Source organism: Carassius carassius, chromosome 1, assembly GCF_963082965.1.
Source record: "Carassius carassius chromosome 1, fCarCar2.1, whole genome shotgun sequence".
Taxonomy (NCBI): Eukaryota; Metazoa; Chordata; class Actinopteri; order Cypriniformes; family Cyprinidae; genus Carassius; species Carassius carassius.
In genome coordinates this window covers 3,393,572-3,465,660 of record NC_081755.1, presented here as the reverse complement: position 1 = coordinate 3,465,660, position 72,089 = coordinate 3,393,572, and the positions used below count along the sequence as shown (strand labels likewise).

Below are 72,089 nucleotides of genomic sequence, written 5' to 3'. Positions count from 1 at the left end.
CAGCACTATGATCTACAATAAATATCAGGACACCTTTAGTGCCATCATGGATGTTACAAACATCCATGATTTATAAACATCATAAAAATAATATTATCTGTACATATAAATACAATTCCAACCAAACCATAAGTAAACGTAATAGCAAATCAGTTAAGTCACATTTTTTTGTTTTTTTTGCCAGTGCTCTGAATATCTGTATTTTTTAAAAAATTTGTGTTTACATTTTTTTTTTTTTTTTTTGATTTGACAACAACAAGAACATTGTCTCTCAACTATGACATGATTTTTATCATTTTGTAAACAGGCATTATGCACTCATTATTTGTGAAGGGCAAGAGTGGGGGTTGCTCGTCATGACAGTCATGTGACACTTCACCGTATAACTGATATTGGCTTATGTTTTATTTTATGTTTTATCCTTAATTTATCTTTTTATTGTAAGTATTCCTAAACTGGTTAACTACAGGTGCAACCTGTGCTAAAGTAGTGTAAGTCTTTGGTTCTTTTAATTATGATGGTTTTGGCTCACATTTAACAAAAACACACCAGTCTCAACAATCTCAACAAATTAGAATATGATGACATGCCAATCAGCTAATCAACTCAAAACATCTGCAAATGTTTCCTGAGCCTTCAAAATGGTCTCTCAGTTTGGTTCACTAGGCTACACAATCAGGCGGAAGACTGCTGATCTAACAGTTGTCCAGAAGACCATCATTGACACCCTTCACAAGGAGGGGAAGCCACAAACATTCATTGCCAACTTATTAGGTCAATTGGCAACATGATTGGGTATAAAAAGAGCCTCTCACAGTGGCAGTGACTCTCAGAAGTCAAGATGGGCAGAAGATCACCAATTCCACCAATGCTGCGGTGAAAAATAGTGGAGCAATATCAGAAAGGAGTTTCTTCGAGAAAAATTTAGTACGACGTTATCATCATATACAGTGCATAATATCATCCAAAGATTCAGAAAATCTGGAACAATCTCTGTGCAAAAGTGTCAAGGCCAGAAAACCATACTGGATGCCCGTGATCTTCGGGCCCTTAGACAGCACTGCATCACATACAGGAACACTACTGTAATGGAAATCACAACATGGGCTCAGGAATACTTCCAGAAAAAATTGTCGGTGAACACAATCCACCGTGCCATTCGCCGTTGCCGGCTAAAACTCATTAAAACTACTGGTCAAAAAAGAAGCCATATCTAAACTTGATCCAGAGGCGCAGGTGTTTTCTCTGGGCCAAGGCTCATTTAAAATGGACTGTGGCAAAGTGAAAAACTGTTCTGTGGTCAGACGAATCAAAATTTGAAGCTCTTTTTGGAAAACTGGGACACCATGTCATCTGGCATAAAGAGGACAAGGACAACCCAAGTTGTTATCAGAGCTCAGTTCAGAAGCCTGCATCTCTGATGGTATGGGGTTGCATGAGTGCATGTGGCATGGGCAGCTTACACATCTGGAAAGGCACCATCAATGCTGAAAGGTATATCCAAGTTCTAGAACAACATATGCTCCCATCCAGACGTCGTCTCTTTCAGGGAAGACCTTGCATTTTCCAACATGACAATGCCAGACCACATACTGCATCAATTACAACATCATGGCTGTGTAGAAGAAGGATCCGGATACTGAAATGGCCAGCCTGCAGTCCAGATCTTTCACCCATAGAAAACATTTGGCACATCATAAAGACGAAGATGCGACAAAGAAGACCTAAGACAGTTAAGCAACTAGAAGTCTTTATTAGACAAGAATGGGACAACATTCCTATTCCTAAACTTGAGCAACTTGTCTCCTCAGTCCCCAGATGTTTGCAGACTTCAAAAAGTACAGGGAATGCCACACAGTGGTAAATATGGCCTTGTCCCAATTTTTTTGAGATGTGTTGATGCCATGAAATTTAAAATCCACTTATTTTTCCCTTGAAAATGATACATTTTCTCAGTTTAAACATTTGATATGTCACCTATGTTGTATTCAGAATAAAATATTGAAATATGAAACTTCCACATCATTGTATTCTGTTTTTATTCACAATTTGTACCAAATTCACCAAGTGTTCCAACTTTTTTGGAATCGGGTTTGTACTTTCCAGAAGGCCAACAATTCACTAAAAATGTTTTTTATGAAGTATACTTATGAAGTATTTGTTGAGATTTGTGAATTGGTGGGTTTGTGTAAAATGTGACCCAAAATCATCACAATTTAAAAGAATCATAGACTTAAACTACTTCAGTCTGTATGCAATGAACTTATTTAATACATGAGTTTCACAATTTGAGTTGAATTCCTAAAATAAATGAACCTTTCCACAACATTCTAATTTATTGAGATGCACCTGTATATCATGAAATATCTTGATTAATATGTATTACTCTCAAATATATTTTGAGTCTTAAATGTCCCATATTGTCAAAGTTTAAATTTCCTGGCTTTTTTCACATAACTGAGATCTAGGGATATTTTAACTATCATATAAATTTCTAAACAGTCAGTCCAGAGTAAAATGCATGATTTTTTGTCGATTCTGGCACCCAACATCACAACAAGATGATATTTTAAGCTGCTTAGGTAGCCTAATCTGCGCTGGTTTGAGTGGGCTGCCTGACATTGGCTGACCCTAGTTACCTGTGGTTGGCCTGGCTGTGCGTCACTCAGAAAACAATAGAACAATCAGAAGAAAGGCTCATGAATATTAATTAGACAGGCTAAAATCAACCTGTTCTTAGCAGACCTCCTGAGAAAGGAGCTGTAAAAATATAATGAGATTGTTTTTAGTAATTATACCACAAATATAAATTCTTAAGGACATCAAATCCTAAAATAAAACTGATGCCAACTCGCTAGCTGACTAGCTACCTGATGCTAACATGAGGCAATTTTTTAATATAAAGTCCAAACATTTTTACTAAATCAACTGAAACATATGATGGAAAACCAAAGGATCTGATGTCCAGAACAGAATAACTACAGTAATTGCTTATTGGCCACTGGGGACATTTCACCCCACTTTGTTTGAGAAAACAATTATGTAATTCTAAATATAATTATATTTACCTTAAATAACATGTACTCCCCATCTACTGGCCTTACTGTTTTCATAAAATATATAACTGTGATTATCTACAAAACAAGCATTAAAACATTTTTCTTACTGCTTAAAATTAGATCAATTACTGTGAAATGTATTTTCTCTCAGGTACATCACCAGTGTAAGCTTCATCGTGAATACTTCTACATCACTGTTGTCAACGCAGTCCATGGTGACAATAAAAATGGTGTTTTAACCCACTTTACACTGTAAAATAAATATCAAGCTGCTTCAATTAATTATTATTTAGTAACTAGTTGCACAGGAACTTTACGCACAGTCTTTTTCTATCTTCAAGGAGTATATGTCAGTGTTTTGCTTGTTATGTTCTGTTTTGACCTCTAGGGGTCCTCATGATGCTCTCATGACCAGCTTACTCTGGTCTTGTGATTAGTGTTATTAGGGGTCACCTGTGTCTCGTCCAGCTGTGTGTATTTAAGTGACTTTGTCTCACAGATTCTTTGCTTGGAGTTTAGTTGTTCTGAAGTCAGTTGCCTGATTAAGTGTTCTCTGTATCTGGGATTTTTTTTTCTCTTGTCTGTGGATTATTCCTTCTCTGTTATTTTTGTGGACTTTCTCTTGTGGAGTTTTTGCTTCAATATATTTTTGAATCTTTGAATTATTTCTTGTGGAATGCCCATTTGGACAGTTTTTGAGAAATTATTTATTATATACAGTGGGGATCGAAAGTTTGGGCACCCCAGGTAAAAAAAAGTTATTAATGTGCATAAAGACGCCAAGAAAAGATGGAAAAATCTCCAAAAGGCATCAAATGACAGATTAGACATCCTTATAATAAGTCAAAAAAAGTTAGATTTTATTTCCATCATTTACACTTTCAAAATAACAGAAAACAAAAAAATGGTGTCTGCAAAAGTTTGGGCACCCTGCAGGATTGGAATCCCGGTTATCCTTGGTCAACCCTGGATTCTTCACCATAACCCTCAACTTTACTGGTCCACTAGCATTATCCTCAGTTGGGGTTCCACTTGTCATGTCACCTGTTTAGTCCAAAGTTCCCCTGACCCTATTTTCGAGTCTCAAGGTCCCCTAGACCTTTCTCAAGTCCCCTCTCAGTACCATGACCTCAAGGCTGTCTTCAATAAATAGAAAGCCACCTCTTTACCACCACACCATTCCTATGACTGTGCCATTAACCTGCTTCCAGGTACCTGTCCCCCCAAAGGTCACATCTTTTCCTTGTCTTCTCCCGAGTGTGCTGCCATGGACAACTACATTGAGGAGGCCTTCACAGCAGGGATTATTCGCCGATCCACATCTCCGGCTGGAGCTGTTTTTTTCTTTGTGGGGAAAAAAGGATGGGGGTCTTCGGCCCTGCATAGATTACAGAGGCTTCGACAAAATTACCATCCATAATCGTTATCCATTGCCTCTTATGGCTACAGCCTTTGAGTTACTGCAGGGAGCTTCCATATTTACCAAACTTGACTTGCGCAATGCTTACCAGCTTGTGCGAATTAGACAAGGGGATGAGTGGAAGACCACATTTAACATGCCCACTGGGCACTATGAGTACCTAGTTATGCCCATTGGCCTCACCAATGCTCCTGCAGTTTTCCAGGCTCTGATAAATGATGTCCTAAGAGACATGCTCAATCAGTTTGTATTTGTCTACTTGAACAATATTCTAATTTTTTCAAGTTCCCTCAATTAACACATGGGGCATGTCAGGAAGGCTCTTCAACACCTCCTTGATAATCACCTTTTTGTGAAACCTGAACAGTGTGAATTCCATGTGACCCAAGTACAGTTCCTGGGATTCATCATTAAGCCTGGCCATATTCAAATGGATTCCCAGAAAGTTCAAGCAGTCACGGATTGGCCCACTCCTGTGTCAGTAAAAGTGGTTCAACAATTACTTGGCTTCGCCAACTTTTACTGCAAATTCATTTTGAACTTCAGCTCTGTGGTGGCTCCCCTATCAGCTCTCACTAAACGGAATAATGCAGGGTTTTATTGGAGCACTGAAGCAGAGTCAGCCTTCAATGAACTTGAACTCCGTTTTACTTCAGCACCCTTTCTTAATCTTCCGGACCCAAACAAACACTGGATGCTTTGGACGTGGGTGTTGGAGCGATACTTTCCCAGAGGGGGGATGATAACCTTCTTCCTTGTGCATTCCTTTCACACCGTCTTACACCAACAGAAAGGAATTACCATGTGGGAGACTGTGAGTTACTGGCTGTTAAACTGGCACTTGAAGAGTGGCGACATTGGCTTGAGGGGGCCAAACACCCATTTCAAGTACTCACTGACCACAAAAATCTAGAGTACATTCGACAGGCTAAGCGACTCAACCCTCGTCAAGAACACTGGTCTCTATTTTTCAACCATTCAAACGGTTCGAAAAATCTTAAACCTGTTGCCCTGTATCGAGTATATGCAAGCAGTAACCAAGAAGATCCTATCACACCCATTATCCCAAGCTCCAAAATAGTGGCCCCTGTAAGATGGGAACTTGAAAATACAGTAAGACAAGCCCAGGCCCGAGAACCAGACCCAGGAGGAGGGCCAGACAACCGCTTGTTTGTCCCTAAAGCTGTTCGCTCACAAAGAACCTTCCCTTACGAGGAGAGTCCCACAAACTCTCGCAGCGATTCATTGGATCTTTCAAGATTGCAAGGAAAGTTAACCCTGTTACCTGCCGATTATACTTACCTAAGTCCTTAAAGATTAATCCCACATTTCATGTTTCCCTTCTAAAACCTGTTTTGTCTTCACCTTTTGCTCCGGCAGGTAAACCTCCCCCTCCTCCCTGCATCATTGGAGGCCAACCAGCTTACACAGTACACCGTATACTGGATTCCTGTAGGGTGCGAGGATCACTTCAGTATCTTATGGACTGGGAAGGCTATGGCTCGGAGGAACGATCATGGGTGCCTGCCAGAGGAATCTTGGACCCCAAGTTGATTCGGGACTTTAATGCTCATAAACCTGATCATCCTGGGAGGAATGTCAGGAGCCGTTCCTAAAGAGGGGGGTCCTTTCAGTGTTTTGCTTGTTGCGTTCTGTTTTGACTTCTAGGGTTCCTCATGATGCTCTCATGACCAGCTTACTCTGCTTGTAATTACTGTTATTAGGGTCACCTGTGTCTCATTCAGCTGTGTGTATTTAAGTGACTTTGTCTCATAGCTTATTTGCTTGGAGTTTAGTTGTTCTGAAGCCAGTTGCCTGAGTAAGTGTTCTCTGTATCTGGGATTTTTTATTTATTTTTTCTCTTGCCTGTGGATTATTCCTTCTCTGTTATTTTTGTGGACTTTCTCTTGTGGCGTATTTGCTTCAAGATCTTTTTGAATCTTTGAATTATTTCTGGTGGAATGCCCATTTGGACAGTTTTTGTTTTTTGATAAATTATTTGCTGGTTATTGCTACAACTGTGGACTTTTGTTGCTTGAACTTTTTATTAAAAATAACTTTTTATTTTATTATTGAACTTTATATTTTCTGCATCTCAACTTCTCCAAAGTGCGTCTTACTGATGGGTTCACCAATCTCAAGTGGCGCAAGGACTGTGAGTCTGACTTTCATACCAGAGATCTGAGTTCTAGTCCCAGCTCTTGACATTATTGTTATTTTTTTAGTTGGCTCAACCTTTACTTAACTAGTTTTATAGTTCATTCAGCTAAATATTTTAAATTGGTCAAGCATTTAGAAATCTACAGCATGTTATGCCACTTAAGATTTAATCATTTACTTAATGTTTTATTTGTAACTTCAACTAAGATTTATTATATGGGCATCATAAAATACTGTCAAACTAGTTATTAGATGTTATGTATTTTAAGAAAATTGTTGAAAATGATTAACTGGTGTATTTTATTTACTAATAATGCACACATTACAACACATAATAGCCTTTTTAAATAATAATCTGCATTTATAACATTTTTCCCAAACATACAGACTTGAAGAAAAAAAGTCACATACAACTTGGATGGCCTGAGGTTCAGTAAATTAACGGCAAATTAAAATTTTTGGATGAACTATTCCTTTAACCCTCTGAGGTCTAAGGGGATTTGGGGGCCTGGAGAAGTTTTGTCATGCCCTGACATTTGTGCTTTTTTCAGTTGCTTATAAACAACTACTGTATATATATATATATATATATATATATATATATATATATATATATATATATACATATATATATATATATATATATATATATATATGAGAAAGGCACTCACTAGGTTTATGCTGTATATTTATTATTTAGGCTATATACACACAATTGACTGAAAAGAGAGAAGTCTCATCAGTGACCTTTATTTAAAATCATATTTTGCTGTTATATTTGTAGTACTTCAAGAAACAACAAAGTCAGTGCTTTGCAATGTAAACAGTATAAAATATATCCAGTAAGCAAGACTCTCAGATCAGAACTGATGTGTTATACAGGGTTACTCCTATAGCATCTTGCACCTATCAATGCAAAACCCTGAATGGGTGTGCATCTCTCCTCGTTTTCCACTTCCAACATACTCAAGTCAAGTCTCCTTTATTTATATAGTGCTTTTAATAATACAGATTGTTTCAAAGCAACTTTACAGTATTAAATAGGAAAATAGCGTCAATAATGCAGAAGGACAATAGTAAACACTGATTTTTTTAGTTGAAGGCAGTTCATCATTGAATTCAGTGATGTCATCATCCAGCTCAGTTCAGTTTAAATAGTGTATGTGCAATCAAGTCAACGATACTGCTGTAAATGAAGTGTCCCCAACTAAGCAAGCCTGAGGCAACACCGGCAAGGAACCAAAACTCCATCGGTGACAGAATGGAGAAAACAACCTTTGGAGAAACCAGGCTCAGTTGGGGAGCCAGTTCTCCTCTGACCAGACGAAACCAGTAGTTCAATTCCAGGCTGCAGCAAAGTCAGATTGTTCAGAAGAATCATCTGTTTCCTGTGGTCTTGTCCTGGTGGTCGTCTGAGACCAGGTCTTTACAGGGGATCTGTATCTGGGGCTCTAGTTGTCCTGGTCTCCTATGTCTTCCAGGGCTGTAGAGGTCCTTTCTAGGTGCTGATCCACCATCTGGTCTGGATACGTACTGGATCTGGGTGACTGCAGTGACCCTCTGATCTGGATACAGACTGGATCTGGTGGCTACAGTGACCTCAGAATAAGAAAGGAACAGATTAATATAATTTAAGATTTGAATATCTATTCAATGCTTAGGCAGGCAAGGCAAGGCAAGTTTATTTATATAGCACATTTCGTATACAATGGTAATTCAAAGTGCTTTACATAAAAGAAAGTAAAATAGTAATGAAGAAAAATAATAACAAGAATAAAATAAGCAATTTTAAATCTTTTAAAATTATTAAAACTGTACTTATTTAAAATGAATTTAAAACAGTTAGAAAATGATTTTACGTAAAATTAAATAAAAAAAACAGTGAAAAAATATATTGCAATCAGTTCGGACATTGCACAGTGCTCATTCAATAAATGCACAGCTAAACAGATGAGTTTTAAGTCTAGATTTAAATGTGACCAGTGTTTTAGCACATCTGATCTCTTCTGGAAGTTGATTCCAACTGCGGGCGGCATAGTAACTAAAGGAGGACTCCCCTTGTTTTGTGTGAACCCTTGGTATTTCTAACTGACTCGATCCTAATGATCTGAGTGCTCTGTTAGGTTTATATACAGTGAGCATATCTGCAATATATTTCGGTCCTAGGTCATTTAGTGACTTATATACGAGTAAAAGTACTTTAAAATCAATCCTAAATGTAACTGGAAGCCAGTGTAAGGACCTGAGGACTGGTGTGATATGCTCAGATTTTCTGGTTCTAGTCAGAATCCTGGCAGCAGCGTTCTGGATGAGCTGCAGCTGTCTAATGGTCTTTTTGGGAAGGCCGGTGAGGAGCCCATTACAATAGTCCACCCTGCTGGTGATGAAGGCATGAACAAGTTTCTCCAAGTCTTGGCTGGAAACAAAAGATCTAATTCTTGCAATGTTTTTTAAATGATAGTATGCTGATTTAGTTACTGCTTTGACATGACTATTGAAACTAAGGTCTGTCTCCAGAATCACACCAAGATTCCTGACTTGATTTTTAGTTGTTTGACCCCTAGAGTTAAGGTATGCATTCACCTTGAACACTTCATCTTTGTTTCCAAATGCAATAACTTCATTTTTTTCCTTGTTTAACTGAAGAAAGTTCTGGCACATCCAACTATTAATTTCATCAATGCATTGGTAGAGGGAGTCAATTGGGCTGTAGTCATTTGGAGATAAGGCTAGGTAAATCTGGGTATCATCAGCATAGCTGTGATAGGCAATTTGGTTCTTTCACATTATTTGACTTAGGGGAAGCATATACAGGCTAAACAAGAGAGGTGCAAGAATTGAGCCTTGTGGGACTCCGCATGTCATGGATGTCCACTTAGACTTATGCTTTCCTAGACTCACATAATAACCTCTCCCTTCTAAGTATGACCTGAACCATTTGAGTACCATCCCAGAAAGCCCGACCCAGTTTTCCAGTCTCTCTAGTAGTATGTTATGATCGACAGTGTCAAACGCAGCACTGAGATCTAGCAATACCAGCACCGATATTTTGCCAGAGTCACAATTTAAGCGAATATCATTTATTATCTTAATGAGTGCTGTCTCTGTGCTGTGATGCGGTCGAAAACCAGATTGAAAATTGTCCAGGTATCCATTTGAGTTTAAGTATTTGTTCAGCTGATTAAAAACGACCTTTTCTATAATTTTACCTATAAAAGGAAGATTAGATATTGGTCTTAAACTGCTCAAAATGGTGTTATCAAGATTGCTCTTTTTCAGGAGGGGCTTAACAACTGCATTTTTTAAGGAGTTTGGAAATGTCCCAGAAAGAAGTGAGGCGTTCACCACTTCTAAAAGATCTGCTTCTAAGCAGTTAAACACATTTTTGAAAAAAGATGTGGGAAGTGTGTCAAGATAGCAGGTTGACGATTTTAGGTGCTGCACTATGTCTTCCAGAATTTTGCTATCAATTGCTTCAAAAATTGACATAGTATCTTTTTTTATATTGTGGCCTAATCTGTCTGACCTCTGCATTACTTGAGGATGTGCTAATCGCCTTCCTGATATTGATGATCTTCTCAGAAAAGAAGGATGCAAACTCATTGCATTTGCTGTCTGAGAGCATTTCACTGGGAATCTGACTTGGGGGGTTTGTCAGTCTCTCAACAGTGGCAAAAAGAGTACGAGTGTTATTTAAGCTACTGTTTATAAGGTTTGAGAAGAAATTCTGTCTAGCTGTGGCTAGTTTCACATTAAAAGCATGAAGGCTGTCTTTGTAGATGCTATAGTGAATTTCAAGTTTTGTCTTCCGCCACATCCGCTCTGCTTTTCTGCATTGTCTTTTCATAGTCTGAACTGCTGTTGATCTTCTCCAAACTGATTTCTGTCTGTTTGTTTTCTTACTGATTATTATTGGAGCAATATCATCAATAACATTCTTAACTTTTGAGTTGAATGAATCAAGGAGAGTATCAACAGAGTCTGCAGAAATGCTTGGTGTTAAAGTTATGGCCTCCATAAATAGTACACTTGTGTTCTCGTTAATGCATCTCCTTCTGACAGAGACCGATCTAGATTCAGTTGTAGCAGACATCAAAATATCAAAGAAAATACAGAAGTGATCAGATAGTGCTATGTCCTTAATAACAATGGATGAAATGTTTAGACCCCTACTGATGATTAAGTCTAGAGTGTGTCCACCTTTGTGTGTGGGTCCATGCACATGCTGAGTCAAGTCAAAAGTGTTTAGAACCGTTATCATTTCTTTTGTAGTTTTGTTTTCTGAATTATCTATGTGAATATTAAAATCCCCTGCAATAGCAAAACAGTCAAACTCTGAGGAAATCATTGATAACATTTCTGTGACCTCTTCAACAAAGGCTGGAGAGTATTTTGGAGGCCTGTAAATAATAATAAACAGAATGCGTGGAGCACCTTTCAGTACAATCCCTAGATATTCAAAAGACAAGTACTGACCAAATGACACTTGCTTGCATTGATAGACATCTTTAAATATAGGAGCTACACCCCCACCTCTCCTAACAGTCCTGCAGACACTCATGTAAGTGAAGTTAGGAGGGGCTGCTTCATTAAGGACTGTTGCATTGCAGCTGTCTTCGCTTCGCTTAATAGGTAGCCAGTGCAGTGTTGACAGAACAGGACTAATCTGATCATACTTCCTGGCTCTAGTAAGAACTGTAGCTGCTGCATTTTATTATTCATGCAGCATCACCCTCCTCCAGGACCACGTGAAGAATAATTTCCCAAAAGGACAGCATCTGTCAACTATTGGGTATTATAAACAAACCAAAAAAAAAAAATGTTGGTGCCATGGTTTTGTCTCAAGATGCACAGCGGTATTTTTATTTTTTTTCTAAGGCACATTTATAAAAGCTACTTCAATGTTCTAATTTAACTACGGCCTAGTCCTGGCTTAATCCAAGCACTGTCTGTAAAACCAGGCCTACAAGTTATAAGGAATGATGGACAGTTCCATTATATTTTGTATAGAAAAAAAAAAAAAATTAAGTGTTTTGGATTCACATGCTTAGAACTTAAACTGGAACACAGAACTGCCCCCCACCATAGAACAAAATTATACAGTATGTAAACCTGAACATAGATACATAGTCAGTATCTGTCTTCTGCAAAGTCTGCAAACAATACAAAATGATGAGGGGAGATAATCTTAACATGGAAAGTGTTCAGGATTGGACATCACCCCAGCTGACAACTCTCTATCCCAGAATATACGTCATCTATTCCAAAAGCAAGTGGTACATTTGCACATGCATAGTATTAGATAAAACAATATACCTCAATATAGTGCAATAAAAGGGGGTTCTTAAAAGAAGAATCCTTAAATTAATGAATATCAGACAATCTCCTGAGAGACTAAACACGCAAAAATATATGGTTAGTGTTGCACGTGTATCTTCTATAATTCCAGTGAAACAACATTTGTTTATACAGAGTCCTGAAAGAAAAAGACAAGACCGGTGTAATGAATTAACACTTCCTAGTCATCGGGAAGAAGGAGGCGGGAACCGGCGGACAATCAAAATGAACATTTTAATAATTTCAAAATAAACACAAAACAGCGCACCAGCCCCTCACGGACGACTGGTGCGCGCAAATAAAACCAAAACACAACTAAAATCCCAGGCCTGGTCCTCTCTCGTTCTTCACTGTCGTCGCTCCAGTTTTATATCCTTCCATCTCCTCCATGGGCCTCGAGACCGGCGGGTCGAACAGGTGTAGTTCATCTCCAATCACTCCACCGGCCTCGCTCCCATGTCCCTCGGCCCCGCCCCACTCGTCACATACCCCCATCGCCCCTCGCAGGCCGGGGGGTACTCCCGAGACTGCGCTCTACTCCTCCCCCCCCTCCCTCCGGGGGGGCCGCTCACGGGAACCTGCGGGAACCTGGGGGTAGGACAGACGAGGCGAGAGAAAAGGAGATGGAAGGAGGAGCGACAGAGACGAGAGAGGGGAGAGAGGAAAAAAAAAAAAAATTCCGGTTCCCAGACGCACCGCTGCTCGGCCCTCCACCAGCTGGGCGATCTCCTCCGCGGTGCCTGGCGGTGGCACTGGACGGCCCTCGGCGGACGGCACGACACTCCTCCGCCGCCCGGTGGACGGCGACGGCTCCTCCGGTTTTGGGCAGCCGGCAGGAGTCCCCCGTTCCCTGCTCCTCCCCGTTCCGGCGCATGGCAGCAGGCTCCGGCCACCTGGCGAACGGCGCCGACTCCTCCGCTCCCTCATGGACGGCAGCCGTCTCTCCACATCGTGGGCGGCCGGTAGCGAGCTCGCCCGTCCCCGGCAACTCGCTCCAGTCCACCGCCTCGAGCGTCCATGGCGGCACACTCCTCGCCTGCTCGTTGGCACCGCGGATTCACCACAGCGGCGAGGGATCTTCAGCAGCGCGTCCCTCCTTCTCCCGGGCTTCGGCACCACTGTAATGATAAAAGACTTCCTAATCGTCGGGAAGAAGGAGGCGGGAACCGGCGGACAATCAAAATGAACATTTTAATAATTTCAAAATAAACACAAAACAGTGCACCAGCCCCTCACGGACGACTGGTGCGCGCAAATAAAACCAAAACACAACTAAAATCCCAGGCCTGGTCCTCTCTCGTCCTTCACTGTCATCGCTCCAGTTTTATATCCTTCCATGTCCTCCATGGGCCTCGAGACCGGCGGGTCGAACAGGTGTAGTTCATCTCCAATCACTCCACCGGCCTCGCTCCCATGTCCCTCGGCCCCGCCCCACTCGTCACAACCGGCAAATCCGTGGCCAGAACACCAGAATATGAACGCTTGCGCAAAGTCTCTCGCTAAGCGTTTTCCTCCCGTAGAAAAACATAAACACTTAACATGGCTTAATGTATTAAGATGCTATTAAAATATCAAATTAAATATACAGTTCATTATTTTAATGAAAATATATATCGTATTTTCCTCACATACCGCAAAATGTGGCACAATGGACTAAGATGATAAAGGCCAAACTCTATATGCTTCTCTAAATACATAACTAATATGTACAGGCAAGCACGTAAGCCCAGAATAAACGCAACACGCAAAGTTTCGCATTAAGCATTTTTCCATATAGAATTATGTCACGAGGTGACAAAATTCCAACTGTCAAGGCTAGTTCCGGGTTAGCGAAAAATCCCCGCGAATGGGGTGATCAGCCGAAATCGCCAGCAGCTGTGCACGTTGGGACACGTTGCCATTAGGGTAGGATAAAAGGAGAGAGTATGGACCAAAGAGCGGGCTGTTTTCGGGGACTGTGTATCTCGGAGGAAGCGTGAGTGGTGGAGAAGAGGAAGTGGGGCTAGCAAATGGGCACGGCATTGTGAGTTTGGGAGAAAGAGCACGCCGACTCAACCGGAAGGAGGAAATCACTGGACAGTAAGATCGTTTGTGAGAGACTGTGAGTAGTCCAATCGATCTCCATCTTCTCTCTCTTGTCTATGGGACTTCCTGATGTGAATGCAAGGTCAGAAAATGGGCGACGGCCATCTATATATGTATTTCCCACTGAGTGTTGAATTGCAGTGATGAAGTGATGTGATGCACTGTTTTGATGTGTGAAGTGTGAACTAAAACCCGCCGGATGTCCATTACTTACCTGAGTTTTCTATCATGTTCTAAGACGTAAGAAGAGGCTAACACTGTTGTACTTCACAGATATTTGAGTGTATTACCTGACAGTCCATTGTGAAGAGGGACACAGAGGTGAATGCTTTAACTGACTGCTTTGCAGTAAATTCCTCCAGCCGTAAGTTCTCTGTCTGTCATCTGTAGAAGAAGAGGATTACGTGCCTGTATACTCACCTGACTGCTTTGCGGCGAAGCCCTCCAGCCGTAAGTTCTCTGTCTGTCATTTCTGAAGAAGAGGATTACATACCTGTGTATTCACCTGTCTGCTTTGCAGCGAAGCTCTCCCGTCTTAAGCTCTGTGTCTGCCAGCCCTTCAAGAGGATTTCGTACCTGAATACTCACCTGACTGCTTTGCAGTGAAGCCCTCCAGCCGTAAGTTCTCTGTCTGTCATCTGTAGAAGAAGAGGATTACATGCCTGTATACTCACCTGACTGCTTTGCAGTGAAACCCTCCAGCCGTAAATTCTCTGTCTGTCATCTGTAGAAGAAGAGGATTACATACCTGTGTATTCACCTGACTGCTTTGCAGCGAAGCTCTCCCGTCGTAAGCTCTGTGTCTGCCAGCCCTTCAAGAGGATTTCGTACCTGAATACTCACCTAACTGCTTTGCAGTGAAGCCCTCCAGCCGTAAGTTCTCTGTCTGTCATCTGTAGAAGAAGAGGATTACGTGCCTGTACACTCACCTGACTGCTTTGCAGTGAAACCCTCCAGCCGTAAGTTCTCTGTCTGTCATTCTGAAGAAGAGGATAACATACCTGTGTATTCACCTGTCTGCTTTGCAGCGAAGTTTTCCCGTCGTAAGCTCTGTGTCCGCCAGCCCGTCAAGAGGATTTCGTACCTGAATACTCACCTGACTGCTTTGCAGTGAAGCCCTCCAGCCGTAAGTTCTCTGTCTGTCATCTGTAGAAGAAGAGGATTACATACCTATGTGTTCCCTGTCTGCTTTGCAGCGAAGTTCTCCCGTCGTAAGCTCTGTGTCCGCCAGCCCTTCAAGAGGATTTCGTACCTGAATACTCACCTGACTGCTTTGCAGTGAAGCCCTCCAGCCGTAAGTTCTCTGTCTGTCATCTGTAGAAGAAGAGGATTACATATCTGTGTATTCACCTGTCTGCTTTGCAGCGAAGTTCTCCCGTCGTAAGCTCTGTCCGCCAGCCCTTCAAGAGGATTTCTTACCTGAATACTCACCTGACTGCTTTGTAGTGAAGCTCCTTCAGCCGTAAGTTCTCTGTCTGTCATTCTGAAGAAGAGGATTACATACCTGTGTATTCACCTGTCTGCTTTGCAGGGAAGTCCTCCCTCTGTGAAGAAGGGAGTACGTCACCCGAAAAGCACACCTGAACAGCCCTATAGCAGCCCCCTCCCAGTCGTGAGCTCCGACTCGTCCCTTCCATTGGAAGACAGCGAAGCCACTCACCAGAGCACTCCCCTACATTGCACTCTGTGGGCCTCTCGCCAGGTCCGCTGGACGGAACAACCCTGCCCAGAAGGCTCACCACTTTAGATCCCCTTATCCATTTTTTATACTGAATAAAATACTGTTACTTGAAGCCTTGTTGTCTGTCATCCTTGCCTGGCTTCTGTCCGACTCCCCAAGGGTGGTACGGGTCTTAGGGGTGGGTGCAGCCTGATTGGCCCGCCCCGACCTGTGACAATAAACTGTCTACAACTCGTTTATATCACTGTCTTTGTCCATTAAGCTACATTATGTGTTTTATTTATAATGATTTTCTGTAGGAGGAAAACATTTAATGTACAATTTAACGCACTGCGTTATGTACTCGTCTGCTTGCATGTACGGAGTTGATCCTTTTAAAATGACGTCACAGGTAACGGAGAGTACAAGTGGTAATTGCAAGTGACAATGTAATTTAGTTTCTTTTTTCTTGTCTTTACCACCTGGCTATTGTTGTAAAATGTTGAGAGATTCAAACAAAAAGTTGTCAATAAATAGAACAAAATAAAATAATAAAGACTGCAAGTGAATCAGCCAAAAAAAAACACTCTAGAATAATAATAATTCATTACATTTATATATGGCTTTTTATTCTAGGCACTCTCCTCATCCACCACCAGTGTGCAGCATCCACCTGGATGATGCGACGGCAGCCAGATTACGCCAGAACGCCCACCACACACCAGCTTACTGGTGGAGAGGAGACAGCTTGATGGAGCCAATCAGCAGATATGGGGATTGTTAGGAGGCCATGATGGTCAGAGGCCAATGGGCAAATTTAGCCAGGATGCCGAGGTCACACCTCTACTCTTTTCGAAAGACATCCTGGGATTTTTTTTAATGACCACAGAGAGTCAGGACCTCGGTTTAATGTCTCATCCGAAGGACGGTGCTTGTTGACAGTATAGTGCCCCCATCACTACACTGGGCCGCTAGGACCCACACAGACCACAGGGTGAACACCCCCTGCTGACCTCACTAGCACCTTTTCCAGCAGCAACCTAGTTTTCTCATGAGGTCTCTCATCCAGGTACTGACTAGGCTCAGTCCTGCTTAGCTTCAGTGGGAAACCGGTCTTAGGCTCCAGGGTGATATGGCTATGGCCGGCTATAGAATCTTTATTTAATAATCTAAATCTTTATTAGGACCCAGCAACATCTAACATATCAATCTCTGGTCAAACAAATGGTTGACATAAAGCGGTGTCAAATAAATATCTGATATATCATTAGTTAAAAACTTAAACAAGCCTCCACGTGCTGGCTACGTCATATCACGTTATCATGCCAAAACGTCAGACCTAATCTAATCCGGAATTGACAATAGAGCATGAATTTATAGCAAAAAGCAGTTGCTTTTCATGGATTTTTCACACTGTGACATTGTGAAGTGGACGTTACTGGTCAAGGGAAAGCCGCCATTGACTGACATGCCAGCACCGATAAACATAAAAGTAACCGACAAGCTGCAGGTAACGTTACGTCTTCCCTGAGGTCATTTTTTCAGAAGCAACATCACCTCAGGATGACAAAATCTCAGCTGCAGAGCTTTGTAAAGTTTATTTATTTCTTTTTAGCATTCATTATTTGTTTATGTATATCTGTTATTTCCAGAAGTCACAGATATCACAATGTCTTGAATAAATACAAATACTGTGAACAAACACTTTTTTACCTTTTCTTTTACACATAGGTCTACATCAGATTGTCTGGCAATGAATAGAGTAAGCTTTTTCAGAATCATTGTATCATGAAACCATCGATATAATGAACAAAACAGTATTACAATTACATTGTAGTTGCGGGTACACCAGAGTCCTATGCAATTATTCTTGCCCCACTAAATAGTGTGCTCCTTTTTGGTGTTATGGAAATGGCCACCCTAACAGGAGGTGAGAGAAAGCGTGGTTGAAATCTTCACTCTCACGGACTCCGATATTTCATGCACTGAGCATGTAATAAATGCTCTTAAGCCTATGAAAGATGTCAGAAGAGAGCAGCATGTTTAATTGCCCCATTGCAAGTTAAACTGATCCAGGACATGAAAGAAAACACTGAGGAGAAATCAGTGATGATCAGGAAGATAAAGAGGGTCATATGTGAGGACCTCAGCAAAAGAGTTGAGACTAGCCTTCTGAACCGATGTGCTTCTCTCGACCCGTGCTTTAAGGCCGGGCATACACTGTTCGATTTTCATCCGATTTTGAGCCGAATTCTGACTTGTGCGATTCTTTTTCAGGTCGGGCCTATTTTCAGCATTTTCGTGCGTCGTTTGTCGTGCAGTGTTCGTACAGTGTACAAGGGGAAACGAGATTAACCTCTCCTGACCGGCAATCGGTTGGTCGGATGGATTTCTGAAATGTTAGAAATTTTGGTCGCCTCTCATGAGGTATTGCACTATTGAAGCAGGGCTACGAACCGATTTTCCGCGTTTCCCTCACTGCGCATGCGCGAAACTACAGACGAAACCATGGCGACACGCTGTGTAGTGTGGACTGAAGCAATGGAGGAAAAACTTGTCGAGTTATGGCAGCAAAATGACAGCATATATTGGGAGGATATAGCTGCTGAGCTGCAGCTGCCTGGTAAGTTAATGTATTTTTGTTCAGATTACCGCTTGTCCTGTTGAGAGAGGGAGAGAGAGAGAGAGAGAGAGAGAGAGAGAATTATTGAGCTAATATGCTATAAACTGTAATTTGTAACTTTCTTCTATTGTATTTGTCATATTGTTAGCAATAGTCTCTAATTGTGTTTAATTGGCTCTTATTTGAAATAAATGAAAATATTATATTAATTATAAGGTGATTAGTTAAAACAAGTGTGTGTGTGTGTGTGTGTGTGTGTGTGTGTGTGTGTGTGTGTGTGTATGTGTGTGTGTGTGTGTGTGTGTGTGTGTGAGTGAGTGAGAGAGAGATAATAAAAATACTGTTACAACAGGAGGATGCAGTAATAACAAAGAGGTACATGTAAATGTTTTTTTTTGTTTGTTTTTTTTCTTAACTTTGCAGTTAATGAGGCAAACTTATAAAGCCTAAACCCAGTGGCAGTGGACAGAAACCCCTTACCTCCAAGCAAAACTGGATCCTCAGACATTTTGACTTTTTAAAGGTCCATGTGACACACAGACCCACCGAATCAACTCTAAGAGTAAAAGTTGTCTTGTCTTGTATCTACTAGGCTACATCCCTTGCCTTAAATTGCATTCTGCTCTGTTATCCTCTGGTAGTTGCAGTCATAGGGCTTCTATACTCATACACGAAATCGGCTCATTACAGACACTATAAATGCGTTTGTGTGCACTTCAGGGTGTGTTAAGAATGCAGGAGAGTGCCCTGCTTTAAAGCCAACGAGCACTTTGTTGCGGTCCATGACAGCAAGAACCCCTTCAACATTTGGCAACACGCAGTCTTCCAATGACAGCAGCTCAGATGTGGAGTTAACTGCACGCAGCAACAGCTAAATTCCTTCTTCACTGGATGCAACAAACAAATGTTAAATATAATTTTAATATGTTTTAATATGGGATAGTATTTTGTCGCACTGCTTCCGTCCAACCAATAAGCAGGTCGTGTCAAAATGTTGTTGGTTTAGAATAGATAAACTGTTTTCACTCGTGTACGATAATTTTTTCCCAAATACGATAATTTTGAACTTCTGGTATGATACTTGGGAAGTTACAATCTGGCAACACTGCCTCAGAGTCTGTGCGTGGTCACACTGCTAAAATGCTGAGGTTGGGCAGAACCAAGGCAAAGCCATCGGACAGTAATACTGAGATGGCAAAACTCACATTGTTAAAACAGGTGCATTCAACACTATCTGCCACATATTACTGTCTGGAGATGTTTGGCTGGCAAATAGCAAACGAGCTGAGAAATGTTAAAGATAAAGCACTGCAGCTAAAACTAAGGAGAAATATCATGAATATGTTGTATGATGCTCAAGAGGCAGAGCAAGTCAGTACCAAGTCAGTACCAACCACCATTTGTGGGCGCACCTTCATCTCAGACAAGGCATTTCACATCTGTGCCAGTGCAATATCAGGTATACCAGGCCCAGCAGAGCCCTCAAAAGTGAACTGGACCACCAGGCCCAGTAACAAAGTCAGCCCCCACCACTCTCTTTTGTAAGGATGCTTAATTAGTTTAATACAAAAAAAAAATATCCACCTATGTAAAGGGTTGCAATGTTATTTGCAATTGCAACTTCACCAAAACTTTTGTTCACATACTGGTTTACTTTATTTGGAGGTACAACAGGTAAACTATTTTTGAAAAACGTGATATTTTATATGGGAGTATGTATCAACATTATTTATATTTGCACAGCTGTATTTGAATGCATGTGCAAAACCTATCTGTATAATCTTTGTTTACCTTCACTACTGAAATTAGCACTTTATGTTCAGTTACTCAGTTACTTATCACAGTTACTTTGTACTTGGTGTGTTTGGGGGGGGGGGGGCACCATCCAACTTTGGGAGAATTTGTAATGTACCTCTAATGTGGTAATAAAGGTTGAAGGGTTGTAATACACTTGTGTACGGTGGCCGAGAAAGCTCAACACGCTGCAACTTAAGAAAACACATGCAAATTGAAAAAACATCAGCAAATGAAGAAAACATCTTCATCAGTTTGACAACAGAAGTGTTGCAAATCATTACAACACATAGATATAACGAAACGCGATGCAAATCATCACAACACATGCATATAGCGAAACGCGCTGCAAATCATCACAACACATGCATATAGCGAAACGCGCTGCAAATCATCACAACACATGCATATAGCGAAACGCGATGCAAATACTTCGCAACACATGCATATAGCAAAACGCGCTGCAAATACTGCACAACACATGCATATAGCAAAACGCGCTGCAAATACTTCGCAACACATGCAAATTAAGGATCAATTAATGAAGCATTGCAAATTTATTTTCATTAACCTTGAAATTATATTTAGCTGAGGATATTAAAGTTAGCCATCTTAAGAAAAGTTTTACATGTAATCATGTAATTATTCAGCTTATTCAGGCTAATAATATCCCAAAGATAAAGGAAGAAAAAAAAAACTCACCTTTCAGTTCACCAACAACTCCACTGACCAGTAGCCACTGCACGATAAGCAAATCAATCCCAGCCGAGTCTGACACTTTTTGAGGTTTCCTCGAAACATTTCCATTGTGGTCAGTGCTATTTGCAGAGTGTTTCGTTATATGCATGTGTTGTGATGATTTGCAGTGTGTTTCGCTATATGCATGTGTTGTGATGATTTGCAGCGCGTTTCGTTATATGCATGTGTTGTGAAGGATTTGCAGTGCGTTTCGCTGTATGCATGTGTTGTGATGATTTGCAGCGCGTTTCGCTATATGCATGTGTTGTGATGATTTGCAGCGCGTTTCGTTATATGCATGTGTTGTGATGATTTGCAGCGCGTTTCGCTATATGCATGTGTTGTGAAGGATTTGCAGCGCGTTTCGTTATATGCATGTGTTGTGAAGGATTTGCAGTGCGTTTCGCTGTATGCATGTGTTGTGATGATTTGCAGTGCGTTTCGCTGTATGCATGTGTTGTGATGATTTGCAGCGCGTTTCGTTATATGCATGTGTTGTGATGATTTGCAGCGCGTTTCGCTATATGCATGTGTTGTGATGATTTGCAGCGCATTTTCGTTATATGCATGTGTTGTGAAGGATTTGCAGTGCGTTTCGCTGTATGCATGTGTTGTGATGATTTGCAGCGTGTTTCGTTATATGCATGTGTTGTGATGATTTGCAGCGCGTTTCGCTATATGCATGTGTTGTGATGATTTGCAGCGCATTTCGTTATATGCATGTGTTTGTGAGGATTTGCATCACTTGTGTTGTCAAAATGATGAAGATGGTTTTTTTTATTTGCTGTTGTTTTTTCAATTTGCATGTGTTTTCTTAAATTGCAGCACGTTGAGCTATCTCGGCCACCATACTTGTGCCTTAAGAAAACATTTGTGTTTGAAAAAATATAAAATAAAATAATATTTTTGAATATATCAATGCAATTGTTTGGTTTTGATTTCAGGGAATTAGTCATTTGACTAACATCTGTTGTTATCTGTGCAGTAAAAAATAATATTCTTAAGACTATTTGTGTCATTTCAAAGGAAGTATATCTTTTTTTTTCAAAAGCATGTCCACCATCCAACTTGGTTACACAATTTTCTTTTACTGCAAACTAATTATATATTGTAATAACCAATACAATTACTACACCATATCCTCTTGCCATGAAAAACTCCCTGCAGGTGAAACAAAGTGTATTGGCAAAGTGTGTCTCGTTGCTTCTTGGCTTCCACAGAGGGATTTCTTGCTCTTCCCGTTGATGTAGACTGTAGCGCTCCCTCTCTCCTCCATGCCCCTTCAATAAGCTGATGGTTGGCATCCTCATAATCCATATCGGCAGGTGGTACATAGGCATCAGATCTCTGGTTGCGTAAAAAGTTGTGCAGGCAAAGACACGCAAAGAGAATGGTCACCACTTTCTCTGGATTCAGGCAAATGGTTGTTCTAAAAATTCTGAAGCGATTTGCCAAAATTCCAATGGCGTTTTCAACAACACGACGTGCCCTGGAAAGACGGTAATTGTAAATCCTTTGATTTGTGCTCAGGTTTTGAAAAGGGTAGGGCTTCATGAGATTCGTTTTCAGTGGATATGCCTTGTGTCACGCAGTCTGGTCTCTGTTTCCCTGAGTCTCCACTAGTGGTCTCACTTCACTTGGCACCTCACCGAAGGCACTACAATTCCCACAAAGCCTTGTCCCTTCATCACAGTAATTGCACTCCTGTTAATTGCACTCAGGTGTCTTCACTTGATAGTCATTACCCTGCCTATATTAACCAGTCTTTTTCTGTTTGTCTTCATGGAGTCCTTTCATTCCGTCACCCAGTTTCCTCCCCTTCCGAGTTTCTTCGTCTTCCGAGTTTCCTGTTCTAGTTCCTATTCCCCGTTCCTGTTCCTTCCCTGTTTGTTTGTCATTTGGATGGACTTATGGTTTTGACCCCTGCTTGTTGGATTCTATTTGGATTACCCAATAAACTCACACTGCGTTTGGATCTCTCGTCTCCTGTGTTTCTCTGGGTCTCCGATTGTAACACCTTGTCACCGATGAACATGTAGGGCATCATGACATCAGTGTTGGGAAGGGTATCATCAGGGGGTCAGGTCAGACTGGGCAAACACACCAGCATCAGACACTCTGCCCTGGGTTCCTGCACTTGCATACACAAACCTGGTATTGGGCATCAACTACTACCATAAGTATGATGAAAAACCTGGACTTGTAGTTGTAAAACAAGCTTCCAGTCTTGGCAGGGGATTGAATGAAGATGTGTTTGCCATCCACAGCCCCTAAGCAGTGTGGAAAGTTCCACCTGTCAGCAAAATCTTTGGAAATGGCCTTCCAGTCTGACTCAGTTGGTGTCTGTAAAACAAGTGAGATGGAGACAAGGTGATCAACCAAGTGAAGTTGAATAATCGCTAATTTTTTTTTAACCACCATAAAATATCGGTATAACTACAAATAACCTAAGCTTATTAACAGTTTTGTCAAGGGCTGAAGGCAGAATAAATAAAACATCAAGGATTCAGACAACCACATAATTATGGAGTCATTTTTAATCACATTTACATTTACTCACATAACTAATGTTAACAAAAATCTATTGTCAAAGTGTTAAATTTAAAAGATGTGCAATAAACTGCATAATTCTTTCATAAAACTGCTTTCTGCTTACAGAGTGGACATAGGTAATGTGATTATTCCAAACAAAGGAGTACAATTATACATATGACCATTTTTCACAATGATCGAGTCACGGGATCCAAGTGAGAGGTAAAAATGGTTTATTTGTAACTCTGACAGTCAGCAATGAGAACGTAGGAAGACGATGGCATAAACCCAGATGAATCACGTCCAGACCACTCAAGCAGCAGTAACTCAAACCCAGCACAGGAATCCTAGGTGGGCGAGGAATAGGATGCAGAGAATCCCAACTGGAGGAACTGGAGCACAACTACACAAGAAAGACAGACGAGAATCAACGAACCAACAACACGAACAGGAAACCAACCAAACTTAAAGGCAGCGCAAATGAGCTGCAGCTGGTGCTGGCTCCGCCTCTATTCCAGAATACGTTTAACAGAATAAGCTGGTTCCCCGTCTACGAGAAGCAATGAGTGGGGGGTGGGGGGTACCGGGACCGGCGGATTAATGGGTAAATGAAAAACGGGCTTTAATTTAGAAACATGAAACACCGGATGAATTCTCCTGTACGCTGGAGGGAGTTTGAGGCGGAAAGCCACCAGACTAATAATTTTGGTGACAGTAAATGGGCCAATACATTTGGGCGCAAGCTTATTACTGATGGATCGGAGAGGAATATTTTTTGATGAAAGCCACACTTTTTGACCTGCGATGTAGACGGGAGGTTTCGACCGGTGGCGATCGGCCTGAACCTTGGTGCGCGCCCCCACCCGGAGCAGGGTCAATCTGGCCCTTGTCCAGGTGCGTCGGCACCTTTGGATAAATGCGTGGGGCATAGGGGACCGCGACTTCGGATTCCAATTCTGGAAAAAGTGGTGGCTGGTACCCTAAACTACACTGAAAAGGCAATAGGCCCGTAGCTGAAACTGGTAACGAGTAATGTACGTACTCAACCCATGAGAGCTGCTGGCTCCAAAAGGAGGGGTTCTGAGAAACCAAACATCACAACACTCGTTCTAGATCTTGGTTGGCCCTCTCCATCTTACCATTACTCTGAGGATGAAAACCAGAAGAAAGACTAACAGTCACCCCCAGTAATTTACAAAATTCTCTCCAAAATTTGGAATCAAACCGTGTCAGAGACCACGTCCATGAAGGCCATGTAAGCGATAAATGTGATCTACGACAGCAACCGCTGTTTCTCTGGCAGAAGGTAATTTAGGCAGAGGAATTAAATGAGTTGCCTTTGAGAACCGGTCCACCATGGTCAAAACCACCATGTTTCCCTGTGAAGGAGGGAGACCTGACACGAAATCTAGCGAAATGTGGGACCAGGGTCTCAAAGGAACTAACAGCGGCTGAAGGAGTCCAGCAGGGGGTTGATTAGAAGACTTTGAAACAGCACAGACAGAGCAAGCCAAAACAAAAAGACGAATGTCACAAGCCATGGCTGGCCAGCAAAACCGCTGTTTAACAAGAAACATGGTATGATTAACCCCAGGATGGCAAGCTACCTTGGAATAATGACCCCATCGGATGACGATGGGCGATCCAAAACATCAAAAATACGGGATAACGCGTCTGGTTTGATGTTCTTAGAACCTGGACGATAAGAAATAGAAAAATCAAAACGACCGAAAAGAAGAGCCCATCGATCCTGCCTTGAGTTTTTTTTTTTTTGCGGACTTGATGTATTCAAGATTTTAGTGATCGGTCCAAACAATAAAAGGAACCCCCAAATCTTCCAACCAATGACGCCACTCTTCCAAAGTGAGCTTGACTGCCAACAGCTCTCTGTTACCAATGTCATAATTACGCTCGGCGAGGGACAAATGGTGAGAAAAATACGCGCAAGGATGCACCCTACCGTCCGTGAGAGAACGCTGCACTAGACCAGCTGAAGGCAGTCTTGATGGAGGTTAAGGCAGTCAAAGGGGCGGCTAGCTGGCTGAAATTGCGAATAAACTGCCGGTAGAAATTGGCAAAGACCAGAAACCTCTGCAGGGCCTTATGAGAGTCTGGGGTTGGCCAATTTACCACAGCCTTAGTCTTGTCGGTATCCATGCGCACCCCCTCGGCCGAGACAATGTATCCCAAAAAAGGACCCGACTGTGCATGGAAAACGCATTTCTCCGCCTTGACAAAAAGCCCATTCTCTAACAGCCTCTGAAGCACTCGCCTGACGTGTTGAACATGTTCCTGGAGAGAATGAGAAAATATCAGTATGTCATCCAGGTAGACATAAATGAACTGATCTACCATATCTCTCAACACATTGTTGACGAGTGCTTGGAATACCGCGGGGGCGTTACAAAGGCCTAAAGGAAGAACAAGATATTCAAAGTCCCCCCTGGGGGTATTAAAAGCGGTTTTCCATTCATCATTCTCTCTTATGCGAACCAAATGATAAGGGTTACGGAGATCCAATTTTGTGAAAAACTAAGCCCCCTGCAGCACTCGAAAGCAGACGACATCAAAGACAAAGGATAAGTATTCTTCACCGTGATGTCATTCAACCCTCGATAATCAATACAGGCTGCAAGAAAATCAGAAATGTATTTCTCCATGACCTCCCTCTCCGGATTGGAAAGCGAATATAATTTGCCTTTAGGCGGAGACATACCTGACAATAACTCTATAGCACAGTCATAGGGATGATGCGGAGGTAGAGAAGCAGCCCGAGACTTACTGAACACTCTCTTCAGGTCGAGGTACTCATGTGGCACGTTAGACAGGTCAGTGTGATCATCCTGAAACACAGAACAAGACACAGGAGAACATGCAGACAACAGACATGATGCATGACAATATTCGCTCGAGGACAGGACATAATTCTTTCCCCAGTTTATGTGGGGATTATGGAGCACCAGCCAGGGATGCTCCAAAACTACAGGGGCAGCAGGAGTGTCAGTGAGGATAAAGTCAATGTTCTCAGTGTGTTGTCCAGAGATGATGAGTTTAAGACTGTGGAATGTGTGACAGAGGGTAACGGCTGACCATTAAGTGCCACCGCAGAGATGAGAGAGTTCCACCATAGATATCTTAAGTCTTTTCACGACATTAATGTTTAGAAAATGACCCTCCATCCCCGAATCCACCAAAGCCTCACAGTCAAAAGTGAGAGAATTGAGAGTCAGCCTTACCGGTAGTGACGTAACAGAAAGAGAGGATTTAAGAGTTGCTCCACCTGTCAGTAACCTCTTACCTACTGGCGGGCACCATCTTTTACTGGACATTGCAGAATGATATGACCGGCGGCTCCACAGTATAAGCACAAACCTCTCTCTCTGCGTCACTGCTTCTCCTGCTGTGAAAGGTGAGACCTGCCCATCTGCATGGGTTCGGGATCTGGAAAAGTGACTGATGATAGGCTGCTCTGATGAGTGACGTCAGGGATTCTCCGTAGTGTCTTCTGTTGAACACACCTCCTTACTCTGGCATCCACCCGAATAGCCAGCTCAATGAGCTTATCCACCCCCGCGGGTAAATCCGAGGAATACATTTCGTTCTTGATGGTGTCCGAAAGTCCGTGAAGAAACAGGTCCAACTGCGCCTCAGAATTCCAGCCGCACTCCGCGGCTAAAGTGCGAAATTCGATAGAATAATCGGCTATGGTGCGATCCCCTTGTCGCAGCTCCGCAAGAAGTCTAGCTGCCTCTCTGCCATAAGCAGCGCAATCAAATACTTTCTTCAGCTCCTGCGAAAACGCTTGGAAGGAGGCGCAGCATGGAAGTCTCTGTTCCCACACGGTGGTTCCCCAGCTTGCCGCTCGTCCAGTGAGCAGAGTTATAATGAACGCTACCTTAGATTCCTCAGTGGGAAATGATGATGTTGAAGAGAAATATAGAGGGAGCATTTAGCCGCAAATGAGCGACACAACTGGGGCTCCCCGGAATAAAAGGCTGGTGGTGGTAGACGAGGCTCAGGAGAACGGATGCTTTGATCCATGGTGGCTGGTGGATTGGACGCAGGTGGTTGCTGAGATGAAACAGTCTCTAACTTGAAGCGCTGAAACTGAGTGGTAAGTTCCGAAACCTGAGCGACCAGGGCTTGGACAGCACGACCCGTAGCAATCATCTGATCCTCCTGGCGTGCCATGCGAGAGTTACTACTGGTTAAAAAGTCTCGTAATTCTGCCGAGCTCGCTGATCCATTCTGGTTGGTTCCTTCTGTAACAATGATAGAGTCACGAGATGAAAACGTAGGAAGACGATGGCATAACCCCAGATGAATCACGTCCAGACCACTCAAGCAGCAGTAACTCAATCCCAGTGCAGGAATCCTAGGCGTGCGAGGAATAAGGTCCAGATCGCTCAAGCTGCAGTAACTCAAATCCAGCGCAGGAATCTTATGCGGGCAAGGAATAAGGTCCAGATCGCTCCAACCTGCAGTAACTCAAACCCAGCGTAGGAATCTCAGGCCGGCGAGGAATAAGGTCCAGAGAATCCCAACTGGAGGGACAGGAGCACAACTACACAAGAGAGACATACGAGAATCAACGAACCAACAACACGAACAGGAAACCAGCCAAACTTAAAGGCAGCGCAAATGAGCTGCAGTTGGTGCTCATTAACGCAGCTGCTGCTAGTTAACAGACGCACAGAATCAGACAGAGACGCAAAATGAGCACACTGACCCATGAACCGTGACACCATTACAGTCATTTACCTTTAAGTATTCGTTACGTAGTACAGAAGTTAGGGCTTCACAGGTCTCCATAACAATCCTGCTCAGTGTTGTGTTTCCAATTCGACACTGAAAACTTAACGAGTTGAAGGTTTCACCTGAGATAAGATAGACAGACAGACAGACAGACAGACAGACATATGGATGAGAATGGAAGATGCATAGCGTCATCATTCCTGGTTGAATGGAGAGGGATACAGAGAAAGGGGTATTAAATTGTAATTAGATTTGTGTGCACACTCACCTGTTGCCAAAAAACGTAGTCTGACAGAAAGCCTGTCCTTGGGGCTAATGGCCTTTCTTAGGTGGGTGTCCTTCTTTGTAATGTGTGGAGCCACCTTCTCCAAGAGGAAATTGAAGTCCTCCACAGAAAGCCTTGGAAGATCTCGAAAACCCTTCATATCACCCACCTACATTAAAACATTACATGACATGATAAGTAGTCAAGAAAATGGCACATTGATATTATAAGCTGACATAATAATCAGTGAAGTAGGGTTCAAACAGAAACAGGATTTGGAGACATAAAAATATAACTCATATCTAGTGTCATAGCCAATAGCAATATACTGTGAGTGATGTTCTAGGCAATACATCAGGTGTTGCAGCATAATATAGCCTATTATTTGAGCCACTTGACTGAAACACTACTTGTTCAGCAGTAGGTAGTTTAGGTAGTCACTGTTTTGTTCCCTAAACTTGGAATACAACTGTAGATTTACGGATGGTGTATGGATTACAATACACTTGAAGCTTTTAAGGTGCATGAGCAAAAATAGATAAACAGATGTTTTAACAAAAGTAAAAGGAAAATAAAAGAGGGAAGAAAACGCCTGCTTACCTCCAGTTCACATTGCAAAATGGATAAACCATATTGGCCACGACTTCCGTGCCACCTGTGTGTCCAGATACGCCGATGCCTTTTTTTTTTTTTTTTGGAAGTCTTGGCACACAGAATTGCACATATCACCAAAGCAGTGCATTTATCCCGAGAAAGCATGTTTATGCTGAAACAGCCACAAACATCCGGGTTCTGAGGGATCCTACGTGTTGATTCCCCACGTATAGTGTGAGCAGTCAAATCGCAACTCGACGAACGGACCGTACAGTGAGCGCATAATAATCGTGAGCTTTGGCTAGACTCACAGACTTGTGTTGTCCAGGTCCCTTAAAAGCCTCTTTTGGAACTTTCCTGCTCTTCTTTTTTCGAAAATACAGGAAGCTATCTCTGTTTTCTAGGCATAATTAAATGCACAATAACACTGCCCTATGAAGAAAACAGACTCTGAAAGCAAACTGGCTGACATTTCAAATTGCAGGTCCACAACAATTATACTCAGGTGTGTGGGTCCAGGTACCCAGGGGGCCACACAGAGGCCAACAGAGAGAAGCTTGTTCTGCATCCTTTGCACTGTAATTATTCAGATGTGAATAGAGCATTTGTCTTTTTTCAGTTTATATATCTTAGAGGTGTTTTTTTTCTTCAGTAAAACATGTTTTTTTTTTTTTTTTTTTTTTTGCTGCTGCACAGAATAATCAGTTCATTAAACAATGTTGAATTTAAGATTATAAAAGTGGAAACCCACACAATTCACCAGAGGAAAGCATTCAAACATCAAACTTTAAATGAATAATTTAATAAATTTCAACTTGACAGGATGTTGAAAGAAGGCAATTTAAGTTTTATATTCTGCACACAATAAATAATAACATTTGAAACATATACTACTTAATGATTGTAGTATGCTTTTATCTGTTGCTCTAATATAGGATACATTTGGTTGACAAACATTCTATATTTAGGAGCAAACTAAAAAAATTTCTATGGTACATTATAAAAAAAATGCCCCAAACCACCATGTGTATATACTTCTGACTTCTGGTCAGTTTCTGCACTTATTACTGTTTTGCCTTTCAGACAGAATCTCACTGGACAACATATTTGAATACATACTTTGCCACATAAAAAAATAATAATAATTTTCTATTCATTTTTATGCAATGTTTAGGCCTTTTATTTTGCTCTGATGGTATGACGTCATAAAACCGCGCCGCGCTATGATTCGACTGAAGAAAGGTTTGTGTTTTTAGCCATTTAAATTGAAGTGTTTAAATCGATTCAACCCGTTGGAGCAATTTCATAGTTTTAAATAGGCGATGTAAAGTGTATTATTGTTTATTGTAATACTGCAGCGCTTCATCTAACATTTATGAGCGCTAATTTCAGGGATTTAAACCACTGATCTATAATAGAGATATATAGATCAGTGATTTAAACGCATCCACACATCTGTTACAGGAAAGTGCGCCTCACTTTGCTTCTTTTATCGTTAATGAAACACGAATTGATGAGCGAGTACTAGTGATGGAGAAAATAGAACGAAAAAAGGTTTAAACCAATCTCTGAATCAATTGAATCAATTGCTTCTCAAAACGATTCAGTGATTCGAATCACTTGACTCGTCGCGCGCTGACGATCAATGTAAACGCAACAAAACATAAATATGAGAAGATAACTCTTACAAACCAGTATTTAACAAGTGCACTAACAAAAACATTATAAAATACATGTTATCTACAAATACTGAACTAGGGAGCTGATTGAATCATTTAGTTTTCATGTATTTTTTTTTCTTTCTGTTATTTATTCTCACATTTACATTTATTCATTTAGCTGATGCTTTATTCTCATCTTAAATGTCACAGAAAACTGAAGTAACTGAGATTCAAGTGACACACAATTATAAAGATGGCATTTATTAAAGAGGAGACTGAAGACATGGAGATTGAAGACGTGAAGACTGAAGAAGTATTCAGTCTGAAACAAGAAGATACTGAGGAACAAACAGGTTGGTTTTTATTCTCAAAGATAAACTCAAAGATAAAATGTCCAGCCCTGCAGAAATAAATGACATGTACACATTATGTTTTGAGAAAGAAATTTAGTTGATGGCATTTTAAATCACCCTTTTGTGTGATGCACATGGAAGCTTAAAGGGATATTTATCTTTGAAATTAAATTTTGGTATGTTTTATAGTGATGGGAGATTCAATAAACCGGTTGAAAAAACCGGTACACCGGTTCTTTTACGCTCGATGTAATGACGTCATTGGCGATGACGTAATGGTGTCACGTCTAAAATTTACAATTAAGTTTTGCAACAACGCACCCAAATACAGTAACAGCAATAATGTGCATATGAGGATTTAAGTCTTGAAGATATAAAGTAAATAAATTAGGTGTCATCAGCGCAGAAACCATGATCCACTTACTATACATAATCCATTGCAATGTATTTGTTATTAAATGAACTTACGTTTCGCCAGATTGCCCCTTTATTCAAGCCCTTGGTTTACCCGCGCTCATAACATTAGCACAGAATCAGTTCAGAATCAATCACCAGAAGTACCAGTTCGGTTCAGACGCGCAGTGAGTCAGTCGGCTTCACGCTGAATCACACATGCGCAGTATCATCAGCTCCTCGGGTCTTGAATCGGACGCGTCCTAAAGAAATGGTTTTCGGTTCAGTGTACTGATGATCCGAAAACCGATGCAACCGGTTCTTGAAAACAAGAATCACTCTAACCAGCACGTGCTGCAGTTCAGTATAATCAGCTGCTCTACTCGTGTTCATGTTCTGTTTACTACAAACTCAATTTGTGAATGTGTCATCATTAACTATAAATACACTACAGATATTTCATAAATCATCCCTCATTCTTTAGAGTCTTAATTATTATCCAACTTCCCTGAAACCCATTTGGCCTATACATAATCTACAATATACAGATTAGAAACATTCATCTTAAAAAAAAAAAAAAAAAAAAAAAAAAAAAAAAAGCAAAATAAAAGTTATTTTATCACACTTTCCGATGTTTAACAAAATTACATGCATGCGCAGTATCATCAGTTCATCGGTTCTCAAATCGGACGCGTCCGAAAGAAATGGTTTTCGGTTCAGTGTACTGGTGATCCAAAAACCGATGCAACCCAAGAACCGGTTGCATCGAAAACGAGAACTGCTCCAGCAGTGGGCGTGTTCGTTCGTCATTTGGCTCTGCTCGGTGTTCATCTTCAGTTCGGTCTTCACAGCAGTTCAGTCAGGGTGCTTTCACACCTGCCTCATTTAGTTCGGTTGAATCATACCAGAGTTTGTTTCCCCCTTTGGTGCGGTTCGTTTGGGCAGGTGTGAAAGCAGCAATCGCACTCGGGTGCACACCAAAGGTGGACCAAACAAGCATACCGAGACCTGCTTGAAGAGGTGGTCTTAGTACGCTTTCAAACGAACTCTGGAGCGGTTTGTTTGTGGTGAGAGTGTGATCCGACCTCGAACAGACCCAATTGCAAAAAGTATAAACCATTTTTGGACTAAACCAGCTGCCATAATCAACTGCGCTGTGCATTATGGGATGAGGAAGTGTTTGTTGACAGTTAGCACTTTAGCATGGCAGCTCGTGGACAAACTTGGAGTAGTGAGGAGGTGCGTAGACTCATAGAAATTTGGTCAGATGACCATGAGCATGTCAGAGTTAAGAAGAATTAATGCACGCCTCCGCTTGAAGTTACGAGCGATTCCCGCTCGCCGTTTGCAGTGCATTAGAACGTTGTTTTCAAGCAGCATCCGCGCTTCATTATAGAAATAAATTGTTTGCCATATTGTGGTGTATACAAACAATGTAATAGATTATGGCTAGGGACAAAACCAGCCCACGCAGTTGTCTCCCCATAGTTGTGTTGTCTCTGTGTTGTTTGCTGGCTTTTCCTCTTATGTTGGAATTTTCCCACACGTAAATTCTGACCAATCGAAAAGCAGTTTAGGAAATACGTCATGGCCAATAGATGTTGTCATGTGACTGCATTTTGGTTCGTTTCAACTGGTACGGACCAAAGCAATCAGTGTGGTGTGAAAAATGCTACAATGTATAATTGTTTGCCCTTGGTTTGGACCAAATGAACATAACTAGAGATGTGAAAGCACCCTCAGTGTACTGTTTGAGTAAATGAACTGGTTCAACCGGTACACTAAGAAGAACCGGTTAAATTGAACGATTCGTTTGCGAATCGGACATCACTAATGTTTTAGCTTACCTCAAGGGCATGCAAGATGTAGGTGTCTTTGTTTCCGCAGTAGTTTCAATTTTGAAATATTTAGGTCAAACCGTTCTTGTCTGTCAGTCATATAATGCAGGTCTATGTACACCACCTCAAAGAGCATGCACAGAGAAGTCCAAATTAAAAAATTCCCCATTGTAAGTACACATTTCTGTTGATATATCGAAATAGTCTTCCATTTCAATTTCCTGTTCATGTAAATATGTATAGATCTTCACAGTGAAAGGTAACACTTCCGAAATCTTTGTAAACAATGAGTGGTGACACACGCGAGAGATAATTTCCGGCGCTTTCCGGCTATTGCTCAGACTAACAAGAACGCGTGCACACGTCATACACCAGGAAGCACGCACGCCCTCAGATCACTTGGACGTAGTTGTGTGTAAGAGGTAAAAACTAGGGCTGCATGATTAATAGCATGTGATTGTCATGCGTGTCTTGTTAGTAAAGCTGGTTCTTTGATTAGCCGTAAATAATGAAACAAGCTACGAAATATTGTGTAGCTTGTCAGAGAACTACGGCTCTGTGTAGTAAGTGACACTCCATTTGAAAGCAGGTGATGGATATTTACTGCTAATCAAAGAACCGGCTTTACTAACGAGACACGCATGACAATTACATGCGATTAATCGTGCAGCCCTAGTAAAAACTATATAAATACTGTTTGTTTTCTCACACAAATCTCAGGCCATCAGTGTGTACTTACGATGGGGAATTGTTTCATTTGGACTTTTCTGTGCATGCTCTTTGAGGTGGTGACCATAGACATTATATGCATTATGCATTATATGACTGACAGACAAAAATGGATTGACCTAAAAATATCAAAATTGAAACTACTGCGAAAACAAAGACACCTACATCTTGGATGCCCTTGAGGTAAGCTAAAACATACCCAAATTTTATTTCAGAGTGAAATATCCCTTTAAGTGTCATGTATTCAAAATTCTTTATTAAAACCAATTATACTTGAGACATTTTTTTTTCTAATATTTTATGTTAAGCCTATTGCTTTTATAGGCTGTACATTTTCCTTAAAGCATCCCATTTTGTAGCCTAGTTAGGTCCATGCAGAAACTTGTGAACGATGCTCGGCATCACTTTTTAGTGACATCATTGAATGCTCCAGGGATATAAAGGTAATACAGTAGCAAAACTCGAGAGCTTGTTACTGACATCCACTCTCACTCAGCCAAAGAACATCCTATCATCTTTGAAGACCTCCAAGGGCTATGGTACCACAAAGTTTCTTTGAAGAATAAAGGAGGAAAATATCAGCTGGTGGTACCCCAGACACTAAGAACTGACTTCATGCACTATTACCGTTATAATCTCCTAGGAGGCCATCTTGGACAGCTAAAAACACTGATGGAAGTCCTGGAGGTTGCCTGGTGGCTGTGCATCAGGAAGGATGTTTGGCATTACATCACAACCTGTCTATGTAGCACGGCCACATAAAGGGTATACATTTATAAAGCTGTTGATAAAAAGTTTATTTGATTGTTTATATATCAGCTGTTATTTACACTCACCTAAGGGATTATTAGGAACACACTACTAATACTGTGTTTGACCCCCTTTCGCCTTCAGAACTGCCTTAATTCTACGTGGCATTGATTCAACAAGGTGCTGAAAGCATTCCCTTAAAAATGTTGGTCCATATTGATAGAATAGCATCTTGCAGTTGATGGAGATTTGTGGGATGCAGATCCAGGGCACGAAGCTCCCGTTCCACCACATCCCAATGATGCTCTATTGGGTTGAGATCTGGTGACAGTGGTGGGCCATTTTAGTACAGTGAACTCATTGTCATGTTCAAGAAACCAATTTGAAATGATTCGAGCTTTGTGACATGGTGCATTATCCTGCTGGAAGTAGCCATCAGAGGATGGGTACATGGTGGTCATAAAGGGATGGACATGGTCAGAAACAATGCTCAGGTAGGCCGTGGCATTAAAACGATGCCCAATTGGCACTAAGGGGCCAAGAGTGTGCCAAGAAAACATCCCCTACACCATTACACCACCACCACCAGCCTGCACAGTGGTAACAAGGCATGATGGATCCATGTTCTCATTCTGTTTACACCAAATTCTGACTCTACCATCTGAATGTCTCAGCAGAAATCCAGACTCATCAGACCAGGAAACATTTTTCCAGTCTTCAACTGTCCAATTTTGGTGAGCTCGTGCAAATTGTAGCCTCTTTTTCCTATTTGTAGTGGAGATGAGTGGTACCCGGTGGGGTCTTCTGCTGTTGTAGTCCATCCGCCTCATGGTTGTGCGTGTTGTGGCTTCACAAATGCTTTGCTGCATACCTCGGTTGTAATGAGTGGTTATTTCAGTTATCTCAGAAGTTGCTCTTCTATCAGCTTGAATCAGTCGGCACATTCTCCTCTGACCTCTAGCATCAACAAAGCATTTTCGCTCACAGGACTGACGCATTCTGGATGTTTTTCCCTTTTCACACCATTCTTTGTAAACCCTAGAAATGGTTGTGCGTGAAAATCCCAGTAACTGAGCAGATTGTGAAATACTCAGATCGGCCCGTCTGGCACCAACAACCATGCCACGCTCAAAATTGCTTAAATCACCTTTCTTTCCCATTCTGACATTTAGTTTGGAGTTCAGGAGATTCTCTTGACCAGGACCACACCTCTAAATGCATTGAAGCAACTGCCATGTGATTGGTTGATTAGATAATTGCATTAATGAGAAATTGAACAGGTGTTCCTAATAATCCTTTAGGTGAGTGTATGTTCCTTTGTTTGTATTGCCCTGTTGAGAGCTGTGAACTCTGTTTCTTCTCGCGAGAGTTCGCTCACGACATGCCAGGGAATCCCTGTGACGTCACCTGGATCAGATGAGATTACACATCCGATAAAAGAAGTCAGTTAGAAGCATTCAGGAACAAAGCTCAGCATCCTCATTTTTGGAATATAGCGATCGATCGCATGATTCTAATTACCTGCTGTCTTTGACTGTAACTGAGATTCTTCATTTTTTGGAAATAACTGATGCCATAGTCCCCTGTGTAGTTCATATATTTTTCCCATTCATAACTATCAATCAGTTGACTCCTAATATCTTTCATATAATTTTATATCATGTACATGGCATAGCCCAACACATAGCTTGTCAAAGTACACAGTTCTGATGACTCGGGCAATCTGTCTAAAATTTTCTCAACATTTTTAGATTTGTGAATCACAAATTTATCCATCTCTGCAGTTACGATTTCCAGGTGTGCGCTGCGGCGATAACTAGCAAGCCAGTTTGGATGTCTGTTGCTTTTGTGCTATTAAACTGGGGTTAATTTGCATGTTTCTTTCTGCTTTAGGACTAATGACACTGAAAGAGGAGAGTCAAGAGCTCAATGATATGGAAGAAAAATATCAATATGAGAAACCTCATCAGTTCATGACTGGACAAAAATATATTAGAGATTTAAAGATTGGGAAGACGTCCTCACAAATCAAACAAACTAGAATCATTAAACCTTTCACCTGCCAAATGTGTGGAGGAAGTTTCACACAAAAAAGTAGCCTTAATAGACACATGAAAATTCACACCGGAATGAAGCCTTTCGCCTGCCAACAGTGTGGAAAGAGATTCTCTGACAGAACACATCTTAACATCCACGTGAGTCTTCACACTGGAGAGAGACCTTTCACCTGCTCTCAGTGTGGAAAGGGTTTTACACAGAAAAGAAATCTTAATGCCCACATGAGTCTTCACACTAGACGATGCCTGTACATCTGCAACCAGTGTGGGAAGAGTTTCTCACAAAAAGGAAATCTTAAGACTCACATGAGAACTCACAGTAAAGAAAATCCATTCACATGCGATCAGTGTGGAAAGAGTTTCACACACAAAAAAACCCTTACTGTACACATGCAATATCATACGAGATTTACGAAAAACCTTAACCATTACACTTCGATTCACACAAGAGAGGGGGCTTTAATATGTCATCAGTGTGAAAGGAGCTTCGAAGACAGGATAAGTCTGAAGAATCATGTAAAAACTCACGCTGGAGAGAAGCCTTTCATGTGCGATCACTGTGGAAAGACTTGGACAAACAAAGCAAACCTTGAGAATCACGTAATCGTTCACACTGAAGAGCAGCCATTTATCTGCCCTCAATGTGGAAAGAGTTTTCCGTACAAAGGAAACCTTAAGATTCACATAAGAGCTCACACTGGAGAGAGGCCTTACAAGTGTCTTCAGTGTGAGAAGACTTTCATGTATCATTCAAGCTTGAAACATCATTTAAAGACTTCTGCCTGTTTCACACCACAAGCTTGAGCTTCACGTCAGCATTGCTGCAGCAGCTGCAAAGCTACAAATTTCTTTAAAAAGACAACTATAAATTAGTTTTTCAAAGTTGAATTACAAAACTGAGCCATATGCATTACTTCTGAAGGACATCAGTTCAATTGTGATCAGTGAAATAAATATATATTTTGCCATCACACTTAACAAATACATATGATAGGACTTATAAATGTGGGACCCTGTTTGTGTTTTTTTGTAAAATAGTAAAGCAAAAGAAAATGTATACGTGTGTAAAAGTAATGCTCTGTTCACACGTCAGCTGGATGTTAGCTACATCTGATTGTTTACTATCACAACCACTTGTTTTATTTGCATCATTCACTTCTCTATGCTTCAGCTAATTTTTGTTACAAAAAAAAACGTATAATGAACTCCGCACCGTTATTAAATTTCAATGATTAAGTAAATGTTGTCAGCCTTGACTTGAATATGGCAAATGAACCATGGAAGATTGTTGAATAAATAATTGTATAAATTGGAGGACGTTTGTCATCTAAACAATGTGAAAGATTGGTGAGATTTCATTAACTTGTAGAGCTGCTTACTTTAATGTCAACACAAGGAAGACACAATTGTAATAAAATTGGTTTTACAAAAAGATGAGTAACTAAAAGCTACTAAATGAATGGATAAAGGGATTACTGAGTGCAATAATAATGAGTTGGATGTTCATATGGCAGGTGCATGTTTTCTAATTGAAAGATAAACCTTACAGACTCTGGGCCTCATTGATGAAACTTTTGAGCAAATTCTGAGTAAATTACCCATAAAAAAGAGCTCGAAATCACAAAAATGTTGTAAACCATCAGACTTGAGGGTTTTACAATCTTATGAATGCGAGTCATTTTTAAATAAAACGTGCATGTATGCTCATTAACAGCTGATTCATCCAGGAACTAAGCATTTGACTTTGTTAAAGGATAAGTCTACTTCCAGAATAAAAATTTCCTGATAATTTACCCACCCCATTTTCATCCAAGATGTTCATTACTTTCTTTCCTCAGTCGCAAAGAAATCAAGTTTTTTGAGGAAAACTTTCCAGGAATTTTCTCTATATAGTGAACTTCAATGATGGCCAACCATTTAAAGGTAAAAAAAAATGCAGCTTCAAAGGGCTCTACACGATCTCAGCCAAAGAATAAGGGTCTTATCTAGTGAAACAGTTGGTAACTTTCTGGAAAAAAACCTTTTCCACTTTTTAACCACAAATGCTAGGCTTGCTCTAGCTCTGCAAGGCGCTCTGTCACACATTACATAATCCTGTTGAAAAGGTCACAGCTGAAATTGATGGCCACCATTGAAGTGAACTATATGGAGAAAGTTCCTATGCATGTTTTTTCTCAAATAACTTCATTTAATTTCTTAATTATCATGAATTGTTTTATTCATGCAGTGAACTTATCCTTTTAAGGTTTGATAACCTGAATCATTTATTCAACTTATTTGTTCAAAAGGCGGATTCATTCATTAAGGAAACACTGCGCTGTGTGTTAATCAAAGACGCAAAACGGTACTGTGATATTTGTTTGGAACTATTTCCCAGCAATGCACTTTCAGCCTGTCATGTCATGGTCAGAGGAACCGTTGATGAATGCTGTACCTGTCTAGCTAAGGAGAATGTTAATGAACTCTCCCTGTTTCCTGATGGTACTGCTGTAGAACCTCCAGAGGTGGAGGCATCTTTTGCAGAACCTCCAGAGCTGTCAGTGGTATCCACCATTGAACTCTGCCTGTCCTGTCATTGCTATGGAGACTGTCTGCAAACCGAGCTAAAGCTCCACCTGCTCTGCTGGCCCAAGTCTGTTAGTTCCTAGTCTCAGTTCCTAGTTCTAGCCTTAAGCCGCATTTCCACCACTGGGACTTTACACAGGAACTAGGGACTTTGGGCTGGTACTCGACTTTGGGCTGGTAAAAACAACGGTTTATTCTGATCATTTTCAAAAATATTACTTTTATTGTGTCATGAAATGAATTTTTAATAGTATTTTAGGCGAGAATGTAGTTTTTTAAAACTCAAATCTGTGGATTATTTATAAAGACAGCGCCTATTTAAAAATGTGTTTCTCTGATCTCGGAGACGGTGAGCTCCACGCGACCAGCGGGAGCTCAGTGATCATGTATCCGTCGAGAGCAGCCTCACCTCGGCTAGACCTTCTGATGTGTGCCGCTGGCTCTGATGTCTCTTTAGTGGTTAAACAAAATATAAATAGTTTGGGTAAATCTTACAGGTAATCTTTGGTCTGTATTCAATGTATCTATATGTTAAAATGAAAATAAAGACTCAATAGGTTGGTTTCACGTGACGTCACATTGCTGCTTCGCGAACGCGTATAATTCAGATGGAGGTCAGGAAGTGAATTAGCGAGGATCTGCCGTCCGTAAAAATGCCCATGTTTTGTGCAGTTTACGGCTGCTCCAATCGTTCTAACCGCAAAAAAGGAAATGTTTTTTTTTTGAGTTACAAAGATTGTCATTCATAAAGGTGAGAAATGTAAAAAGCTCAGAGAACAATGACGTAAAAAGTGGATTTTAAACGTACGTCTGCGGTCGGGAGGAGCAGAGTCTGCTAATGCCCGTGTCTGCAGCGACCACTTTGTCGGAGGTATGTAAGCTAGCTAACTTTTTTTTGTGGCTGTGTTTATATATCTATAGGTTGTCGTTAAATGCTGATTTACTTAGTAATTATCATTAAGTTGCCGGTAGTCTTATATGGACTTCTTTGTGACTTTTTAGGCTGCCCTAGTGCTTTGGTTGACATTGAGTCGGTAGACTGGGCTCCAACAGTCAACCTTCAGAGACCATTTACTCCAGTCTTCACTGTCACATGATCCTTCAGAAATTATCCTAATATTCTGATTTGCTCTTCACGAAACATTTTATTATAATTATTATTATTATTGTCATCAACATTTAAAACAGTACATTGTTTTTATTCTTTGTATTTATTTATTTATATATATATTTTTTTATTATTCTTTGAATAGAAAGATCCAAAGATCAGCATTTATCTGAAATAAAAATCTTTTATACCATGCAAAAGCTTGGAGTCTATATATACACATATAGGTATATATATTATTAATTTTATTATATTATTTTTGGGGGAATTATATTTGGGGGATTATAGAAATTGTATTTTAGCAAGGATGCTTTAAATTGATCGAAAGTGATGATAAAGACAGTTATAATGTTACAAAAGATTTCTATTTCAGATAAATGCTGTTCTTCAGGATTCTACTAATTCTACTTTTTACATAATAATAATAATAATAACTGGTTTTTGAGCAGCAAATCAGCATATTATTATATTACAATAGGCTTACACTAGTACATGTCACAGACTACATAGCTTGTTACCTCACTCTCTTCTCCTGCACTTTAACACATTGCATTTAAAATGCTTTCTGGTGTTTCAAAATTTGTAGATGTCGGCCTATCCTGAACATGGGGATCCAGGAACGACATGACCCCCATAAACTTCCATTGCCGTTTAAAGCCTCCACTTCTCCTGTCTTTCTCATTTCTCCTTTCGCGCTTGTACTTATCTCTCAAGTACTTCCATTTCCGACGGCAAGCATCGCCTAAAAGGTTACAGTTGTTGACAGCTGCTGTTACCAGCTGGTTACAGTATTGATAACTATTGCTGAGCGAACATTAATGCTAGCTAATAGCTAGGTGATAATTTTAACGACAAGTAGTAGATGATAACCTTTCCTGAATAACCAAGGATCCGTCCAATCTGTGCCCACACAGCCTCTTTGTGATGTATGTTATGATAGAGTTGTGTACTCATATCAAACAGCTCCTTGTGCTCCGAAACAAGGACGATTAGTTTATCAACCGGCACAGTCTCCATTTTTTCTTGCTGTTCTTGTTGTTATGGAAACGACAGGTCTCGCTACTCGCTTGTCATTGGTCAGCTGTCAAAAAGGCGCTTGACGTAGGGCGTTCTTTTCAGAAAAGTTAAACTTTTTTCAACTTAAAAAGACGCTCTGAGCTGCAGAAAAAGCATTAATCCACAAATGACTTAAGCTGTTTACTTTTTTAATGTGGCTGACACTCCCTCTGAGTTCAAACAAACCAATATCCCAGAGTAGTTCATTTACTCAAACAGTACACCGACTGAACTGCTGTGAAGAGAGAACTGAAGATGAACACTGAGCCGAGCCAGATAAGAAGAATGACTTAGGATTAATGCGTATTAGAGATGCGAACCGTTTAAAACGATTCAGTTCGATTTGGTGAACTGAATGATTCGTTCGCAAACCGGATATCCAGACTGCTTTGATTTGAACTCTCTCTCACAACAGACACGGAAGAGAAGACAATGCTGAATAAAGTCGTAGTTTTTGCTATTTTTGGACCAAAATGTATTTTCGATGCTTCAAATTTATATTTGCAGCTATATTTAGTTTAGTCCACCGTAGCACCACCTGAGCGTTCTAATGCCATTTTTTGTGACACTTGATTAAAATTCCCCCCTCTGCCTGTGCATATATCAACTGCGCAACAGAGCTGTAGGTTGTCAGGTTGAGGTCACAAATGGGTTCAAAATTGTATGACATATCTATTGTGTGAGTAGGATGCGTTTCATACAAGATCTGGCAACTGGTCAACCTTGGAATAATGTATTGATGTGGTTATTCATATAACGAGGTAGGGCCATACAAGTTATGGGAGTTTCCCAGGAGAAATAACAAAATGGGAAGGGGACGGGAGATGGGTGTGAAATACCTGAGACTCTCTGGAAAAATTTGAGTGTTGACAGGTATGAGATTCATACATCCATAAAAACGGACTAGGGAGATTATGTTGGTGTTAGCTAGCTAGCAACATTGCACAGCATTTCCGTTCCACTAGCTTACATACCCTACTACCAGTGTGTCCTTAAGCAAGGCTCTTTCCTCCAGGGGATCGGGGTCCCTGTAAAAAGAGCACTGTTAGTCACTTTGTATAGAAGCCTCATGACATTATTCCACCACTCATATTCTGCACAGACTGCACATTGTTCAACCTATTACATGGTAAACTGTCTAATGTTGTTTCTGTACAATGCACAGTAAACTATTTCTATAAAAATATCATTGCACTACTGTTATTTTGCATAGAGTACATTGTTTAACAATACTTTTGCACACTCATCCAACTGTATTTATTACCACTGTTCTTACATTGCTGCTGTATATAATGTATATATAATCCTACATTGCTCTGTTCATAATGTACATAATCCCTACATTGCATTCCTAATTATATTCTGTACATACTCTGCTCAATACTGTATATAGTAACTCCACTGTACATTCTGTAAATCATAGCTTCACTTACTCTACACTTATATGTATATAAACACTATATTCTTTCACTTCTGCGTTTCATTAGCCCTGTACTTGTACTCTATATAATGACAATAAAGTGGAATCTAATCTAATGATTTGGGAGAAGGGGGAAACAAAGGCGGGCTTGGGTCGGTAATTCTGATGATCTGTCAGACACTGACGGAAATTGGAGGCCTGTGCAGGGCTCTAATGAGGAATACAACTGGCTGGAATATTATATTTTAAAAAGGACTGTGCTCTCCTTTTATTATGGATCTATATTTTATGGATAGATATTTTAGAAAAGGGCTTGTCACAGTAATGACAAGAAATCATAATTGTCAATTAGAGATTTCGATTAATAGAACTTAGACAGTTTTCCCATTTCATTATTGTTCCACACTTGATGCAATAATACATTCTGAATAAATTAAAATGAGAAAGTGCAGAACCAGATAAAATTAATGGAAAAAATAAAAAATAAAGAGAACAAAATAATGAAATTTACCTTTGATATGAGCTCACAGTACTCGCTCTTGGTGGTGAGGCGAAATTAAAAGCTTGTGGTGAGTCAGACGGCGCTTGCATAGATGCACAGCTGCATTGAGTGGTACCTTGTGGGGGGACCTCGTAATGCCCCCTGTCATGCAAATATAAACGGCAGATATTGCCATTGTCCAGTGGAAAAACAGCTATGTTGGCCAAGTCAGTTAAATACAGATTTGCCAAATCAACCTATAAATGGTAAACCAAACACGGTCAAATTAAGCAGGCCTCAACAAACCTACCACATGGCGTGGTGCATTCATCGTTAATGACCTCAGATAACATTAAACTCATTGGCTTAATCCTAGCGACTTTCTCTGCACGCATCTCCTCCAGTTTCAAAGACTCTCTTTTATTAACTTTAATCAAAAGAGAAGTCACCTGTGCTAGTAAGTAAGTAACCTTCTTTGGCAGATAAAATCTGGCATGAATGGCAATGGCTCTTCTCCAAATGGCAGGGATCTGTATTTGAACCATACATGGATGCTTCCGATAATGACAAGTGCTGACAATACTATTAACGTGAGGTATGTTTTTAAATTGATTGGTTATTTATTGTGTGTACACATGCACTTTCAAGTTCAAATATACAAACTATTTAAAAAAAAAAATCATAGAAACATAATCCACTATAGTCCCAGAAATCGAGTATTGCAGGATAATTATAGACAGAGGACATCTTCGGGTGCTTTCACACTTTGTTCGGTGACCTGGACAACCAGAGTTTGATTTTTCAGTACAAAAAAAAAATCTGCACAAAATAATCAGTTTATTAAAAAAAAATTTAATCATTGCAAAATATGTTAAACGTATTTCAGCAGTGTAGTACACAATTCACCAGAGGAGGGCATTTAAATATAAAATTTTAAATGCATATTGAAATATGAGAATACATTTCATCTTTGCAGAATGTTTATAGAAGCCAATCTTTAAGTTTTATATTCTGCACACAGTAAATAATAACATTAAAAGATAGACAAAAACATGTAACAATTATTAAGTAGTATGTGTATGTTGCCCTAATAAAGGTTACATTTGGTTGACAAACATAATATTTAGTCATAAACTAATAATTTTCTATAAATAGTTTCTGCAGTTATTTCTGTCACTTTCAGACAGAATCTCACACAGGCTTATATCTTTCATTGGTAGTTATTTTCAGAACATCACTGGACAATACATCTGAATATATACTATGCCGCATATAAAACCTTTTTCGTTTTCTTACACATTTATGCAATGTTCAAGACTTTTATTTTGCTCTGGTGGTATGACGTCATAAAAACCGCGCCACGCTGTGATTCGACTGAAGAAAGGTTTGTGTTCTTAGCCATTTAACGTGAAGTGTTTTAAATCGATTTAACCCGTTGGAGCCATTTAATAGTTTTTAATAAGCGATGTAAAATTAATTATTGTTTAATGCAGCGCTTCATCTAACATTTATGAGCGCTAATTTCTGGTGATAAAATCCACTGATCTATAATAGAGATATAATAGTTCAATGATTAAAACTAATCCACACATCTGTAACAGGAAAGTGCGCCTCACTTTGCTTCCTTCATCGTGAATCAGTTTGCCTTAAAAACACGAATGGATGAGCAAGTGATGGAGAAACGGAACTTTTAGAATCTCTAAATTGAATCAATTGCTTCTCGAACTGATTCAGTGATTCGAATCGCTTGACTCGGCGCGCGCTGACGATCCGCTCAATGTAAACACAACTAAACATACACATGAGAAGATAACTCTTACAAACCAGTATTTAACAAGTGCAATTACTAAAACATAATATAAAAGACGTTATCTACAAATACCAACTATATAATTTATAATAATGTACTTTCTAGATTATTTGTGATAGTTTATTTATTGTGCTAGTTTATTTTATAATAATCATGCCATTAACTCCCACTTTGACTGACTCCCTTATCAGTGCGCTGACTACTGAACTAGGGAGCTGATTGAGATGGTTTAGTTTTTATGTATTTTTTTTTCTTTCTGTTATTTATTCTCATCTTAAATGCCACAGAAAACTGAAGTTGAGATCCAGGTGACATACTGTTATAAAGATGGCATTTATTAAGGAGGAGACTGAAGACATCACTGAAGAACCATTCAGAGTCAAACAAGAAGATTCTGAGGAACAAACAAAGATGGCTTTCATTAAAGAAGAGATTGAAGATGTGAAGATTGAAGAAGTATTCAGTCTGAAACAAGAAGAAACTGAGGAACAAACAGGTTGGTTTTAATTCTCAAAGATGAACTCAGTCATTTGATCCTTAATAAAATGTCCAGCTCTGCATTAATAAATGACATGTCACACATTAAACTAGAAAACCTAATACAGAATTTTGTTTGTAATTATCCAGCTTTCCTGAGCTAAACTTTAAGGGATAGTTAATTTCACTCGATTAAACAGACCAGCCAGCTAACGCAGATATGTCCATGTAACTGGACCGGACCATATTTGATGCAGCAGCATACCAAATAAACGTGGAATGGAAATGAAACATTGTTAGAACACCCTAACGACCGAAATACCATGTACACCTTTATTTTTAATATTTACACATCACACCTTTAGTCTGGGTCTTGATGTGCTCCGACCATTACCTTGAATACATAATACATTAAATACATATTGAACTAATCTTGTAAACCTTATCTGTGGTGTGAAAAATAAACCTTATGAAATCTAATAATAATGTAATTAATGGGGATTTATAGTAAATACATTCATTACATACATGTAATGCAAACCAATACAAAACCATTCAATTCTAATAGAAAATAGACAAAAACACTGCATTCATTCACAAATCAACTTTTATTCAGTGATACTTTCTGCAAGTACTAAGCCAAAACATTTTGAACATTGCACCTGTTCTTTAACCATGCAAAGTGTTAAGTTATGAGCACAGAAAACTGAACACATCAGTGCAAAGATTACACAATAAAATCAATTGAAAAAGTTTGTCTTATTAAGGGTATGTATAGTTAACCTGTTAGCCAGCACCCCCCATTATGGGACTCACAGCTGAAAGTGCTCTACCTAACTTATAATTGTAACAGTTTCCTACTTCAGTGTGTTACAAACATAATTTTGGTGTCTTTGGAAAGAAGACCCTTTGGGCTTTTACTTTTTATCAACCATATTTGATAATCCTTAAAAATATTAAAAGTTATAGACTAAATATAAAGATAATTTTTTTTTTTCAGAGCTGTGAATACACAGTAATAGCAAGCTGATTTGCACTCAAACAGATGGTAATCATGCAGATACATTCACATTCAACTTAAAACACACTCACACATATGTAAAATAAAACAAATAAAGAAAAAGGCGATCGCTATAAGTTCCATCTCCATCAGCTGACAGGTGCGTCAGACCGCGTCACGAGAGAGCGCTAGAATTCAAATAAACTATTTTCCGCTTTCCTCTCACTTTTTTCTTTGTGGATCGTCTCATTCTGTCTGTGACACTGTACGTTGCAAAACCATGCCATTTTTTTACTACCAAGACGCAGTTTCTGAGCGTGAGTTATTCCATAACGTAAACAAACTGTTCTGTCGCAGAAGAACCGAAATGTAAACAAAGGAGTTATGATCCATATTACAACGTTATTGCTTTGTTGTACTAAACGTGCTCCACGAGATGTCGTTCAGTAGGGCTGTCAAGATGTTTTTTTTAATTTCGAATATTCGTCCAATTTAAAATAAAAATTCACATTCGAATGCAAAAACGTTTCACACGGATGACAAAAATGACATAATCAGAACGGTGCGCGGACGGCCGAAAGTATACTTGACCTTTATCAGTGGCGCACAAGGTGTGATGGCGATGTAAGTGTCATTGCATTATAAGGTTTATGTTAGCCTATCCAATCACACACACAAAAAAAGATCTTGTTTACATCAAAACTGAAACCAAGCCGTTCACACAGAACACATATTTCGCACATTTTCTAGAGAGACACCATTGGACTCACGTCTCGCACATGAGAGCTGGATGTTTAGAAAGCCATGTAAAATTAATGTAAGTTAAACTTTTAAAAACATATCTTGAGAATTTATGATGGGTTTTTGTTCCCCATCCCACTGCATCTCATGTTTTTAAATAAAAAAATGTTTTCGGTGTGACTGGCTTTCCGCCCTTTTTATTTAACTACGCATGCATACATGACGCTGTTTTGTTTAAAGTTCTTTAAGCAACTTAATTATAATTGTTTCATAAACATTATTTTAAATATAGTTTTTTTCACAGTTATGTATTTTAATACTTTGAATAAACATGCATTAATAATATTTAACTCGATGCGCCCTCGTGGCCTCAGGAGAGAAGCAAAAAGCTTTTCATCACCCTAACTGATATTATTCATTTTAAATTCTAATATAATTAAAATTTTGATAATATTTAAGTAAAAAATACTAATTTAGTTTTTCAGCTATTTTGACAGCCCTATCGTTCAGTGGACCCTTACCTTTCTAACTAAACCGGGATTTACAGCTGTGGATGTGTTTATGACTCGTTATTACGACGGATCTGGTATGTACTGCGTTTCCATTATTCATGTTTTTATGTGTACTGCTTACACAAATGTTGCAAATACAGTCTTTATAACTTTCCATTGAAAAACAGCGATTTGTCGTTGATGCTTGAGGCTTAGATCTTTATAATGATATATAGTTTGTCAAGATTAAATTTGTCCTGTTTCATTTAATCTATTCGTAAACACTGATACGCAGGCTTCGAGGTGCAGATTAACAGGTTAAATAATGGTTATCTCTCCTGTATTATTTGGCCCACCCCTAAAACCAAAGCTTTTGTTTAGGAAAATGAGCGTGTTGACTTTCTCAGGAGAATCTGTGATCTCTGATAACTGACTGTGGAGAAGACTCTTTCAGACAGTGCTGAGGAGGCAGAGTTAGCTGCTGGACAGCTAGCTCTTCTGAGGGAAGGACTGGAGGGTATCACTTCAGCCTGGAGGAATTCAGGGTAAAAAAAAACAACGGAAACAGTCGGAAATGCGGGCTTTGGCCAGACATCCACCCTCTCCAAGGCCTCGGGGTAGGCCGGGAAAGGCACCTCATCCCCGGTCACCTTGCTGTGGCTGGTGCGAGTCGAAAAACACCCATCCCCCACCCTGGTCGGGAGTGCGACACCCGCCGTGGAGCAAGACACGCGTGTAGGAAACAAGCGCGCTGCGGTTGTCCATCCCACACCCCCTCCCGAGGGCTACCTGGTTGATCCTGCCAGTAACATTTGCTTGTCTCAAAGATTAAGCCATGCAGGTCTAAATACACACGGCCGGTACAGTGAAACTGTGAATGGTTCATCAAATCAGTTATGGTGCCTTTGATCGCTCCACCCGGTACTTGGATAACTGTGGCAATTCCAGAGCTAATACATGCAAACGAGTGCAGACCCTCTCTCTTTTGAATGTCTGCCATATCAACTTTCAATGGTACTGTAGGCGCCTACCATGGTGACCATCTCATGCGCACATCTCATCCGTTTCTCAGGCTCCCTCTCCGGAATCGAACAATAGGGGACAGAGGGCCCCGCCTCGCACCTCTTCTCCGACTGCCGGTGGCGGACCCTTACTATAGACTGGCCGCCTACCAAGAAAGCGGGGGGGGGGGGGGGGGGTTCTGGGAGGGTCCCGTCTCATGCGCACATGTGCCAGACACAGTGTGTCGCCCTGGTTAAAACCTTACCTTCCACTGACCGTGCCTCCTAGGCACACCCGCCCATAGCAACCAGTGGCCGGGCGGGGTCCTTGCTCTGGCGTGCAACGTGCTCCACTTGTGGGTTATTAATTACATAATTTTGTTTATAGAGTGAACTAACCCTATAAGGGCATTGTTTTGTTGGAAGGCGAACCTTCTGCCCAGTCTGAGGTCCTGAGCACTCTGGAGAAGGTTTTCGGTCAGGATATCCCTGTACTTGGCCGCATTCATCTTTCCCTCGATTGCAACCAGTCGTCCTGTCCCTGCAGCTGAAAAACACCCCCACAGCATGATGCTGCTACCACCATGTTTCACCGTTGGGACTGTATTGGACAGGTGATGAGCAGTGCCTGGTTTTCTACACACATACTGCTTAGAATTAAGGCCAAAAAGTTCTATCTTGGGCTCATCAGACCAGAGAATCCTTCAGGTGTTTTTTTAGCAAACTCCATGGGGGCTTTCATGTGTCTTGCACTGAGGTTAGGCTTCCGTCGGGCCACTCTGCCATAAAGGCTCGACTGGTGGAGGGCTGCAGTGATGTTTGACTTTCTACAACTTTCTCCCACCTCCCGACTGCATCTCTGGAGCTCAGCCACAGTGATCTTTGGGTTCTTCTTTACCTCTCTCACCAAGGCTCTTCTCCCCTGATAGCTCAGTTTGGCCAGACGGCCAGCTCTAAGAAGAGTTCTGGTCGTCCCAAATGTCTTCCATTTAAGGATTATGGAGGCCATTGTGCTCTTAGGAACCTTAAGTGCAGCAGGAATTTTTTTTTGTAACCTTGGCCAGATCTGTGCCTTGCCACAATTGTCTCTGAGCTCTTCGGGCAGTTCCTTTGACCTCATGATTCTCATTTGCTCTGACATGCACTGTGAGATGTAAGGTCTTATATAGACAGGTGTGTGGCTCTCCTAATAAAGTCCAACCAGTATAATCAAACACAGCTGGACTCAAATGAAGGTGTAGAACCATCTCAAAGACAATCAGATGAAATGGACAGCAGCTGAGTTAAATATATAAGTGTCACAGTAAAATGAAGCACATGATTGATGAAAACACAACGAAAGTCCAATGGGGTGTGACACATTGCCTTTGGTTACCTCACACCTTGGAGACAAATGGAGGGACGGAGGGGGACAGAGGAGGTGGACACAAGGAGTGGTGAAGGGATGGTGACGGGATTGGCGAAGGGCTGGCAGGAAGACAGGCAGACCAGACAGCTGGAGGCTCTGGTGGAGAAAAGACACCCGGGAGTAGGATGACAACACAAGTCCAGGGTGGAGCTGATGGAGGGAGAAGTCAGGAGAAAGGTGGAGGAGTCAGGCTTGACCCAGGCCACAGCCCTGATGAGGGCCTATGGTGGAGCCAACAGAGGGAGGAGCCATAGTGGAGGAAGGGCCAACAACTCCAGGGGCCGACAGATGGTGGCAGTGCAGGTGGATGTGGAGCCCAAGGCAGAGACGAAGAGCCAATGAGCCAGGGCGGCTGGGAGGAACTGGAGGGGCAAGGCAGAGCAGATGGTTCCAGCAACAGAGGCGGGGATCCGGAAATCCGTAGTGGAGCCGGAGACACTTTTGCTGTCCACAGCCCTTTCCGTTGTGGCGATCGCTGTAGCTGGCTCTTGCACTTGGTCTGATGTCACTTGAAGCTCTGGCTCCACAGTGATCTTCAACTATGTAGCACTATTTGGCATTGGCTTATCAGTTGCAGCGGGCTTTGGCTCTCTGTCAACAATGGTCTCGAGCTTTGGCTCTGCACAGCAGGGTGATGGTGGGCTGTGCTCTGGGTCTGGTTGTGTTCTTGATTGGGTGTAGATGCTCTCTAGACACCAGATGATTGCCTCCCTCCAGCACAGTCCAGTGGTGTCTGGGAGTTCAACAGGACAATGATAACTAGCCCCGATCCAGAACAGGGAGTTCAGCGTGGCGTTGTCAAACTGGCAGAACTCCACAGCATACTCTAATGAAAGTAGATTTATAACTTTTTCCTCCATTTCTGTCTGCTTGAAGTTGACCGTTACAGAACAAATGCTAGTTTAAGTCTCAATCTCAAGTCATTTACAAACATGTCATTCACAATGATCACCATTTGCTAAGCAAACTATTTTGTTTTTGTTTTGTCTTCTTGATCACAAATATTTTATATATCTACAAATATAATAATTTATTTAATAATTCAGCCATCATTTGAAATTGAAACTTTATGAATACAGTATATTTCCCAGATAGGCTATTGGATACATCTTAACAAAGACAATACATGTTGTGCATAATAGAAAGGTTATCTGGAGACCAGCTGATCACTTTTTATTTGGGTCCCAACCACGGTTAGCTTGCGTCATCAAGACACCAGCTATTTACCTCGTTGCCTAGTAGCTTTGGTACATAATGGCACTTACGTCTGTCCTACAAATGTACTACAAATGTACTACAAATGCTTGAAAGAATGCTGAAGGTAAACATAAAGGAGATATACAGCTCTGTTGCAGCGCGTCAGTCACGCTCTTCAGGAAAGTGAGTGAAACACACACAAACACACATTTTTATCAAATGATACGTCATTAATAGCGGTTCACTTCCGCGTTTTTGGTACGATTGTGTTCGCATCAGCAGTGAAACCGTACCGGAGTTCACACGAACTGTACCCCAGATCACCCATTCTAAGCGGACTCAGGTACAGTTCCTGGGTGACAGCGTACACATCATTGTAACGAACCAAACTTCTCAACTTCATTTGTTTACTCTACCTTGTTAAATCTTGTGGGTCGAGACCCACGTGATTCCAGTCTCAAAGCAGTTCCTTTATTGTTATGTTTTGTTTTGCTTTCTGAGGGTCTTGAAAACTGGCAGCTTGAAATAATTTGGGATATGTCCTAAAGAAACCAAAGAGCTCACAATATTGACATAGAGGTTCTGAAACTACAGGTCACAGTAACTTTGTGGGTATAGGATCTGGCAGACGTGGTTGTTTGATGCTTTACATGTATAAATGTTTTTTTAGTTTGTTGCTATGTGCCATTAAACCAGGGTTAAATTACGTATGTATCTTTCTGTTTTAGACTTGATGCCATTAAAAGAGGAGACTCAAGAGCTCAATGATATGGAAGAAGAATATCAATGTGAGAAACCTCATCAGTTCATGACTGGAGAAAAATATTTTAGCGACTCAAATATTGAAAAAACATCCTCACAAAACAATGGAACTAGGAACATTAAAGGCCAAATGAAAGAGCAAACTGGAAAAAGCACTTTCTCTTGCCAACAGTGTGGAAGAAGTTTCAATCACAAACAAGCACTTAAGAGGCACATCAAAATTCACACCGGAGTGAAGCCTTTCACTTGCAAACAGTGTGGAAGAAGTTTCAGTCTCAAACAAACCCTTGACAGGCACATGAACATTCACACTGGAGTGAAGCCTTTCTCCTGCCAACAGTGTGGAAAGAGATTCTCTGACAGAACACATCTTAACACCCACGTGAGTCTTCACACAGGAGAGAGACCTTTCACCTGCTCTCAGTGTGGAAAGTGTTTTACACAGAAAAAACACCTTAATATCCACATGAGTCTTCACACTAGACGATGCCCATACACCTGCAAACAGTGTGGGAAGAGTTTCTCACAAAAAGGAAATCTTAAGACCCACATGAGAGTTCACACGGGAGAAAAGCCATTCACATGCGATCAGTGCGAAAAGAGTTTTAAACAAAAAAAAAACCTTAATGTCCACATGCAAACTCATACTATGAGATTTACAGAAAACCTTAACAATCACATTAAGATTAACAAAAGAGAGGGGACTTTTATATGTCATCAGTGTAGAAGGAATTTCAAAGACAGCAAATGCCTGAAGAATCATGTAAAAACTCACGCTGGAGAGAAGCCTTTCATGTGCGATCACTGTGGAAAGACTTGCGCAAACAAAGCAAACCTTGAGAATCACGAGAGAGTCCACACTGGAGAGAAGCCATTCATCTGCCCTCAGTGTGGAAAGAGTTTCCTGTACAAAGGAAACCTTAAGATTCACATAAGAGTTCACACAGGAGAGAGGCCTTACAAGTGTCTTCAGTGTGAGAAGACTTTCATGTATCACTCAAGCTTGAAACGTCATTTAAAGACTTCGGCCTGTTTCACACCACAAGCTTGAGCTTCACGTCAGCATTGCTGCAGCTGCAGACTCGTGAAGGTATTCACTAGGGATGTGTGGGTCTAGTTGACTAAACGGTACAGCTCCAACTAGTCGACACTGGAAACAATTAGTCAATTAAACGAGATAGAGAAAACAATTTTTTTTCTCATAAAACTGATTAACATAATTTTTGTGTTACATTAAATAAGGTAAAATAAAACGTTTGGAAAAAGAACACGGCTTTAAAAGTGTTTCTTGGCGGAAACTCAATTTTTACTTCAGATCTTGCATGCCTTTTCTTTGTGTCTGTAGCAGCAAGCTCAAAAAATGATCAAATGGAAGATGAGCAAGGATTGTTATGAATTAGAAGAAAACTGTCAAGTTTTGTGTAAACTGTGTAATGTCAAATTGGCTTAAAGGGATAGTTCACTTTCAAATTAAATTTTGATATGTTTTAGCTTACCTCAAGGACATCCAAGATGTAGGTTTCTCTGTTTCCTCAGTATTTCCCATTTTGATATTTTTAGGTCCAACCGTTCTTGTCTGTGACTCACATAATGGAAGTCTATGGTCACCACCTCAAAGAGCATGCAAAGAGGAGTCAAAATTAAACAATTCCCCATCATAAGTACACATTGATGACCTAATACAAGAAACGAGCGGTTTGTGTAAGAAAACGAACAGTATTTATATATTTTTTACTTTTTGTACACAACCACGTCCAACTGATCTGAGTTCGCGAGTGCTTCCTGATGTGACGTGCGCGCGCCCTCAGGCTTAGTCTGCGCAAGCACGGAAAGCCCCGGATGTGATGTCTCGCGCATGCACATCACTCATTGTTTACCACACGCTACGCTTTCAATCTGCACTGTCTGAAATATAATGCAGTAATTGTAATAAATTAATGTTTATAATGCACCCTATAATCGTTGCGTTTATAATAAAAATACAACACATTACTCACTCTATTGACAGCGTGCCATTGGGTCCCTCTGGCATTGGACGTCACCTCCAGTTTATACGTGGCAAACTAAACACAACGTGCAAAATGCTGCGTCTCAACAGTGGAGAAAAATCAGGATCTTCAGTCAGGCAGGCGTGTGATGTGATACTGTCAATGTCCTCTCGTCATCTTGTAGTTGTTACATATGCTCTCTAATTCTGTTGGCATCTCACAACACTTGCTACTAAAACACCACCAATTTTGAAGAGATCTCTGTCTCTGAGGCTTGAAGACGTGCTGCTGCTGCAGCGGATCGCTCCTGAGTACTTGGTCTGTGTATTCTGTTTCAAATAAATATGGTTTTGAAAAAAATTAAACGTCTATGGATATATTGAAATCGTTTTCCATTGCAATTTCCTGTACGTCTAAATATGTTTAGATCTTCACAGTGAATGGTAATACTTCCGAAATCTGTGTAAACCATAGGCAGTAAGTGTAAACAATGAGTGATGTGCATGCGCGAGAGATCGCTTCCGGCGCTTTCCGCACTTGCGCAGACTAAAGCCAGAGCGCGCGCGCGCACGTCACATCGGAAAGCACTCGCGAACTCAGATCAGTTGGACGTGGTTGTGTACAAGAGGTAAAAACGATATAAATACTGTTCGTTTTCTTACACAATCCGCTCGTTTCGTGTCTTAGGTCATCAATGTGTACTTACGATGGGGAATTGTTTAATTTTGACTCCTCTGTGCATGCTCTTTGAGGTGGTGACCATAGACATCCATTATGTGAGTCACAGACAAGAACGGTTGGACCTAAAAATATCAAAATGGGAAATACTGAGGAAACGGAGAAACCTACATCTTGGATGTCCTTGAGGTAAGCTAAAACATACCAAAATTTAATTTGAAAATGAACTATTCCTTTAAAATAACTACTGGAGCGATGTGTAATCATATTCAGCACAGGCACATAAGCGTTAGCTTTTGCTCTCCATCAGGAGAGCACTAGAGTGACTGTAGCATTGGTTTCGACAGTGGTTGAACAATCATTTAAAACCGAGACTGTTTAGACCTTACAAATCTTACTTTTTCAACATGGTAGACCACTGCTGTGCGCCAGGATGCCAGAACAGATGGGGGAAGGCTAGGGTTGCCAACCGTCCTGGCTAATACAGTCCTGGTTATTGGTTTTGTTTTATGGGTCCCATAAGTGACCTCTCTTGGCCCGTTTCTTGCCCCTTCTCGCAGTATCGCTCGCAATAAAGCTAATTCCGTCCGTGTTTTTACTTCAGTAATTCAGTTTTGGCAAAAACAAACAACACGATTATTTTTCACGAGTCCAACATCGAGCCGTGCAAGAAAATATGCAATCTACCCGAGACGTGATCAATAAGGGAAGCCGTCTTTCACTATTGCAAAATAGAGAGAAAAAACATTTTAAATTTAAAGGGGTCCTATTGTGCTTTTTCAGTTTTTCAACTTTAGTTAGTATGTAATGTTGCTGTTTGAGCATAAAAAAAGACCTACAAAGTTACAAAGCTCAAAGTCCAATTCAAATGGAGATATTTTTATTTAAAGGAGTCATATGATGTGATTTAAAAATGTTCCGTTCTCTTTGGAGTGTTACAAGCTCTTGGTGCATAAAGAAGATCTGTAAAGTTTCAAAGACTTAAGTCTCAAAGCCAAAGAGATATTCTTTATAAAAGTTACGAGAGCCACTTCTACCTAAAACGTTTCTTTCTAATACGCCCCCACATGTCTAGAGCAGCGTTTCCACCGCTGGAACTTTCCCCAGGAACTAAGGACTTTGGGCTGGAACTCGGCGTGTTTCCACTGCAGGAACCAGGATCTAAATAAAATTCTGGGTAAAAAAAATGCCCCTCAGAAAGTTCCTGCTGGTGAGGTAGAATTTTTTTCAAAGTTTGAGAACTTTTGGGGGCAGGACTTGGGCACTAAACATGCTGATTGGTAGAGTTCACGCAGCATTTATTCGGATAATTTTCAAAATATTACTGTCATGAAATTTAGTTTTAAAAGTATTTCAGGCGAGAATGTAGTGGTTTAAAACTCAAATCTGTGGTTTATTTATAAAGACAGCGCCTATTTAAAAATGTGTTTCGCCGAACTCGGAGACGGTGGGCTCTACGCGATCAGCGGGAGCTCAGTGATCATGTGTCCGCCGAGAAGCAGCATCACCTCGGCTAGACCTTCTTATATGTGCTGCTGGATCTGATGTCACTTTAGTGGTCAAACATAAAATATAATTAATTTTGAGTAAATCTACCAGGTTATCTTTGGTCTGTTTTCAATTTATATGTTAAAATTAAAATGAAGCAATTGATATAATATTTTGTTTCATTGTAATGGCTGTATACTGTAATTCCTCAAATAAAAACTGGTAGTCAAATAAACGCCGGGCCTCTGATAGTGGCCGGGGGCATGGTCAACACAGACAAATAAAAGCCGGGGGGAAATTTATATGGATAACCTCCTAAGTGCCTTTCATATAATGTGCATTCAAGTTCATCATAATGCACAGGTGCCAATAGATGGCAGTAGCAACATTGGATTTAACACGGGTCTCATTTAGTGCCAGAGACAGACTTTTAAACAACTTTATTGAAAATGAATTTGAGAAGCAATTTTTTAAGAAATTTTGTTCGGATTTTGCTTGCAGCTGAATGTTATTGGATACCAACAGTTGACTGTGCTGTAAGGACTTTTGTCTTTTGACTTTAATCAAAGTTACGGTATCCAGAGTAGCGTTACTACAGATTTGAGGAAACATTGATTTTTTTATCATTGATCATGCTTCTTATAGATACCGTCTGTAACGTTAAACAGATACTGTTGTGGTGCAAACCAGCAATGTGTTTTAAATAGCTACCATATGCTCTTATTGTGATCTACCAGCAATACTGTAGTACCTGTATTTGAAGTAAACACTCTGTACATATACATGGTTCAAACTGACATAATGGTGGTGTTTGATACTGTAATTCTGCCCCAAATTGCTTTGTCGCCCTTCTGGCTTTTGTTGTATATGGTGATATTTTTGCAAATATTTCTTGCAAAATGAATGATCTCTGTCCACTGGAACGCTATCGCTTTTAATTTAAACCTGTTTATTTAAAACAATTATTTATCAAACAGATCGAATTAGAAATAAAGGCCTGCCTCTAATAAAAGCCTGCTTCAAATAAAAGCCTGCTACCTTCTGCAGTTCAGGTAAATAAAGGCCCTGGTTTTTATTTGAGGAATTACAGTATATACACATTTCCCTGAACTAAGTACATTTCTGTGGCTATTATGTTTAAATGAAAACGAAAGGCAGTGGTATTTGATATTCCATTTAATTTATTGTATATAGTATAATATTAATTTTAATATATAGTGAGGAAAATTGCAGTAGCCAAGGCGAGCTGACTGATGTTATCAAGTACACTGCTGTTTGCAGAATTACTGGATTTGCGTCATCGCAGACATCACACGAGTTGAATGAATAAAATCTGAACTACCAAGAATGCATGTCCGATATTTGCATACTTTGTTTATTGAGAAACACGTGCAGACATCACCAGACTATTTGCCTAAACTTCACTGAACTTTAGGCCGCTGCGTAAATGCAGAAACCAACAGGTGTCTGGGGGTAGAATAATTCTGGGTAAAAAAGTTCCTGGTACAATTATTCTGGGTAATTTAGGTGGAAACGCAGCATAAGTCATGATCAGGGCTGGGAAGGTTACTTTTAAAACATTTTTCACTACAGATTACAAAATACAAGCTTTAAAAAGTAATCCGTAATGTATTCCGTTAGATTACCCAGGTGTAGTAACTTAATCAAAATACTTTAGATTACTTTGAAATACTTAAGCTTTGTAACACAAAGGAACATATGAACTTGATGTCTTGTTTTTATGCTTTCCGACGTCTACCAGCTATAAGATGTTTTCTTTGTATTTTATTTTTAAGAACATCAGTTTTCCACAGAGTTTCTTTGAACAACAAAAAAATGTTCCAATCAATATAAATTCAAATGTTCCTTCCAATCAATATAAATTCAATCTGAATACAATGAATGGGATTCCGTACCGTTTCATGCTGCATTCCAAGCTTCAAAATGAATCCAGACACATAAAACACAAAATAAAAGTAGCTAAAACAATTGGCACAGTTCTCCAAGTTATACAATAGATTTGTTTAATAAATGGACCAAACTCTATGTGAGAAAGAGTCGCAAAAGAATTGCAGAGTCCAAATTGACAAGGTTCGTTTGCCACAGTCGCAAGCAATGTCATTATTAATTATGCTTTTGGGAAACGCACCTCACGGCTCGCAAAATTTCTAAATCCCTGGTAGCACTTCTGGCAGGCATTCTTCAGGTTCTGGTAGGCCAAAATTAATTTAACTAGACCAAAAAAAAACAAAAAAAACATTGGCTGAACTGACAAATCAGCAAGATCAGCAAAAACTAGAAGCATATCTGGATGTAATGATTCAATAAAGTTACGATGCGATACAATTCACAATACAGATTACACCATACAATTTTCTTACAATTTATTCTGTATATTTATTTATTTTTTACAAAATGAGATTTAAGACAAATTCTAAATGAAAATGTGTCCTTTTATTATTAGGCAAAAGACAAAATGCTGACCCATAGTCAGAATTCGTGCTCTGCATTTAACCCATCCAAAGTGCACACACACAGCAGTGAACACACACCCAGAGCAGTGGGCATCATTTACGCTGTGGCGCCCGGGGAGCAGTTGGGGGTTCGGTGCCTTGCTCAAGGGCACCTCAGTCGTGGTATTGCCTGCCCAAGACTCGAACCCACAACCCTAGGATTAGGAGTCAAACTCTCTAACCAGTAAGCCATGATTTCCCCCCTAACAAAATCTGTCTGTGGACTATTTTAAATCAGAGGAAACAATTTGAATTAAATACGTTATTTGAATTGTATAATTAAAAAATTTGAAGTAAAAACAAAATTGGCCGATTTTACCTTCGTGAATGAGACTCAAATGTCACTCTCCGACAGCAGGTGCCTCTAATGGAACAGCAGAACTGTTTAGCTACTTAAATTAAATCTAAAATTTAATTTAAAATCTAAAATACTTTACAGATGTAACTGTAATTTGATAACCCCCATTTTAAAATGTATATAGCACGTTTCGTACACAATGGTAATTCAAATGCTTTAAATAAAAGAAAGTAAAAAACTTCCAGAAAAATGACCAATTAAAACAAGTGTCTAGCACCAAAAGTAGCCCATGTTAAATCTATAAATGATCTTTAATTGAAAATATGCATTTTCCTTCACACACGCACACACATATATAGGCATAATTTTTTGTAATCCTTAGGATCCCTTAGGAACTAAAATGGTTCACAACAATAAAAAAAAAAAAAAATTCAACACAAAATTTGGGATTAAACTGGTTAAGATTTCATGACATTTATGATGTCTGCTGTACTCACAGTGATATAGCTATGCTGGCTACCTACAAGGACAGCTAGGGTCGATTATGTTAGCTAACAACACATTTGCTTCCAGTTGTACCCCTCCAGGCGTTTGTGGGCCTTTAAAGAGTCTCTGAATGAGGTAAAGTTGTGAGGTAATATTAGTTGTATATATCAGGATACTGCAGTTCAGAAAAGCTGTCTGTTCCTTTATTGATATGTATGTTAAAAAGCACCCCGGGGGCCTTATAGGGATCTGTTATATTTAATCTATTAAGTTTTGCTATGTACAAGTCTATGTCTTTTGAATTAAAGTGCACAGTGAACTCTGTTGCCTTGAAACTCATTCATCGCTTGTATCATTTCATATTCGCTCCCAGCATGTGGTGTATACAGAATGTGTCACATGACGTCCGGTGCTCTAATACCGCTTGCGCTTGTGGTGCGAAACGGGCCTTATTTTGGGAAGAAGTGCAGTGTTCCTCAGTTTGACTAAGGTTCACAAAACTGAGCCATATGCATTCATTCTGAAGGACATACGTTCAGTTGTAATCAGTGTAATATTTTTTTCTTCTTCTGCCATAACACTTAACAGATACAAATGAAAAGCATCATATTTCAGCTGTGTAATTCACACACTTCACCAGAGAAGAGCATTCAAACATCATTTTAAATGCATGTTGAAAAAGACTGGCTTCTATCAACATTGTCCAGTTGAAATGTATAAGTTTCATATTCTGCATGCAATTAATAACATTGAAATATATGCTACTTAATGATTGCTCCATGTTTGTTTTTGTCTGTTGCCCTAATAAAGGTTTTAATTGGTTGACAAACATTTTATATTGAGTGATAAACTAATAATTTTCTAATTTCTTATAAATGGTTTCTTTACTTGTGCCTTTCAGACAGAATCTCACACAGGCTTATATTGTTCATTGGTAGTTATTTTCAGAACATTACTGGACAGTACATCTGAATATAAAGTTTACCACATAAAAATGTTTTGTACAGTTATATGCACTATATAGGACTTTTATTTTGTTCTACTGGAATCACTTCATAAAACTGCGCTGCACTGTGATTCGACTGAAGAAAGGTTTGTGTTTTTAGCCATTTAAAGTAAAGTGTTTAAATCGATTCCACCCGTTGGAGCAATTTCATATTTTTCAATAAGCGATGTAAAATTAATTATTGTTTAATGTAACACTGCAGCGCTTCATCTAACATTTATGAGCGCTAATTTGTGATTAAAGCGCATCCACACATCTGTAACAGCAAAGTGCACCTCACTTTGCTTCCTTTATCGTGAATCAGTTTGCCTTAAACACGAATGGATGAGCAAGTGATGGAGAAACGGAACTTTTAGAATCTCTAAATTGAATCAATTGCTTCTCGAACTGATTCAGTGATTCGAATCGCTTGACTCGGCGCGCGCTGACGATCCGCTCAATGTAAACACAACTAAACATACACATGAGAAGATAACTTTTACAAACCAGTATTTAACAAGTCCAATTACTAAAACATGATATAACACACGTTATCTACAAATACCAACTATATAAATTATAATAATGTACTTTCTAGATTATTTGTGATAGTTTATTTATTGTGCTAGTTTATTTTATAATAATCATGCCATTAACTCCCACTTTGACTGACTCCCTTATCAGTGCGCTGACTACTGAACTAGGGAGCTGATTGAGATGGTTTAGTTTTTATGTATTTTTTTTTCTTTCTGTTATTTATTCTCATCTTAAATGCCACAGAAAACTGAAGTTGAGATCCAGGTGACATACTGTTATAAAGATGGCATTTATTAAGGAGGAGACTGAAGACATCACTGAAGAACCATTCAGAGTCAAACAAGAAGATTCTGAGGAACAAACAAAGATGGCTTTCATTAAGGAGGAGATTGAAGATGTGAAGATTGAAGAAGTATTCAGTCTAAAACTAGAAGATACTGAGGAACAAACAGGTTGGTTTTTATTCTCAAAGATGAACTCAGTCATTTGATCCTTAATAAAATGTCCAGCTCTGCATTAATAAATGACATGTCACACATTACATTACAAAATATAATACAGAAGTTGCCTAAACAAAACAATTATTTAGTTTAACATTGTTTTAAAATTTTGTTAAATGGAAAACACCTTTACTCCTAGAAATACAAACTTTTAAAGGGTATAATGATAGTAGATTGTAGGGATTTTTTGAAGATGATATTCGATATATATCTCGATATGTATGCATTTAAGTAATAATAAAAAATAAACGGGGAAATAATTAAACTGGGATAAGGTTTTTTTATATATATTTTTTATAGAAGTTCTTGACGCTCATTGGCATATTTTTTTTAAATAATAAAAATAAATAAGAATGAAAAAAGAATAGAGCAAGCTAGTGTTAGAGATCTTTTCACACACACACACACACACACATATAATTTCATAATAAATGAAAAGAAAATAGAATACAAAAAGATTAGAAAGGTAGGTAGATTTTTTTTAAAGAATAGAATTAGAATAGTGAGTGTTAAAGTTAGAGGGTCAAATAAAGATGGAAGAGATGTGTTTTCAGCCGATTCTTGAAGACGGCTAAGGACTCAGCTGCTCGGATTGAGTTGGGGAGGTCATTCCACCAGGAGGGAACATTTAATTTAAAAGTCCGTAAAAGTGACTTTGTGCTTCTTTGGGATGGCACAATCAAGCGACCAGGGGCGTAGCCATCATTTCAAAAGTGAGGGGGACAGAATGTCAAGCATTATACCAGTTTTTTTTTTTTTTTTTAGATCTTTGTAGACAGGTTATTGCTTAATTGGCTTAATATGCTATTCATGTGTAAAGCAATAAAACAGAAAGAAAAAAAGGAATACAGATGTTCTGTAATCTATATTGCACATGGTATTGTATATTTTACTATATTGTTTACATATTTTAAATAGTTTTTTGTGTATGTTGTTTTGTATGTGAATGGCACACAGTAATGGATACTTTCACATTCACACTCTACTTTATTCTAGTCCACATTTCAGGAAGGAAATAAAAAAAATCACTCAAACCACACATTTGCAGATACTGTATGTATTGAACTCAAATGACAAACATGTCACAGTAAGGAGACCTTAAATTAGTGGAACAATAAGATGCAATAAACAGTTAGTGTTCATTCACATTTATGCTTTTCCTTTTAGGCTTGTTTTTTTCAAAAGCAGCAGATTATTCATACAGAGTTAACGTGTATATATATCTCAGCATTTTAAGCTACTTGAAACTGCCAAAAGTGTTTCTGCGACGTTGATTTCCATCTATGAATTGCTGAGCAATCATCTCCCTATCTATACTGTCCAGTTTGTCACTGTGGATGTGACACACAGCAACATTGTTAAGACGAGACTGTGTCATTGTGCTTCGGAGCCAGGTTTTTAATCTTCGCAGACAGCTGAAGCTTCTTTCAGCCTCTGCTGAAGAAACAGGGCAAACAAGGAGCAACCTCACAAGTGTTTCCACTTGGTCAAAGAGTTGGCGGACTTCTGGCAACATATTCCGAAGAGTGTTTGCAGCCTCAGTAGTTGACTGATAATCGTACTTGGACCTGAACAAAATTCTGAACTTATTCCAGTCATTTGTTTTCCCTCACCTCTGAGGCCTTCTTGAAACTTTCTGCTTCATTCCCTCTCAACTCTAAAGTAACTTCTGGCTCTGTCTATTGACAATAAAGAAGTGTTTGAAATATGCAGAGACATGGAATTGTGACATACATAAGAAATTATGTACACTGCTGAACAATAACCAATAATTTGAATCCTAAATTATGTTTCCTATATTTTCCTAATGGTAATTTTATGATTGGTCTATATATGGTACTTCAAACACCTGTTGTAGATTTTATACAATAAAAAAATGCAATAGCAGGTGTTTTTAAAAGCCAGTCTATCACTTTTCACCTGTGAAGTTTCTTTTTGTTGTGTGTCATCCTCTTTCTGACCTGACAACCCTAGGCTCCCTGTTTCTTGATCAATCTTGACAACAGAGAAGAAAAAAAAATAAAAATTAAATTAGCGCAATAATATTAATGAACCCTATAAATTAAGACCTAAATCAGAACATTAATGCATACAATTGCATACTGCATTTATATTGAATGGTAACACTTTACAATAAGGTTTCATTAGTTAATCTATCTGTCTGTCTGTCTGTCTGTCTATCTATCTATCTATCTATCTATCTATCTATCTATCTATCTGTTTCACTTAACCAAAACTGTCTTTCATATTGAAAACATGCAAACTTAATGCTTTTAAAACTTCTTCAGACTTTCTGGTTAGGCTTTTTAAAGAAAACTTAAAGTTTGTCTACAAACTTTTTTAATCTAATTGTAAAGTGTTACCTTATTATATGGTAAACATCTTGTACACATGTTACAACGCTGCATGATTCAAGCAAATAAATTAGATAATGGCTGTTAGCCTAATGCATGAAAATCCAAATTCAGCATTAACAATCACAATCTTTATTATAATTTGAAGGGCTTTGAAAACATATCTGTGAAAATAAAAGACATTACGAATAAAAAAGATCAAAATAAGCTGCACGTTTGTGCAGTAACGTTAGTGAAAATCTTCAATTTATTTAAGGTTCTTCAATCTTCAATTATTCATAAAGAAAATTAGGCGAAGTTATTCATCAATGACAATGAGCAACCCAATTCGGATACCACATGACAACTTATGGTGCTTGACTTTTTCGCGAAAAAAGAGTGAATAGTTTTTTGCCGTTTTGAATTCATTTCGACCTTCGACGATGGATTCAGTGCGGGTGCGAGCATGGGCGTGTGGTGATGCACGAGCGCGAGTGACTGATTACCATGGCAACGTGAAAGTCACGTGTAGATAGATAGACGATCTTTTCTCTTTGAATTTTAAATCTGTATGTATAACTACACATTGTCTTGCGAAAACCTCACCATGTCGTGAACACTTCCCCTATGAAAAAGTGCGGGGGACAAATTTACATTTTCTAAAAAGTGGGGGGGACACGTCCCCCGCGTCCCCCGCGTAATCTACGCCTATGCAAGCGACGCTCACTTGCAGAACGCAAGCTTCTAGAGGGCACATAAGTCTGAAGTAACAAATTTAGGTAAATGGGTGCAGAGCCAGTGGTAGTTTTGTAGGCAAACATCAATGCCTTGAATTTGATGCGAGCAGCTATTGGTAGCCAGTGCAAATTGATAAACAGAGGTGTGACGTGTATTCTTTTTGGCTCATTAAAAATTAATCTTGCTGCCGCGTTCTGGATTAATTGTAAAGGTTTGATAGAATTGGCTGGAAGACCTGCCAAGAGGGCATTGCAATAGTCCAGCCACAGAACAAGAGCTTGAACAAGGAGCTGTGCAGCATGTTCCGAAAGAAAGGGCTTGATCTTCTTGATGTGGAATAAAGCAAATCTGCAGGATCGGACAGTTTTAGCAATGTGGTCTGAGAAAGTCAGCTGATCATCAATCATAACTCCAAGGCTTCTAGCTGTTTTTGAAGGAGTTATGGTTGATGTGCCTAACTTGATGGTGAAATTGTGATGAAACGATGGGTTTGCTGGAATCACAAGCAGTTCTGTCTTGGCAAGGTTGAGTTGAAGGTGATGGTCCATCATCCAGGAAGAAATGTCTGTTAGACAAGCTGAGATGCGAATAGCAACCGTCGGATCATCAGGATAGAATGAGAGGTAGAGTTGAGTGTCATCAGCATAGCAGTGGTATGAAAAGCCATGTTTCTGAATGACAGAACCTAATGATGCCATGTAGACAGAGAAGAGAAGTGGTCCAAGAACTGAGCTCTGAGGCACCCCAGTAGTTAGATGTTGTGACTTGGACACCTCACCTCTCCAAGATACTTTGAAGGGCCTATCTGATAGGTAGGAATCAAACCATTGAAGTGTGGTTCCTGAGATGCCTTTTGCCAGTAGGGTTGTTAGGAGGATCTGGTGGTTAACCGTGTCAAAAGCAGCGGACAGATCAAGCAGGATAAGTACTGAAGATTTGGATTCTGCTCTTGCCAGTCTTAGAGCTTCAACAACTGAGAGCAAGGCCGTCTCAGTTGAATGCCCACTTCTGAAGCCAGATTGGTTGCTGTCAAGGAGGTTGTTGTTTGTGAGAAATGTAGAGACTTTGTTGAACACAGCTCGTTCAAGTGTTTTTGCAATGAAAGAAAGAAGGGGAAACTGGTCTGTAGTTCTCTAAAAGAGATGGGTTGAGGTTGGGTTTCTTAAGTAGTGGAGTTATACGTGCCTGTCTAAATGATGAGGGAAAAACACCAGTGTGGAGGGATGTGTTGATGATGTGAGTGAGTGCAGGTACAACTGCAGGAGAAATGGCTTGAAGGAGATGAGATGGAATAGGATCAAGCGGGCAAGTAGTAGGGTGATTAGAAAGGATGAGTTTTGAGACTTCTGCCTCAGAGAGTAAAGAGAAGGATGTAAATGAGTGTATGTTTGCTGGTGATATGAGCTTGACTGCTTGTGGTGTGGAAAATTGTGCACTAATGTGTTTAATTTAGTGCTGCAGGTGTAGCAGTGTCCTCTGGTTTGATCAGGGTCTCTGTTAGGGCCATGAGATTAAGCTTTGAATGACTAATAATAGAAGTAATGAAATCAGCTTTGTTTAAAGCAGACTGGCAATTCCAGAGACCAATAGAAAAAGAAAGTAGTGTATTAGCAGATATAGGCAAAGTGTGCAGATTGTTAAGATTGCGCTGTCTACATTGTGTGATGTGTGGTTTGCGAGTGGTAGTGATAGTAGGGATCTGGAAACACATAGTAAGATTTGGTTATAAACAAAAAACAACTGAAACAGAAATGAAACAAGAAGGAAAAAAATTAATCGGAACAATACTTATATTCCCTGCCGGTGTCCCAGCCCGGTGGAGTCGCACGGTAGAGTCGATGGTCTTTACACTCTTCGGTCTTCACACGAGGAGGGCTTAACTGGAGGGCTGCCGCGACCGCTGCCGCGGTATACTAATCTTTTTTAAACCCGACCAAACGGAAATTTAATTCAGCTGAACGCACTTTACTGTTTATCACAACAAAGGTCTAAGCAAGCGCACAACACTGACAACGTATGCGATGCACTTCCACAATGTGGAGCGTATTCAAAACTGAAAATTCTTCATAACAACAGACATTTGGCAAAACTAAATATAACATTTAATCATTTAGCAGACGCTTTTATCCAATGCGACTTACAAATGAGAACAATAGAAGCAGTCAGGTCAACAAGAGAACAACAACATTATACAAGTGCCATGACAAGTCTCAATTAGTCTAGTATAGAACGCATAGCCAGGTGTTTTTTTTTTTTTTTTAATAAATGAAAAGACAAGAAAATGAAAACTGCTAGTGTTGGTTAAGTGCAGGCGAAAAAGATGAGTCTTTAGATGTTTCTTGAAAATGAGTAAAGACTCAGCTGTACGAGTTGAGATTGGGAGGTCTTTCCACCAGCTGGGCACAGTCCAGGAAAAGGTCCGTGAGAGTGATTTTGAACTTCTTTGGGATGGCACCACAAGGCGTCGTTCACTTGCAGAGCGCAAACTTCTGGAGGGCACATAAGATTTAACCAGTGAGTTTAGGTAAGATGGTGCCATGCCAGTGGTCGTCTTGTAGGCAAGCATCAGTACCTTGAATTTGATGCGAGCGGCTACTGGTAGCCAGTGTAACCTGATGAGGAGAGGAGTAACGTGAGCTTTTTTTGGCTCATTGAAGACAACCCTCGCTGCTGCACTCTGGATCAATTGCAGAGGCTTGACAGTACATGCAGGAAGGCCGGCCAGGAGAGCATTACAATAGTCCAGTCTGGAGAGAACAAGAGCTTGGACAAGAAGTTGGGTTGCTTGCTCTGACAGGAGGGGTCTAATCTTCCTAATGTTGTATAGGGCAAATCTGCAGGACCGGGTAGTTGTAGCAATGTTATCTGTGAAGCTTAACTGATGATCCATCACAACTCCTAGGTTTCTGGCTGTCCTCGAAGGAGTAATAGTTGATGAGCCCAGCTGTATAGAGAAGTTGTGATGAAGCAATGGGTTAGCTGGAATCACCAGGAGTTCTGTCTTCGTAAGGAAAGGCTGAAGGTGATGGTCATTCATCCAGCTAGAAATGTCACTCAGACAGGCTGAAATGCAAGCAGCTACCGTCGGGTCATCTGGCTGGAATGAGAAGTAGAGTTGGGTGTCATCAGCGTAGCAGTGATAAGAAAAGCCATGCTTCTGAATGACAGATCCTAATGATGTCATGTAGATGGAGAAGAGAAGTGGTCCAAGTACTGAGCCTTGAGGAACCCCAGTAGCAAGGTGGTGTGACTTTGAAACATCACCCCTCCAAGACACACTGAAGGATCTGTCAGAGAGGTAGGACTTAACCCACAGGAGTGCGGTTCCAGAGATGCCCATCTTTCTGAGGGTGGACAGGAGAATCTGGTGATTAACAGTGTCAAAAGCAGCAGACAGGTCCAGTAAGATGAGTACCGAGGATTTTAAAGCTGCTCTTGCTAGTCGCAGGGCTTCAGTAACCGAGAGCAGAGCAGTCTCAGTTGAGTGGCCACTTTTGAAGCCAGGTTGGTTGCTGTCCAGGAGGTTGTTCTGTACAAGGAACATAGAAAGCTGGTTGAACACAGCTCGCTCAAGTGTCTTTGCAATGAATGGAAGAAGGGATACCGGTCTGTAGTTTTTAAGAAGCGCTGGATTTAGAGATGGTTTCTTGAGCAGTGGGCTTACCCGAGCCTGCTTGAATGCTGAGGGAAATGTTCCAGAGTGAAGAGAGGAGTTGATAATGTGAGTAAGCGAAGGTATGACTGAAGAAGAGATCGCTTGAAGGAGGTGAGTGGGGATCGGATCAAGTGGACAAGTAGTAAGATGATTGGACAGGAGAAGTTTGGAGACGTCCATCTCTGACAGTGGGGAGAAGGAGGAGAAAGAGTGTGCGTCGGTTATTGTGAAGTTGTCCTCAGTCTGCGGTGTGGAGAATTGGTCACTGATGGATCTTGTCTTATTTGTGAAGAAAACTGCAAAGTCGTCCGCTGTAAGAGTCGATGGAGGAGGTGGTGGTGGCGGATTAAGAAGAGAAGAGAAAGTCTTGAAGAGTGTCCGAGCATCACAACAGTTGTTAATTTTGTTGTGGTAGTAGGATGTTTTAGCCGTGAAGACATTTGCAGAGAAGGAAGAGAGGAGTGACTGATACACACTGAGGTCGGTAGAGTTACTTGATTTCTGCCATTTCCTCTCTGCAGCCCTGAGTTTAGAGCGATGTTCACGGAGAACCTCGGACAGCCAGGGGGCAGATCGGAGGGTTCGTGCTGGTCTAGACAACAGTGGGCAAAAGTTGTCCAAGCAAGATGTTAAAGTGGAGCAAAGAGTCCGTAGCGCTGTTCGTGTCCAGAGCAGAAAACTGAGAGAGTGCAGGAAGCGTGGATGAAACCACAGAAGATAGGCGAGATGGAGAGAGTGAGCATAGGTTCCGTCGAAAGGTGACCTGCGTTGGAGTGTGAGGCACGTCAGGAGTAAGTGCGAGGTTAGCAGTAATGAGGAAGTGGTCTGAGGTGTGCAGTGGAGCAACTGAAGAGTTGTCCAAAGAGCAACAGCGCGTGTAGATGAGGTCCAGTTGGTTGCCTGATTTGTGAGTCGCTGTAGTAGACACTAGCTTGAGATCAAATGAGATGAGCAGAGTTTTGAAGTCAGCAGCATGGGGTTAATCTAGGTGGATGTTGAAGTCACCAAGCAGTACCAGAGGAGTACCATCTTCAGGAAAGTTTGATAGCAGCACATCCAACTCCTCCAAGAAGTTTTCCAATTGACCTGGGGGACGATAAATGACCACAAAGTGGATTTTAACAGGGTGGGTTACAGTAATGGCATGTGATGCAAATGAACCAGTACCTGTAGGTGATGGCTGAAGATCAAATTTCCATTCTTTTGATATAAGGAGACCCGTACCTCCACCCCTCCCAGTGGTACGAGGAGTGTGGGAACAAGTGAAATTAGTGGAGAGGGCTACAGGGGTGGCAGTATCTTCAGGTTTGATCCAACTCTCAGTCAGTGCCATGAGGTTGAGACCGGAATGAGTAGCAATAGAAGAAATGAAGTCTGCTTTGTTAACTGCAGACTGGCAGTTCCAGAGACCAACTGGAATAGAGAGCGTAGTAGTAGAGGTCAGAGGGACAGGCCGTAGGTTTGTCAGACAGGCCTTCCTGCGACGTACATAGCGTGCTCTCCGTGTGTTAGTAGTGATAGTAGAGATCTGAAAGCACATAGTGACTACATGTGTAAGAGATATTTGAGAACAAGGTATACAAAAAGTAAAGAAAGAGGAGAAAAGCAATACTCAAGTGCCCTGTCGGTGTCCTTGCTCGGTGGAGTTGCACAGGTAGAGTCGATTGTCTTTACACTCGTCGGTCTTCACACGAGGGCTGCCGCCACCGCTGCCGCGGTGAAACCTAACACTTTTGTATTTGCCTTATTACCTGTGATAGAAGTCAGCTGGCCACGCCTCACTATTTAGCAGATCGAAACTGGGCAGTCCCGTGATAGGCAAACGCAAAACCAAGCGCCACTTTCAGCACGTATTTACCAGGGTAAGACACACACAATTTAAACCAAAAACTTTCCTAGCAATGACGATCACACAGTAGTCTAATGAGAAAACAACACAAAACACTCAAGCCTCATTGCTTTCTGGGAGGATCACCAAATGCTGCAAATTCTCAAATTTATTCGATACCTGCTTATCTTTTATTTTTGTTTTGTCTTAAAGTTAAACATTCATATTTTTCATTGGATCGTTTTCAGCGTAGAGAAGCTTGTTTATGGCTTTGCATGATAATTTGTTTTTTATTTCTTTTTAAGTTTTGTAGAATTTCGTTAACTTTGATCAGATTACAGTGAACTCTGTGTCGCCACTTTGTCTTTAAACCTCAGTGCTTTTGTTATATGAGATCAATGCTTTACATGACCTCTTAGAGCCTCAATCTCCACGGACTTCAAAGCATCTTTGGAATGTTTTACAACCAAACTAGATAGCATTCAATCACAGTGGCTGACCATGATCTGCACATCCGTAATCTCGAGTCCAGCACTACAGTAGGTGTGTCCCAAATCACCCCTGAGACAGAGGAGTCCAGAGATGATGGCAGGTACAGTCTTTTTAATGAGCAAATAAGGATGCACTGCAAGGCTGATAAACAGAAGTGAAAATTCACAAAGGTGCTTGACTGCTTCTTCTCAAAATGGTAACAGAGGATATCAGCCGCAGATCCGGGTAGCTCTTGAACAGAGAGATCTAGAATACTGACGAGATGAGAAGCTCTCTGCAACCCTCAACGAAGACCGCTGTGTACAGCACAGAAGAGGTAAACACAACAGCAAAACTGAGGCTCTATATGTAACACTACTTAGACAGGACTGGACTAGACTAGACACAACAAGAAACAACTACAGAGAAGTCACGGTTACACTCTGCTCCGTGCATCTAGGTCAAACAATAATCCGACAACACAGACACGAAAAAGAGAGCTAGAATATAGCGAGGGCAAAAGAGGCAGATAGAGAACAGGTGAACAGGAGAGAATGAGATCCAGCTGAAGGTAATGAGGGGTACAGATAGTGGGTAAGAGTGAAAGAAGAGAAAGTAGGACATAAATCAACCAGCAGAGGGAGGCAAGGGATGAGAAAAGAGAAGGAAAGTGCCAGGATCATGACAGTACCCCCTCCTCAAGGTGCGCATCCTGGCGCACTAGAAGACGGGGACTGATGGGAGCGGTAAAAATCGTCGATAAGCGAGCGGTCCAGAACGTCCCGGGAGGCGATCCAGCATCTCTCATCAGGACCATAACCCTCCCAATCAACCAGAAATTGATGACCCCCTCCCCCTGGGGCGAACATCAAGCAACCTACAAACTCGGTAGACGGGAGAGCCCTCGACACAAACCGGGGACATGACAGGACGAGGGGGAGCACGAATAACAAGCTTCAAACAAGAAACATGAAACACAGGATGAACACGTCAGAGATTGGCAGGCAACCTAAGTCTAACTGAGACTGAGCTAATAACCTTAATGATGCAGAAAGGTTCAATGAATTTGGGAGCCAGCTTACGTGAGGGGTACTGAAGGGGAAGGTTAGTCGTAGAGAGCCAAACCCTCTGTCCACGGATATAACGGGGTTTCTGACACAGCGCTTATTAGCGGACCGGCACATGACGGAGCGCGATCTACAAAGGGCGGATTGGACCGTTCTCCAAGTTCGTCTGCAATGCTGGATGAACACTCGTACGGAAGGCACCTT

At 40.5% G+C, this 72,089-nt stretch overlaps 2 protein-coding genes across 3 annotated transcripts; both read left to right on the top strand.

Annotated features, from left to right (window-relative positions):
• Positions 1–30,231: 30,231 nt before the first annotated feature.
• On the top strand, positions 30,232–38,044 carry LOC132139640 (gastrula zinc finger protein XlCGF8.2DB-like). 2 transcript variants are annotated; one of them, XM_059548157.1, is made up of 3 exons: positions 30,232–30,264; positions 30,894–31,036; positions 36,640–38,044. In XM_059548157.1, the coding sequence occupies exons 2-3, from the start codon at positions 30,937–30,939 to the stop codon at positions 37,605–37,607; spliced, it is 1,068 nt and encodes a 355-aa protein (XP_059404140.1). In that variant the 5' UTR covers positions 30,232–30,264; positions 30,894–30,936; the 3' UTR covers positions 37,608–38,044. The 2 variants fall into 2 exon arrangements, with proteins under 2 accessions (XP_059404140.1, XP_059404131.1); XM_059548148.1 differs by lacking the exon at positions 30,232–30,264 and having other exon boundaries at positions 30,271–31,036.
• Positions 38,045–44,782: 6,738 nt separating this feature from the next.
• On the top strand, positions 44,783–53,603 carry LOC132139618 (gastrula zinc finger protein XlCGF57.1-like). The gene is made up of 3 exons (XM_059548105.1): positions 44,783–44,817; positions 45,531–45,739; positions 52,287–53,603. The coding sequence occupies exons 2-3, from the start codon at positions 45,571–45,573 to the stop codon at positions 53,369–53,371; spliced, it is 1,254 nt and encodes a 417-aa protein (XP_059404088.1). The 5' UTR covers positions 44,783–44,817; positions 45,531–45,570; the 3' UTR covers positions 53,372–53,603.
• The last annotated feature ends 18,486 nt before the right edge of the window (positions 53,604–72,089 follow it).

Excerpts from the sequence above, each read along its gene's own strand:
- LOC132139640 (XM_059548157.1), top strand. The coding sequence starts at position 30,937 with ATGGCATTTATTAAAGAGGAGACTGAAGACATGGAGATTGAAGACGTG. Across the intron at positions 31,037-36,639 it reads AGATACTGAGGAACAAACAG|GACTAATGACACTGAAAGAG; the intron begins GTTGGTTTTTAT and ends TTTCTGCTTTAG.
- LOC132139618 (XM_059548105.1), top strand. The coding sequence starts at position 45,571 with ATGGCATTTATTAAGGAGGAGACTGAAGACATCACTGAAGAACCATTC. Across the intron at positions 45,740-52,286 it reads AGAAACTGAGGAACAAACAG|ACTTGATGCCATTAAAAGAG; the intron begins GTTGGTTTTAAT and ends TTTCTGTTTTAG.